Here is a 59,109-nt window from a genome sequence, read left to right as displayed (position 1 = left end):
ACAGCAAAATAAATAAGAACTCTGTTAACAATAAAAGGACGTTCTTTCGTCCTTCATGGACTTGCTCAACATGTGATGCTTCATATTTGCTTATTTTTGAGTTGTGCATGGACCTAAATTATGGTTTCGTTTAAACCTGTATTATTTATAGTATTATTATAAATAATAATATAGTATGAGTAGTAATACTATAATAATAATAATATAATAATAGTAATTTAGCAATTTATAGTAATACAGTAGCAAATGCATTTTTAAAAAGGCATTTAAGATATATACAGTTGAAGTCAGAATTATTAGCCCCCTTTGAATTTTTATTTTCTTTTTAAAATATTTCCCAAATGATGTTGAACGGATTCTGGAAATTTTCACAGTTTGTCTGATCATATTTTTTCTTCTGAAGAAAGTCTTATTTGTTTTATTTCGGCTAGAATAAAAGCAGATTTAAATTTTTTAAACACCATTTTAGGGACAAAATTATTAGCCCCTTTAAGCTATATATTTTCTTGATAGTCTACAGAACAAACCATTGTTATGCAATAACTTGCCTACTTACCCTAACCTGCCTAGTTAACCTAATTACCCTAGTGAAGCCTTTAAATGTCACTTTAAGCTGTATAGAAGTGTCTTGAAGAATATCTAGTCTAATATTATTTACGGTCATCATGACAAAGAGAAAATAAATCAGTTATTAGAGATGAGTTATTAACACTATTATGATTAGAAATGTGTTGAAGAAATCGGCTCTCTGTTAAACAGAAATTGGGGAAAAAATAAACAAGCGTTCTAATAGTTCAGGGGGGATAATAATTCTTTAAAAAAAAAAATGCATTTGCTAAAAAAAATAATAAGAAATGGCTCTTTGCTGAAAAAAGGTTCCCGACTCCTGGTATATACATTAGATTGGTCTGTACTGAAGATAAATATGAAGTTTATCTAACAAAATAACTTACAATAATGCTCCAAATACTAGTACAGCCAAATGTATATGCTATAGAAAAATACTAAACACAAATTTAAAGAGAGGAAAAATCAAGAGAAGCAAAAAAAAATAATAATTTATTGAAATTTTGTAGGTTGTAATGTTTTATTTTGCAATGTTCTGCTTGAATTTAATTGCATTATCTTTCAGTTTCTAAACATGTTTGGTCACTAAACTATTATTTTAATAAATATATCTGTTTAATAAATATAAATATAAAATAAATTGCCTATATTCATTGAGAAATGGAGAAACATTGATTTTCAAAATGGGGTGAGCTCAATCATGCTGAGCACTGTATAACACAAATAAAAAACGAGACTGCTCATCGTACTACAGGAATAAGAACAGCTGAAATTCATACAGGATTAACAGCACAATCTGTGCATTAGATTAATCCCTTTATTTGCTTTCCTTGGCGATAGCGTAAAGATGACGTATTTATTTTCAGCTGCGTAAGGCTTAAATAAAAATGATGTGTTCCAAGACAAGAAGACAAGAGTCTGATCAAAGCTTAATGAGAACTGAAAGACTGCAGTGCTTCCCGTTTTCTATCATGAATTTCTGACTAAAAACTGGACTCAAGGTGGACTGGATTACTGGTTTGATCGCACTGGATCAGTATGTGGTGTGGCGGAGAGGAGTGGTCGTCCACGCACTGCCCGTACTGTTACAAATATCACCACTGTTGAAGACATGCTACTGAGCCAAGAAGACACACCACACACCCATCACACTGTCCGGCAGATTCCACAGGAGGCTGGCAATTAATGACTCCGATATGTAAACATTAGGGATGCGCCGATCGATCGGTATCACTGATGATCTCATTTTAGGACTCTATCAGTACTCGCCAATCTGATGAACCGACCGCAGGTGTTTGTGTAGGAGTTTCCACGCAGAGGAACCAGACGTGCTAGTTGGAGAGGACTATATTGGAATGGTCTTGCATGTATTTAGACTCTTTTACATATATGAGGACTGAAAGTTCTGTGTTTTTGACAATTCATTATTTTCTGTAAAAACTCTATCGGTTAATCACCATGACAAGAAATCGGTACTCTTTATTGGCCAATACCAAGTACCGATTCTGATGCTTCAAGCTTCATAATGCATAAACCACATCTTCCCAAGTGGAGATCTCTCCTTAGGTAAGAGAATAAGGGTGTACTCAAACTATGTCCATTGAATTGAACCTGCCCAAAGTAGGCTTGTCTCCCCTCCCGTCTCCCCTGACGACCTGCACTCACATTACATTCGGGCCTGGGCGCGCTTCATCGATGATCTGCTGTTCAGTGAGAAGCGCTCTCGCTCAGCACAGTGGAGACTTCTCTAGTTATATTGTTTTAGTCGTTTGGGATGCGGTGACATGCAGTCAGATATTCTGCTGAACAGATCTGGCAATTTTGGCGCTCATAAACAATCATAAAGCCCTCGTGCTGCAGGAGTTAGGAGGTTGCTGAAGGTGCAGCTGTCATGCAGTGAGGGGTTTGCGTCTTTAATAAACTACGGCAGTTTGCGTTCATTCAACGGTAAGAATGATTAATAAATCCACATCAAACAGTCCCTTAAAAGTCACGTCTTGCTTTCTGTTTCGGGCTCAGGCGCGTTTTGCACTCACACACAAGCGTACCGCGCCAAAGCCTAAGTGAACCGCGCTTCCAACCTCTTCCAACCGGGCCAGGGCCGGCCAAGTGAACCATGCCTAAGCCTAATTCAGAGCACTCACAATTCTCAAACGATCCGGGAAACAGGTCTGGGCACAGTACGGATGGCATAGTGTGAGTAGGCTCTAAATGAAGGATGCTGCATATAATCCCTTAAACAGGTCTCTTATTACCATTTAGTGTGGATGTGTCATGGTCAGAAGCAGCTTTACAGAAAATAATAGATCACCATGACAAGGAATCAGTACTCGGTATTGGCTGCAAAAATCCTGATCATAGCATCCCTAGTAAACGTTGCTTTATTTCTGTGCATGCTAACTTAGTTTAGCAATTGAAGCGTTCTGTCAGTATCAGAGTAATCGTCATTGTTTAACAAGGTAATCCGGTCAGGTGAGGTGGAAAACGTATACAAACCTTGTATCTATTTGCCATCTAATTACAAAATATAATTAAAGTTAGAGGGTGGCACTGTGGTAACACAGCACAAAGTTGGTGTTTCTGTGTGGAGTTTGCATGTTCTCTCCGTGGGGGTGCTCCGGTTTCCCCCACAGTCCAAACACATGCGCTATAGGGGAACTGATGAACTAAACTAGCCGTAGTGTATGAGTGTGTGTGTGAGAATAAGTGTGTATGGGTGCTTCCCAGTACTAGGTTGCAGCTGGAAGGGTATCCGCTGTGTAAAATATATGCTGGAATAGTTGCCAGTTCATTCCACAGTGGTGACCCCTGATAAATAAAGCGACTAAGCAGAAGGAACATGAAGGAATGAATTAAAGTTGGAGGGGTTCTGACAGAATTCATTTGCTTGGATTTTTTGAGACACGGTGTATATACTGCATTTCTCTGCAAGCTTGCTTCTACAACACAGGTGTCAAACTCAGTACCAAAAGGGCCGCAGCTCTGCACAGTTTAGTTCCAACCCTAATTAAACACACCTGATCAAACTAATTAAGTCCTTCAGGCTTGTTTGAAACCTACAGGTAAGTGTGTTGGAGAGAGTTGGAACTAAACTGTGCAGGGCTTCGACCCTCCAGGAATTGAGTTTGACACCTGTTCTACAACATAGCTAAGTGAAACATGTAAATGCAACCATTTCTTAAATCTCACAAGTCTGCAACAATTGCAAGATTTAAGCGCAGAGTTGCACGAATAAAAACAAAAGTTAAAACTGTGTGATATTAACTCAGATTCCACAATAACTGAAAGAAATTATGGGGGAAATATATAATGAATAAATGCATTTGCTTATTGTATGATATTAACTTCCAGCCTCCAGCGTCTAGACTGCAGCTTTACACAGGAAGTTTGGCCAGAGGAGAAATGGTCATGCACAACTGAGCCTGGTTTCTATCCAGGTTTTATCCTTCACTTTCGTCAATCGGTGAAGTTTGGGTCTTGAGGAGCTGCGCATTGATAGATTTGCTCTTCAGTGTTTGGACTTTCAGCAGTGAATATTAAACCACACTGAACTGAACTCTGAAAACTGGACTGACACGCTTTCAGTTTAGTGGAACTTCTGCGTTCAGCTGCAGCGACACAATCTACATTGTAAAAGCGCTAGAGAAATAAAGATGAACTGAATCTGTGCACAATTATTGCTGAATTGCAGGTACAATGTTAATTGTATTATCCCGTGGCAGACAGAAACATCTATGCATTAATTTAAATGGTAACACTTTCATTTAATGTACAATTCAAACCACTTTTAGCTCAATGATCTACTAATCATCTGCTTATTAATAGTTAGTAAGGTAGTAGATGGGTTTAGGTATTGAGGACGTAGAATAATATAGTTAATAAGTGCTATCGAACAGTTCACATCTTAATAATAGGCAGGCAATGAGTCTGTGGTTAATAGTGTGAATTGTGACTCAAACTAAAGTGTTACCCTTTAAACTGAGGGCCAAAATTGGACATTTCAGTTATATAAAAATTCATTAATCAGCTATTTTACTCTTCTTCGAGTCATCTAAGATGTAGGTGACGTTTCTCTTCAGTTGAGCATTAGAGACGATTTTTAGCTGACTTTGTGGCGTTTGGTGATGCTTACAATGCAAGTCAATGGTCACCCGTTTTTAGATGAAATTAAACACATTATAACAAGGCCGCATCAATCCCGGAGGCTCCTGATCAAACTCTGAGCCCTTATTAAGAGAATTGATCAGCCTGTGCAAGAAAATCTACATCCATTACAATATTATAGAGATAATATGATGACAGATATACATGGATGGACAAACAGACACATACTTATACTAATGGATGGATGGATGGATGGATGGATGGATGGATGGATGGATGGATGGATAGGTAGGTGGATGGATGGATGGATGGGTGGGTAGGTAGATAGGTAGATGGATAGATGGATAGATGGATAGGTAGGTAGATAGGTAGATGGATGGATGGATGGATGGATGGATGGATAGATATGTAGGTAGATAGGTGGATGGATGGATGGATAGATGGATAGATAGATGGATAGATAGATAGATAGATAGATAGATAGATAGATAGATAGATAGATAGATAGATAGATAGATAGATAGATAGATAGATAGATAGATAGATAGATAGATAGATAGACAGACAGACAGACAAGATGCATATACAGAGGGATGGATATATGGACATACCGATGGAAGGCTACATGGATGGATGGACAGACGAATAGACATATGGAGGGATGGACATAAGATGGAACGCTAGACAGATAGATGGATGGACAAATAGAAATATAGATCGACGGACAGAGTGATAGATGAATATAATGGGATAGATGGATAGACAGATAGATGGATAGACAGACAGACGGACAGACGGACGGACGGACAGACAGACAGATAGACAGATAGACAGACAGATACAGATGGATGGACAGACAGACTGGTAGACAGATACATGTACGGATGAAAGGATAGATATATTCATGAATAGATGGATGGGCAGATGGAACTGTAGGTTGTAAATAATGTGATTTCTCTTCATAAGGGCTCCTCAGTGTTTGATCAGGAGGGATTGATGTTGAACTGTTATTATGCGTTTAATTTCATCTGGAAAACTGGTGACCATTGACTTACATTATAATAATCTCCATGGATCCCAAACTCAGCTAAAAATCTTCTTTAAAGTTCTGCTGAATTAAAAAGAGCATCAGCAATGACTTGAAGGCGAGTAAACGAACTGTAAATTTTCGTTTTTGCGTGAACTATCCCTTTAATTGTGAAGAAAACCCGAGCATTGCTGCATTTGTTTCCCTCTGGGTTGATTTAACGGTGAAATCTGCTCTGGATGTGAGTGTGAACAGTGATCTGAATGCGTCCGGTTTTTGGCTATACGACCGTCCCGCTGGGAGAGTTGGTCGGGTTCTGGGACGACAACAAACCCTGAACAGAAGAAGAAGATTATTAGCGTGTTGCTGATCTGAACACACCTCTGTTTACACGGGTAAATGACAGATTTACAGTGGATAGGCTAACATATAGAGGATGCATCAGGAGTGGTTCACATAGAATGCTTTTTTCCATTGCAATGCTCTACATTTCTATTGTTTTCCTGCAATATTTATTGTGATATAAACACAATTACAAGCATATATAAATACAACAGAGCAAATATAAAAGTGAAATAAACAGCGCTGTTTGGTATTCAGTCACAGAAATTAATCTATCACACAAACAATAACAATCATCATTGTACAAATATTTAAAGGGCCAGGAAACCCCATCGTTTCAGCAGGGTGTTTTCACACCTCTACTTTGGAAAAAGTCAGAAAAGTGGGCGTGTCCAGCTCTGTTTAGGGGGGAGTGTCGGAGGAAGAAAAGAGGCATGTTGTGGGAGTGTCTATTTGGGCACGCGCGAGTTTCAGAGTCAAAACACACAAACACACACACACAGGGGAGAAAGTGATTGTGTTTACATGGACATCTGTAGTTTAATTATTTGCCAAATTATTAAATGGTGGACTTTAACTGCAGTTTGGCTCTTTCATTCAGGGAATTCATTCATGTCCCTCACGACAAACGAGATATTTGATTCGAGGATCTGCTCTAAGCGTGTATTTTTCATGCAATGTTTGATACCGCACGGCGAATGAGAGAAAAAAAACTCCGCATTTCACGGAAACTTAGATGCACACGACAGGTAGCGTCAGAAAGCCGCGTGTGTTATTCCGGTCACAAAATGCGTGAAAATCCTACACGAGGTTAAAGTTTGGTTGTAGTGCTAACATGTTTACACTCGGTGCAATAGAACAAACTGAATAAACAAAGAGCACCGGCCGCTCACCAAATCTGTAGAGACAGGACAATCACCAGCAACTAGAGCCGCGTCTTTATTTAGAGGAGACTACAAGCGAATCCGGATCTCAGCGTTTGCAGATGAGAACAGCTCTCAGGTAAACAATAATCCTCCTTAGACACGTAAGTTATTGTTGTCGAGCGTCGCGTACACTGTTAATCCACACGTGACTCCAGCTGCGCTCTCACAGAGAGAAAATGAAAACAAAACTTCACTGCAGCAAACTATAAAAGCAACACTTCACGCTTGTTTTGCCAACACAACGTGGCGTCTCTGTCGTCTGAACACTGTGACAGTAATGAATATTAATGAAGCTGCACAATAGAGTGCGCTGATTGGTTTGAACCAAGCTTTACTCATGCATTAATGCATCACACTGTAAGACGTAATAAGACTCACTCTGGCACAGACGTCCAGTCTGCACGCTGGAATACACGCTATTATCTCATGACCGTGACGCAGCTACAAAAATTCGTTTCAAACCGGAAGTACGAATTTGCTTGAAAAACGCAAAAACAACCAATTTACACTTTTTAGTGAAATATAGGTGTCCTAATAGTGTTTTTAGCAGTGTGGGACACATATACCACTGTCAACAGCTCAACACATGTGTGTTTTGGTGTTTCGTGACCCTTTAAAGCAATTATATGTTCACCTTTTAATCTTAATAAATAATCTAATCCTGTGATGTGATAACTGTGGATGCACACACTGCGATATCCATGCTCAAACGAGAAATTGTTCAGCCCAGATGTAAATACATGACTGCTATGAACACCACATGATTTTTTTAATTAATTTATTTAATTATAATGTAACAATAACACATATCTATTTTTATATTACTGTTTATTTACTATGAGAATTACATAAAAAATACATTTATTTTAATTGCTGATAAATCAGCATTGTTAACTATTGTGAACGAGGCATGAGGTGCTCTTATTCACTTTTCGCCACAACAGTAATGACAGAATAAACTCACCAGTTTTCCAGGTCTCGCCCACGTGCAGACGAATCCCTCCTGACAGGCTGTGACCAGACAGTCCTCCAGGAAGATCAGCACTGTGAGCCGCTCATGAGAGATTTTCTTGCAGACCAGCGGCTCCAGCAGCGGGATCTCCTCCATGCGTGGACACTGCATGGTTCCCAGCGTCTTACACCCGTCCGATTTACCACCTCGTGAGCTGATGAGCTGATTTAGCTTGTCGCTGCTCTTGTTGCTAATGTAGCTTATGCTATGATTGCGCTTATGCTCCTTCTCCTTTCTCGCTTCATGCAGAGCTAGCGTTGCGAATTTACTCACCCCAGTCGCGATTAAAGCGCTATCTACAATACTCTGTGGCTTATGCGTGTTCGGACTGTTTCCAGATGACTGCGGTAAACTATTCGAGCGCGGTAATGGAGAATTTGCACTATTATTTCCATTAGCACCGAGCGTCGTCGTTTCCGCATTCGTGACGTTAGTTTGAGTTCTAGTTCTCGTTAGAGGAAACAGAATATCTTCCGTTAAATCCCACAAACACATTTGTGTGTCTTGACCAACCGAACCAAAACGATAAGTCACGCTCCGGCCATCTGTAGAGTTTCGTTTCGATATTCTAGACTGCGCGCTATTTGCGCGTTCACGATTTCCATTGAACTGCATCTGAAAATCTTCATCGCTTCCGCTGAACTCCGCATCGCAGTCCTGAACGCTAGTGATGCAGTGGTCAAACGCCACTACGCTAACCCACGATTTATGTCCACGTCCGCGAGCAATGACGCGAGAGTCCGAAAACGACCAAACTGTCACTAGATCGTCTTCGCCGCCGGTTACGATGTATCGCCCATCAGGGCTCCAGCACACACACAACAGCCCGCCGAAGTAGCTTTTCATTGTGCCATGAAGTTCGGCGGAATCAAAGCAGAAGACGCGAAGGAATCCATCCTGTCCAGCGCACGCTAGAAACTTTCCATCGGGTGAAAATGCGAATTCGTTGACCGCGCCCTCGCCGACCGTCCAGCGCAGCAGGGGATTGCGAGCGGATTTGCTCTTGCCGGTGTGGACGGTGTAGCTCTCGCCCTGCTTCAGGAGCTGGTAATGCGGTGAAGTGGTTCCACAGGTGTGCTCCACGTTGTACAGGTATAAACATCCACTGCTGTGCGACACCAGAAACAGATTCTCCGATCCCGGGATCCACTTCAGACACGTCACCGCAGACTTGTCTATAAGTCTCTGATTAAACACACACAAACAAACGAGAGTCACTAAACAAGCTTAATACACAAACGTTTAAATATTAAATCACTTTTTTTTAATTTAAAATTTAATGTAAAAAGTCTGAAACTGAATGCTTAATTTTTTATTTGTTGCACATTTTATTACAATGAAGTGGGAAAGTAAAAGGTGAAAAAGGAAATTAAAAATGAATGCTGGTTTATAAGAAAAATAACGAGATTATAAAATATGGAGTGTTTGTTACATTAAAATGAAAATTACAAAAGATGCGAAAAATTTTTTAATGGATGTTGTTTTACAACAAATAATAATAATATGTTTGAAAATATAGAACAATAAAGATTATAGCATGCTTAAAATAACCTTAAATCTAATTAATTTATCAATTAATTAAATTAATCATTTAATTTATTATTTATTACAAATGTTATTACATAAAACTTAGACAAAATGTCAAACTATAATTTCATAATAATTTTTATAAGATTTCTTTAATAACAGACAATATCATTTTATGCATTCAACACAAAATTTTAGCCCATTTATTTTCAGTTAAGTTAAGTTAAGTTAAAATAGTAATCAAATAGATTTAATTCTTATACTTTTCACAATTAATATATATTAAAAATGTATTTAAAAAGTTTTTTTTTTAAAATACAATACATTTTAGCAAGTTTAACATAAGACCCAAAATATTTTTTATCCTCTGGTTTGGTCACAGACTGCAAGACAAGGGTAAATACTGTTTTTTACATAATATCTATTTTCATTCAATTATTCATTTTCTTGTCGGCTTAGTCCCTTTAATAATCCGGGGTCGCCACAGCGGAATGAACCGCCAACTTATCCAGCACGTTTTTATGCAGCAGATGCCCTTCCAGCCGCAACTAATTTTTGGGAAACATCCACACACACACTCACTCATACACTACAGACAATTTAGCCTACCCAATTCACCTGTACCGCATGCCTTTGGACTGTGGGGGAAACCGGAGCACCCGGAGGAAAGCCACGCAAACGCAGGGAGAACATGCAAACTCCAGACAGAAATGCAGAGGCTTGAACCAGCGACCTTCTTGCTGTGAGGCGACAGCACTACCTACTGCGCCACTGCGTCGCATAATATCTTTATTATTAACATCAAATAGATTCACATTTCTTATTTAATGCATAATGTAATTAATGTACTTTAGGAAAATACTAAATTAAATTAAGCATCTTCACCAACACAAAAACAAAACAATCTTATTTGTTTTTCATGTCATTTCTTTAGTCAAATTCCCAAACATTACACCTACACTGCAAATGTAACACTGGCAGATTTTGTTTTAGAAACCATGACATCTAAAGTTATAAATAAAGACACATCTTACTAGTGATCATGTGCTGAATGTTAATCCACCATCTACACTTTTCCAAGAGTGGATAAAAGACTCCATTGGCTTCAAGTCCGCTATAAAAAGTCTGTGGGATGGAGTTTTCAGGTAACTGTTTGCCACATCTAGCACGAGAGCTTCTGTTTAATCCTTCATATAATCGCCAGATGCTGTCCGCCGTGCAAGGGGCAAAATTAACTTTAAAATTAAATTTAACACCACGTACACCACCGCAAACAGGCTTGCACTGAGTAAACTAACATCGCCACTCATAAAAAAACGGTATTGCTGTTAAAATGACGTATGCATATAATAATGGTACATTATGTGTCAAAAGCATCAGTGCAATATCAGACAGCACCCGTGAGAACGGCACAGTTATACCAGTAACAGATTCAGCAGTGCGTGCAGGGTCGGTGAGCGCTCAGTGTATGCTTTAGTCACTCAGTTATGTTATAAAAGTCTATTTTCTTGTGATAACGGTATTTCGTTGAAACATATTTTCCTCACGCTTGCATTTATATATTTATTATATTGTAGTAGTGGTGCTTATAATTGGTTACATTTTGGCTGATGAGCCTACATTTTTAAAGTTAGGAGCACCGGTGCTACCAAGCAAAAAGGTTCATTTCGAGCCCTGTAATGCAAATGCCTTTCTTACTTAGTTTTTGTCTTGTTTCTAGTCCAAATATCAAAAAACCTTTAAAATCAAGAAGCATTTTTAGACAAGGACAAATATAGTCTTGTTTTAAGAAATAATGAGTCAAAAAAAGTCAGTTTTACCTTAAAACAAGCAAACAATCTGAAAATGGAGTACGCAAAATAATCTTGTTTTTCATTCTGACATTATATTATTTCTCTTACTCCATTGGCAGATTATTTTGCTTGTTTAAAGGAAAACTCACTTCAGTTTGCATTACTACTTCTGAAAAAAAAAACACACTATTTTTTGCGTATCTAAGAAATGCTTTTTTATTTAAGAATGTTAAGATATTTGGACTAGAAACTAAGTAAGAAACGCTCTTGATGCAGTGTAGTCCAGATAGCTGATTTCTCAGCTGAATGAAATAATGCAGGTGCAATAATAAACACACGCAGCACTCACGTCTTCATTAAAGAGCTTGCTGGTCTCCTTCTTGATGGGGTCGATGAGCTGCACTTGTCCTGCAGAAAAGCCCACTAGCAGCGAGACGCTCTCCGCCGTGGCCGTCAGCGCATTGGAGTCGTGACATGTGGGAAGAGTTCCTTTATAAATACGCTTGTCTATGGGTTTGCTCAAGTCCGCCGCCTGAACAAAGGAAAAATAAATAATAATGCATCAATCCATTTAAAATCACCAGGCTGAGCAGTAAATGCACATACAGTTGAAGGCAGAATTATTAGCCACCCTGTACATTTATTCCCCCAATTCTGTTTAACAGAGAGCAGATTTCTTCAGCACATTTCTAATCATAATAGTGTTAATAACTCATCTCTAATAACTGATTTCTTTTCTCTTTGCCATGATAACAGTAAATAATATTAGACTAGATATTCTTCAAGACACTAGTGTTCAGCTTAAAGTGACATGTAAAGGCTTCACTAGGGTAATCAGGGTAAAGTTAGGGTAATTAGGCAAGTCATTGTATAACAGGGGTTTGTTCTGGAGACAATCCAACACTAATATTGCTGAAGGGGGCGAATAATATTGAGCTTAAAATGGCTTAAATTGAAAAACTGCTTTTATTCTAGCAAAAATAAAACAATTTTTTTCTCCAGAAGAACAAATATTAGAGGAAATACTGTGAGAAATTCCTGAATCTGTTCAACATCATTTGGGAAAATTTTGCAAAAGAAACAAAATTCACAGGAGGGCGAATAACTTTGACTTCAGCTGTATATAGTATGTATAAAAATGACTGATTCCAGAACTGTGTGTACATTTTTAGTGCACATTACATTAACATTCTTCGAACTACTGAAATGATAAACAAATGTAAATTTACAGTAAACTGAATCCACTATTAGTGTAAAATAAAGCTTAAATGTGACTACAAACGTTAAAAAAACAACTTTTCCTCAATTTAATACTTTACTCATAACCCTAATAACATCTGGACTCAAAAATGTAAACATAAAACGTCAACACAATGTACTTTATCATTAAATCAACAGAAATCTAAACCAAAACAACAACAACGGCAACACAAACCGTTCACACTGAATTACACAATAATGCACCAGGTCTCAAACCGCAGTCATACCTCAACATTACACTGTTTCACACTGAATTAATATGTAACCTAAGTATAAACAGCTCACATCAAAGCAAAATCAGAACACTGCAGAAAAAAAGTGTTTTATACAGTATTAAACTGAAGTAAAGCTAAAGTCAGACCCGCAGCAGCTGATTGAGGTAGAGTTGGTTTTATATTCACACGTTCAGACTTTCTCCTTAATAATATAACTTAAAGTATTATTTGCTAATTATAAATAGTGAAATCATATTAGCAGTTAATGGCTATCAAAGCACAACTTTGTTCACAGTGAATTAATTAGTGCTGATGTTGTTTTAAAGTCAAACTTACATGCGGTTTCAGACCCAATATTCAAAAAAGAGTGGTAGACAACATGGGGAGCATGTCACTGTTAAAAAATAGTGAATGTGTGAATAATATACAACCAACAAAAACGCAACAGGTCTCCAACCGCATTCATAACTCAACATTACAGCCTCACACTAAATCTACATGAAACTTAAGTGTAAACAGCTCACATCAAACCGAAGTCAGAATACAGCTCAAAAAAGGGATTTAATACAGAATTAAACTCAAGTAAAGCTAAAGTCAGAGCCACAACAGCTGATTGAGGTGTTACAGGGTTATTTTTAATATTCAGCATGAAATCAAAACTAAAACAACAAAAATGGCAATAACCCTTTCACATTGAACCACACAATAATCAGTGTGTCGTGATCCTTAAAAACTGTTTACACTGAATCACACAATAATGCAACAGGTGTCAAACCCCATTCATAACTCAACATTACACTGTTTCACACTTAAACCCCATGAAGCTTCAGCGCCTGACCAAAGTCAAAATACTGTTCAAAAAAGTGGTGTTATACAATATTAAATTGAAGTTAAGCTAAAGTCAGCGCCACAACGGCTGACAGAGGAAAAATTGGTTTTATATCCGCACATTCGTTGATTGGCAACTTGTGTCAAGCTCCAAATATTGCATTTACGGGGTTATTTTAATATTCAGTATGAGATCAAAGCTAAAACAACAAAAATGGCAACAACCCTTTCACACTGAACCACACAATAACACAACAGGTCTCAAACCGCATTCATAACTCAACATTTCACACTGAATTTACATGCAACTTAAGTGTAAACAGCTCACATCAAACCAAAAGTCAGAATACTGCGCAAAAAGTGTGTTATATACAGTATTAAACTCAAGTAAAGGTAAAGTCAGAGCCGCAGCAGCTATTTTACGCTAATTCTGATAACATTTGAACTCTGAATGTAAACATAAAGGTCAACATAATGTGCTTTATTATTAAAACAACAAAAATCTAAACCAAAACAACGACTGCAAACTGTTTCACTGAACCACACAATAACGCAACAAATCTCAAACTGCATTCATAACTCAAAAATACACTATTATATATATATATATATATATATATATATATATATATATATATATATATATATATATATATATATTAGGGATGTAACGGTATCAGAATTTCACGGTACGGTAATACCTCGGTATGAATGTCACGGTACGGTATTTATTGAATCATTTACAGGAAAAACAAAACTTATGAAAATACTCCAAAAAAGTGCCAAAAGTGTCAATGACATACAAATTAGCCATCTATCTGTTAGCTTTGAAACAGGAACTTCAATTTTAATAACAAAAAATTATTAAACCATGTAAAAAAATAAAGTTTCAATTTAGTATTGTTGAAAACTCATCACATTCAACATTTAATCACTCACTTAGATAGAGATGGGTTTAAAGGAAAATTATCATATAAATATAATCTGGTAAAAGCTGGTATCTCTGGGTATTTACAATGTCCCCTGCAACAGAAAAAAAACCCTCTCATTTGGGACTGAGGTTTCTGGGACAAGAGAGATATGACTTGGCCCATGTTGACAGCAGTGGGTGACGTTGTGCATTGTCTTTCCCCCACTTGAGAAGACAAACCATGAGTGAGATAGAGATCTCTTTGCGGTACAAGTCAATGTCTGCATCAATCTGAACAGTGTGCTGTGTTTCTGCAGTCCCCATGACTGTTATTAGTCGTATTCCCCAACTTGCAGGCACGTGCACACATAGGGCTCAACCTGTGCAGTGCACATGCCCTTTTTAGTCTTGGATAGAAAATGCCCTTCCAAAACGATCAAAAGTGCCCCCGCGACGCGACACAACCTCCGTCCAGTCCAGCCCTTCAGTAGGCGCACGACAACACCTCTACTGAGTATGCGCGCTCAACCCCCCCTCGGCGCTTTACAATACGCGCGCCACAACACAGCTGATCAGAACGCGCGCGACAGCACCGCTATTCAGCACGCGCGCGGCGACAACACCCGCTTTAGGTTCGATCATTTCCATCTTTTTTTCATCTCCGCTACTAGCAGCACACTCCATTTCCGCATTACTGGATCTGTAGCGACAACAGACCGCAAAGGATTATGGCCACGCCGGGGCTGATGGGAAATGAAGTTTCAGCTACCTCCCGTTCGCTTCATTCGCCTGAGCAAATTTTCTCAGAAGACCTATAGTTTTACCGAGTCATGCGACTTCGGTAATATCGAAAAAATTTAATATTGCGGTATGACGGTATTTACAATACCGTTACATCCCTAATATATATATATATATATATATATATGCTGTATTTACAGCATTATTTTTAATATTCGGTATGAAATCAAAACAACAAAAATGGCAACAAACTGTTTACACTGAACCACACAGTGACACAGCAGGGGCCTGTTTCAGTAAGGAGGTTCAAACAACTCGGAGTTTAAACTTGAACTTGAGTTGATTTACCGAGAGATTAAAAACTCTGAGTTTTCGGTTTCAGAATAGCTGATCTGAGTTGAGTCAATCAACTTTGAGTAGACCAACTCAGAGTTAAGCGCGCACACCGTGACTATAAAAAGGCATTATCAATGGAGCGCAGATATTACGAGGGACCATGGCAACATCTTAAAAAAAGAGATCAGCATTTCTTTCTCCGGCTGAATTTGATTTGCTAATGCAAAGTTATAGCAAATATGAGCGTATATATTTAAAAAGAAGCAGCCATCAGTGAAACAGAGACAGCGTGAGAAAACAGCTGCTCAAGTTAATGCATAATTTTTTATTTAAAGTATTTAAATATTTATATTTATAATAAAATAAGTAATATAATGTGTGACGTTTATAAAATGTTTCTAAACTTTTATACACGTTTATCAGTTTTAATAGATTTAACTGTGCACTTGTGTGTCTGCCTTTTTATTGATCAAGTGATAGAGGTTGATATAACATTTAGAAGGTAAGCAGTGCTAAAAATACTTTTTTAAAAATAAAAATCCCGTTAATCTAGTAACAGTACATGTCAAAGGTTAAGCTAATTATTTATGAAAAAAGGAAAAGCCATTCTCTTTCGCGACTTTGATCTTTGTGTGACAAAAATGTAGGCAATATCGGTTTCCATCAAAATATATTATATAGATTTGTGCAAAACTGGAATAATGCCTAGAAGATGTGAATAAAGCAGCGTTTTCATCCAACAAGTCAAAGAGAACAAAATCGTCACTTCCTGATTAACTTGCGCTAAATATCAACAGTAAAAACAAAATTTACTGTGGTAGAAAAAGCTGTGACAATTATTTTTTATTTAATAAATGTACTTGCGCCTCAGAAGACAATGCTGACACACAATGAACAGGTGGGGGAGTTTGAAGCCATTAGACGCGGTGATCTTGACACGCTCCAGACGCTCGGAGGTAATTACTAATATACACTAATACTGAAACAGTTAAGGCATTTTAGAATGACCAAAAAAACATTTAAGATGTCCTTTCCTCAGTCTGCTGGTTTGTCCATTCACACACATTTTCATCCTCATCTCTAACAAACCTTTTTTTAATGCACATACTGTAATTTGTTAAGTGTTTTCTTCATAGTTTATGCACATCTTTTCTTATCAAATAAAAGTTTAAAATACTCAGTTATGCACATGTTTTATTATACGTTTTTTTCAAAAGTTATGTGAATCACAACGTTTCCATCAATCGTTTTTATGCACATCTCCAAAATGAGCTCTAAAATAGGTGTGTGGAGACGTGAGGCTAAGGCGAGAAACACCGCTTCATCTTTAAAAAAGGGGAGGAGACCGACAGAAACTCAGAGTTTGGAGAATAAAACCTGCTCCTGACCAGGTTAGATTCACAGAGTAAGTTACCACGGTAACTGACTCTGAGTTAAAGTTACCTTTCTTTCAGAAACAGGCTTGACTTACCCTGCTTTGTCGAGTTTAACAAACCTGCCATTTTGAAACGGAAAACCCAGAGTTTCTCTCATTTCAGGGTTAAAATACTCTGAGTTTTCACTTGACCTCCTTTCTGAAACAGGCCCCAGGGGTCCGTTCTTCGTACCTTGCTTAAATGATCTAAGATGATTTGGCAGATCCTGGATCTTTTAATCTTGATATCTGATCTCTCGCTAATTTGGTTCTTCAAACAAGTTTGCGAATCAGATTAGAATGTCTGGATAAACTGATCTGAGATCGCTGCGTGTGTTGTGAAGGACAGATCTATCGATCCTCGAAATCATGATCAGCAATGCAACGATCGGCTGACGTCACAGCAGCGTAATGACATCATCTGATTAATATTCAATTATCCATGTGAGCAAAATTACATCAAATTAGCATTAAACGGCTTGTTAAATATGACACGCAATAACCTTCCACATTTGTTGTGCAGGCTTTACACTTTCATGTGTCAAGAGTATTCATCATGTATTTCAGTGCAAATCAGTGTATTTAGTACTACATTTAGAGAAGATTTTCTTTATCGTAGTAGCCGTTTTTTAATCGGTGTAAAGAATAACTGGTTGTTTACAAAAGCATTTTCATATTGGTAGGCGTCTGCAACTTTTATGAAGCATCAATCACTGACATATTAACTATCAAAACATGTTAATGATTGCATAAACGTATTATTGCTTTTAAAAAAAGTCACATATTGTGCATTTCTATTATACACAATTTGTACTAAAGCGATCTAAAAAGTTCATTTCAATAAGTTTTCTCTTTGCACCACCAGGTGACAGTCTTTGTACTTTCATTTCAAGGGTGCAGATTGCATACGCTTTATTAATATGTATAACTTTATTTATTTTATGACTATAATTTTATATATATATAGGTAAAAAATATGTACCATTTTCCCAAGTGTATATAACTTTTACTGTAAGAAAATATCAGAATTCGGAACATACTTTCTGTATTATCTTTGCTTGAACTAAGCCGATCTAATCCTGTTTATATGAATTGAACCTGCTCCCGATCAGGTTTGACCTAGCAGAACTGTTGCTATGACAACAACTCTCAGATCAGCTTTGAAGAACGAAACGATCCTGGATCATGTCAAATCGTCAACATCCAAATCCAGCTAATTGAGTAATCCTCATACGAAGAACGGACCCCTGGTCTCAGTGTAAACAGCTCACACCAAACCAAAGTCAGAATTCTGCTCAAAAAGTGTGTTTTATACAGTTTTAAACTCAAGTAAAGGTAAACTCAGAGCTGCAGTAGCTACTTTAAGCTAATTCTGATAACATCTGAACTCTAAACATAAAAGTCAACATAATGTATTTCATCAATAAAATAAATAAATAAATAAATCAAAACAACGACTGCAAACTGTTTACGCTGAATTATTCAATAATGCAACAAGTCTCAAACCACATTCATATCTTAACATTACACTGTTTTACGCTAAATTTACTTGAAACTTAAGTGTAAACAGCTCACATTAAACCAAAGCCTGAATACTGCTCAAACCCTGTGTTTTATACAGAATTAAACTCAAGCAAAGGTAAACTCAGAGCTGCAGCAGCTACTTTACACACCTAGACTCTAAATGTAAACATAAAGGTCAACACATTGTACTTTATCATTAAAACAACAATAAATCAAAACCAAAACAACAGCAATGTCAGCAAACTGTTCACACTGAACCACAAAATAACACAACAGGTCTCAAACCGCATTCATAACTCAACATTACACTGTTTCACACTGAATTTACATGTAACTTCAATATAAACAGCTCACATCAAACCAAAGTCAGAATACTGCTCAAAAAGTGTGTTTTATACAGTATTATACTAAAATAAAGCTAAAGTCAGAGCTGCAGTAGCTGTCATGTGTTTACCTTCTTGACGCCTTTATAAATGTAAAAGTAAAGCTCTCGGCCCACATTGAAACAGATTCTCTCGCCGTTCCCGGACTGGTCGTTTACGTTCACAAACGACACTTTAACCGGGTTTGAGCCCTGCGAGTTGAAAGGCACCCGGTTCGGACGGCTATATTCGGAGTTCGGCAGGAGTTTATAAACGCCCTCGCGGGTGCTGAATTGAGTTTTAATCTCGTTCGCCTCCTTCCCTCCTCCCTCCGCCGCCATCTTGGATATTAGTATTCATTCCGCTGCTGGGTGCACGAGCATGCGCGCGCGCCTCCTCCTCAGCGCGCGCTCACGCAGGTACGTCGAGAACACGTTATATTCTCATTTACACATTAGAAATATATGACGACATTTGAATACTTCACCCGCCACAAAATAATAATAATACCAATATTAACAACAACAATAATAAAATAAAGGTCATCGCGACTTTCTTTTATTTCCGATTTCTGGCTTTAAATCACACAATTGCGACTTTATTTCAAGATTTCTGGCTTTAAATCACACAATTGCGACTTTATTTCAAGATTTCTGGCTTTAAATCACACAATTGCGACTTTATTTCTCAGATTTCTGGCTTTAAATCACACAATTGCGACTTTATTTCAAGATTTCTGGCTTTAAATCACACAATTGCGACTTTATTTCAAGATTTCTGGCTTTAAATCACACAATTGCGACTTTACTTCAAGATTTCTGGCTTTAAATCACACAATTGCGACTTTATTTCTCAGATTTCTGGCTTTAAATCACACAATTGCGACTGTATTTCAAGATTTCTGGCTTTAAATCTCACAATTGCGACTTTATTTCTCAGATTTCTGGCTTTAAATCACACAATTGCGACTTTATTTCAAGATTTCTGGCTTTAAATCTCACAATTGCGACTTTATTTCAAGATTTCTGGCTTTAAATCACACAATTGCGACTTTATTTCAAGATTTCTGGCTTTAAATCTCACAATTGCGACTTTATTTCAAGATTTCTGGCTTTAAATCACACAATTGCGACTTTATTTCTCAGATTTTTGGCTTTAAATCACACAATTGCGACTTTATTTCTGATTTTTGGCTTTAAATCTCACAATTGCGACTTTATTTCAAGATTTCTGGCTTTAAATCACACAATTGCGACTTTATTTCTCAGATTTCTGGCTTTAAATCACACAATTGCGACTTTATTTCTCAGATTTTTGGCTTTATATCACACAATTGTGACTTTATTTCAAGACTTCTGGCTTTATATTAGAATTGCGACTCTTTATATAATTGTGATTTTGTTGTTAGTGCATGCTCTTCTCATAAACATCAGCGTGTTTATCTCTGTACAACATGAAGCAAATGTAGGAAAAATAAGGCCAGAAATACACGGGTCTCCATCTGTCCTCCCTTAGACATCTTGCATGTAACACATCATTTACTGCTCTTATCTATCATTGTGTAGTTCTGCATCACTTTATTACTAACTGACAAGTTAACTGGTTTCAGGATCCTGAACAACTGTTTAACACACGCATTTATTTTAATCTGGCTAGTTAACATGTTGGTATACTATAAAATGGAATTAACACACATTAACAGCAGTAACCATTTACTCCACTTTTATTGGTTTGATGTGAAAAACAGAGAGAAGACTCAGGTGAAGTTACAGTCACACTAACACGGTACACGCCGTTTAGCACACAGATAGCCCATTCGGGTCGAACAGCCCTGATTGTTCCAGCAACGGTCCGCTGTAGAGTAGAAGAAATCATGTTTAGATCAGTGGTGATCACGCTGTCATGTACACACTTATAAACACCAACTTTAATCCTTTGACAAAGAGGCGTTTAAATGTTCCTGTATGAGTTTCTGCCACCAAGAGGAGCACAAACCACTCACATGTCCAGTTGATCTCCAAGCAGTGTTCAGACCCGCTACTAGGCTCTCCTGAGCACCAGTTGGTGTAACCATACACAGATCCATCAGACCACAACCACTGTCCATCCTGAGTGGAGGAAATCAGATTAATGAGCAGACGGTTAACAGAACAGCATGTGAAGAGCATTAAATGGAGGATCTGGACATACAAACTAGTCTGAGACCTACTTGTTCACCATCATGGCCACCAATCCAGCAGCGTGTGGAGCCCGGCACCAGACTCAGCAGAAAGTCATTCTCCACTTGATCATGCACAGAAGCCAGATTCCCTCCAAGACTCTGACAGTTTCTCTGAAGGACACATTTTTATTGTAAATGCTCAATCCAGAGTTTAGACGTTTCACTCAGATCATAAGTCACTTACAACTGCAGAAACACATTACCTCTGCTGTGACCCAGTTCACAGACCTGGAGAAAAACCTGAAGCAGCGAGAGCCAGACCCGCTCCAGCCTCTTTCACAGCGAAGTCGCTCCTCTATACAGTACAGAAACACAAGATTACTCTGATATCCCCAGCACAGTTATTAACTTTACATGTTCAATAATATCTGTGTGTGATTATGGCTGATGAACACAATCTCTAAACACAAGAGAACAAGCTTTTAGAAGAGGAAAGAGGGCTGACTGGTTACCATCTGCACCCTCCATGGAGAACACGATAGAAAGCAGCAGAAGACTCCTCAGCAGGAACATCATGAACCTGAACATTAACAGAGGAGAGAAGATACTTAGGAAAATGCTCAGTATAAAGCTGCTCAGCAGCTCTTGGTGTGTAAAATCACCTTGGTCTGCAGATGATCACCTTCAGTGAAGCTTCAGATGAAGAGTGTGTGAAGATGCTGAATCAGCCCTGCTGTCAAATACACTCACTGATCAACTCATACAGGTGATACAGATTGAGCTGAAGATCAACACAGCTGAAGGAAATTACTGACAGCAACTGGAACACTGCACACGCTGCTGGATTGGTGGCCATGATGGTGAACAAGTAGACTAAGATCAATGCTGCGTCCCAGTCCACATATTATCCATCCCAGATAGTATTTGAAAATATGTCCCAAACCACAGTATGTTGAAAAGAGTATGCCAGAGGTTCCCGGATGGTTTGCTGTTTCTGGTGAAAAATGTAAGTGTAGAAGCGTCCATAATCTAACCGCTGATATTCACCACAATACATTGCGCATTGGACATGAATTCAATTGCAACTACAAATGCGTGTGAGAAGTGTAAATAAACTACAAACAAGATGAACGCGTGAGACCAACCGTCAAGTGGAGAGGCTTCGGTAAAGATGTTTGAATGATGGTTAGTCAATATCTAGCCCCCTGGAAAATACTAAGAAAATCAAATATTGATTCAATATATGATTAAAAAAACTCAACTATTTAGTCTCCACTACACTTCCTAATCTGGAATTGCCTCTCTGAATATCACACTAACTGTACAAAAAAAAAAAAATACTAATACTACTAATACTTCCCTTCTTAGACTTTACAGACCTGAAACTTGCTTATAGCACTTATTCATTGTTGCTCTTGGTTGTGTAAATTGCTTCCTTGTCCTCATTTGTAAGTCGCTTTGGATAAAAGCGTCTGCTAAATGACTAAATGTAAATGTAAATGTAAATATGTACATCAGGGGCCTGTTCTTCTTAGCTCGCTTAAATGATCTAAGATTATTTGGCAGATCCTGGATCTTTTAATCCTGATATCTGATTTCTCACTAATTTGGTTCTTCAAACAAGTTCGCGAATCAGATTAAAATGTCTGGATAAACTGATCTGAGATCATCGCTGCTTGTGTTGTGAAGGACAGATCTATTGATCCTCGAAATCATGATCAGCAATGCAGTGATTGGCTGACGGCACAGCAGCGTAATGACATCATCTGATTAATATTCAATTATCCATGTGAGCAAAATTACATCAAATTAGCAGTAAACAGTTTGTTAAATATGACACGCAATAACTTTACATCTTGTTGTGGTCTGGGGTCTGTTCTTCGTACGTGGATTACTCAGTTAGCTGGATTTGGATATTGACGATTTGACATGATCCAGGATCGTTTCGTTCTTCAAAGCTGATCCGAGAGTTGTTGTCATAGCAACAGTTCTGCTTGCTCAAACCTGATCAGGAGAGGGTTTAATTCATATAAACAGGATTAGATCGGCTCAGTTCAAGCAAAGAAAATAGATAAAGTATTAATCGAATTCTGATATTTTCTTACAGTAGTAGTTATATACACTTGGGAAAATAGTACATATTTTTAACTATATATATATATATATATATATATATATATATATATATATATATATATATATATATATATATATATATATATAAAAGTTATAGTTATTAATAAAATAAATAAAGTTATATAAATTTATAAAACGTATGCAATCTGCACCCTCGAAATGAAAGTACAAAGACTGCCACCTCGTGGTGCAAAGAGAAAACTTATTGATATGAACTTTTTAGATTGCTTTAGTACAATTTGTGTATGATAATAGAAATGCACAACATAAAAAAATAAATAATACATTAATGCAGTCGTAAACATGTTTTGACAGTTAATATGACGGTGATTTGATGCTTCACGAAAGTTGCAGACGCCTTTACCAATATCAAAATGCTTTTGTAAACATCCAGTTATTCTTTACACCGATTAAAAAACGGCTACTATAATAAAGAAAATCTTTTCTAAATGTGGAACTAAATACATTGATATGCACTGAAATACATGATGAATACTCTTGACAAATGAAAGTGTAAAGCCTGCACAACAAATGTGGAAAGTTATTGCATGTCATATTTATCAAACCATACTGCTAATTTGATGTAATTTTGCTCACATGGATAATTGAATATTAATCAGATGTCATTACGCTGCTGTGCCGTCAGCCAATCGTTGCATTGCTGATCATGATTTCGAGGATCGATAGATCTGTCCTTCACAACACACACAGCGATCTCAGTTCAGTTTATCCAGACATTCTAATCTGATTCACGAACTTGTTTGAAGAACCAAATTAGCGAGAGATCAGTTATCAAGATTAAAAGATCCAGGATCTGCCAAATAATCTTAGATCATTTAAGTGAGGTACGAAGAACGGACCCCTGCATGCTTGGCTCTTTCATGTGTCAAGAGCAATTTGTTTAGTTTTACAGTTGGAGCGGATTTTCCTTATTATAGTAGCCATAGTAGTATTATTGTAGCCATTTTTTCAATCGGTGTAAAGAATAACTGGATGTTTACAAAAGCATTTTGATATTGGTAAAGGCGTCTGCAACTTTTGTAAGGCATCAAATCACCGTCATATTAACTGTCAAAGCATGTTTATCACTGCATATATCTATTATTGCTTTTTAAAGTCACATATTCTGCATTTCTATTATACACAATTTGTACTAAAGCGATCTAAAAAGTTCATATCAATAAGTTTTCTCTTTGCACCACCAGGTGACAGTCTTTGTACTTTTATTTCGGGGGTGCAGATTGCATACATTTTATTAATTTATATATATATATATAAATATATATATATATATATATATATATATATATATATATATATATATAGTTAAAAAATATTTACTATTTTCCCGAGTGTATATAACTAATGTAAGAAAATATCAGCATTCGGTACATACTTTCAGTATTATCTTTGCCAGAACTGAGCCGATCTAATCCTGTTTATATGAATTGAGCCTGCTTCCGACCAGGTTTGAGTTACCAGAACTGTTGCTATGACAACAACTCTCGGATCAGCTTTGAAGAACGAAACAATCCTGGATCATGTCAAATCATCAATAACCAAATCCAGCTAACTGAGTAATCAACGCTCGAAGAACAGACCCCAGCTCTCAGAACTACACGGAGTAAACCAAAAGGCTGTGTATTTCTGCACCGGCTGCCTTTTGATGGTCATGAGATATAAGTGTGTGTTCCAGCGTGCAGACTGGACGCCTGTGCCAGAGTGAGTCTTATTACGTCTTACAGTGTGATGCATTAATGCATGAGTAAAGCTTGGTTCAAACCAATCAGCGCGCTCTATTGTGCACCTTCATTAATATTCATTACTGTCACAGTGTTTAGACGACAGAGACGCCACGTTGTGTTGGCAAAACAAGCGTGAAGTGTTGCTTTTATAGTTTGCTGCAGTGAAGTTTTGTTTTCATTTTCTCTCTGTGAGAGCGCAGCTGGAGTCATGTGTGGATTAACAGTGTACGCGACGCTCGACAACAATAACTTACGTGTCTAAGGAGGAACATTGTTTACCTGAGAGCTGGGGTCCGTTCTTCGTACCTCACTTAAATGATCTAAGATGATTTAGCAGATCCCGGATCTTTTAATCTTGATAACTGACCTCTCTCTAATTTGGTTCTTCAAACAAGTTTGCGAATCAGATTAAAATTTCTGGATGAACTGATCTGAGATCGCTGCGTGTGTTGTGAAGGACAGATCTATCGATCCTCGAAATCATGATCAGCAATGCAGCGATTGGCTGACGGCACAGCAGCGTAATGACATCATCTGATTAATATTCAATTATCCATGTGAGCAAAATTACATCAAACTAGCAGTAAACGGTTTGTTAAATATGACACGCAATTATATATTGTATTCATCATGTATTTCAATGCATATCAGTGTATTTAGTACTACATTTAGAAAAGATTTTCTTTGTTATAGTAGCCGTTGTTTAATCGGTGTAAAGAATAACTGGATGTTTACAAAAGCATTTTCATATTGGTAAAGGCTTCTGCAACTTTTGTAAAGCATCAAAACACTGGCATATTAATTATCAAAACATGTTTATGACTGCATAAATGAGTTATTGCTTTAAAAAAAAAGTCACATATTGTGCATTTCTATTATACACAATTTGTACTAAAGCGATCTAAAAAGTTTCTTTGTACTTTCATTTCGAGGGTGCAGATTGCATAAGTTTTATTAATATGTATAACTTTATTTATTTTATTAATGACTATAATTTTATATATATCGTTAAAAATATGTACTGTTTTCCCAAGTGTTATAACTACTACTGTAAGAAAAAATCAGAATTCGCTACATACTTTCTGTATTATCTTTGCTTGAACTGAGTCGATCCAATCCTGTTTATATGAATTGAACCTGCTCCCGACCAGGTTTGACCTAGCAGAACTGTTGCTATGACAACAACTCTCGGATCAGCTTTGAAGAACGAAACGATCCTGGGGTCCGTTCTTCGTACGTGGATTACTCAGTTAGCTGGATTTGGATATTGACGATTTGACACGATCCAGGATCGTTCCTGAATGAAAGAGCAAAACTGCAGTTAAAGTCCACCAATTAATAATTAAGCAAATAATTCGACTACAGATGTCCATGTAAACACAGTCACTTTCTCCCGTGTGTGTGATTTGACTCTGAAACTAGCGTGTGCCCAAATAGACATTCCCACAACAAGCCTCTTTTCTTCCTCCAACACTCCCCCTAAACAAAGCTGGACACGCCCACTTTTCTGACTTTTTCCAAAGTGGAGGTGTGAAAACACCCTGCTGAAACGAGGGGGTTTCATGGCCCTTCAAAATCCTTCAGTGACACACTTTTTCCAATATTACTGTAAAAATAAACTTTGCATTAGATTTCCTTTGTGCACTTACATTGATGCCTCTAAAGGGCATCACACACTGCATACATCGTAACATGGACCACACATGACAGTTTAATGTATCATCCCGTTGAAGCATCTGCTTTTTCCCTTTTTAAATAGCCGCATGATTCATGGCATTTATGATAGCTGTGCATCAGATTAGGACTGAACACATTCTAACATGTTATTCACAGTCAGAGATTAAGCCAGAATACAGGAGTTAAAGCTAGTTCAGTTAACTAATTAAAAAAAAAAAAAAAAAAAAAAAATTATATGCATGACAGGTCTCCATCATAATCCTTTAGCCCATGTTTATCCACAGCAACTTTTTCATAAGAAGTCAGATTTATCTGGAGGATTAATAATAGCTTAAGATGAACCCTTTTCTTCACTTCCATAGTCGATTTAATACAAAGTTTGATTGTATCAAAGTGTGTCACTGAGTGACAAATTAAAATCACAGGAGTATCAGAAAAGCTCAATCACAACCCTTCCAAATATGGTCAATAATGGACACTGATTTTAGGAATACAAGCTTAGATAAAGGGAACATGTAAACCAGTTTTGCAGTATTAAACAGATCCAAGTCACATACCTACTGTGTAGATAGAGAATAATTACATTGAGAATCTTTGCACTACAGGGCACCTTTAGTTTATTTTAAGATGTTTTTAAGTTCAGCAGCAAATCTTACCCAGAACACTTTTCACCCACAACCCATGAAATCTTAAAATAACAGACAGATTCACCACAGCAGTCACCATTTACTTCACTTTTATTGGTTTGATGTGAGAAACAGAGTGAAGACTCAGGTGAAGTTGCAGTCACACTAACACGGTACACGCCGTTTAGCACACAGATAGCCCATTCGGGTTGAACAGCGCTGATCATTCCAGCAACGGTCCGCTGCAGGTTAGAAGAAATCATGTTTAGATCAGTGGTGATCACGCTGTCATGTACACACACTTATAAACACCAACTTTGATCCTTTGACAAAGAGGCATTTAAATGTTCCTGTAGGAGTTTCTGCCACCAAGAGGAGCACAAACCACTCACATGTCCAGTTGATCTCCAAGCAGTGTTCAGACCCGCCACTAGGCTCTCCTGAGCACCAGTTGGTGTAACCATACACAGATCCATCAGACCACAACCACTGTCCATCCTGAGTGGAGGAAATCAGATTAATGAGCAGACGGTTAACAGAACAGCATGTGAAGAGCATTAAATGGAGGATCTGGACAGACAAACTAGTCTGAGACCTACTTGTTCACCATCATGGCCTCCAATCCAGCAGCGTGTGGAGCCCGGCACCAGAGTCAGCAGAAAGTCATTCTCCACTTGATCATGCACAGAAGCCAGATTCCCTCCAAGACTCTGACAGTTTCTCTGAAGGACACATTTTTATTGTAAATGCTCAATCCAGAGTTTAGACGTTTCACTCAGATCATAAGTCACTTACAACTGCAGAAACACATTACCTCTGCTGTGACCCAGTTCACAGACCTGGAGAAAAACCTGAAGCAGCGAGAGCCAGACCCGCTCCAGCCTCTTTCACAGCGAAGTCGCTCCTCTATACAGTACAGAAACACAAGATTACTCTGATATCCCCAGCACAGTTATTAACTTTACATGTTCAATAATATCTGTGTGATTATGGCTGATGAACACAATCTCTAAACACAAGAGAACAAGCTTTTAGAAGAGGAAAGAGGGCTGACTGGTTACCATCTGCACCCTCCATGGAGAACACGATAGAAAGCAGCAGAAGACTCCTCAGCAGGAACATCATGAACCTGAACATTAACAGAAGAGAGAAGATACTTAGGAAAATGCTCAGTATAAAGCTGCTCAGCAGCTCTTGGTGTGTAAAATCACCTTGGTCTGCAGATGATCACCTTCAGTGAAGCTTCAGATGAAGAGTGTGTGAAGATGCTGAATCAGCCCTGCTGTCAAATACACTCACTGATCAACTCATACAGGTGATACAGATTGAGCTGAAGATCAACACAGCTGAAGGAAATTACTGACAGCAACTGGAACACTGCACACGCTGCTGGATTGGTGGCCATGATGGTGAACAAGTAGACTAAGACCAATGCTGCGTCCCAGTCCACATACTATCCATCCCAAATAGTATTTAATAATATGTCCCAAACCACAGTATGTTGAAAAGAGTATGCCAGAGGTTCCCGGATGGTTTGCTGTTTCTGGTGAAAAATGTAGGTGTAGAAGCGTCCATACTCTAACCGCTGATATTCACCACAATGCATTGCGCATTGGACATGAATTCAATTGCAACTACAAATGCGTGTGAGAAGTGTAAATAAACTACAAACAAGATGAACGCGCGAGACCAACCGTCAAGTGGAGAGGCTTCGGTAAAGATGTTTGAATGATGGTTAGTCAATATCTAGCCCACTGGAAAATACTAATCAAATATGCACATCAGGGGCCTGTTTCAGTAAGGAGGTTCAACCAACTCGGAGTTTAAACTTTTTTTTTTTTTTTTAAGATTTATTTATGGCCTTTATTATTAAATAGGACAGTATTAAGCCAGGAAATGAAGTGGGAGAGAGGGGGTAGGGAAATGTCGTCGAGCCGGGATTTGAACTCGCGACGTCCTGACGTGCTATTGCACCATATGTCAGCTCGCTAACCACTAGGCTACTGCGCCATCTCGGTGATTAAAATTGGACTGTGAGTTGATTTACCGAGAGATTAAAAACGAGTTTTCAGTTTCAGAACAGCTGATCTGATTAGGGTCAATTAACTTTGAGTAGACCAACTCAAGAGTTAAGCGCGCACACAGTGACTATATACAGGCATTATCAATGGAGCGCAGACATTAAGAGTGACCATGGCAACATCTTAAAAAATAGATCAGCATTTCTTTCTCCAGCTGAATTTGATCTGCTCCTGCATAATTATAGCAAATATGACAATATATTTTGAAAAGCAACACCACTGCATCAGTGAAACAGAGACAGCATGGGAAAACAGCTGCTTAAGTTAATGCGTGACTTTACATTTATAGTATTTAGATATTCAAGTATAATAAAATAAGTAATGTAATGTGACATTTATAAAATCTTTACACATGTTGCCATTTTTATACACGCAGGTTTTAATAGATTTAAAAGTGCACAGCGTCTGCCTTTTTATTGATCAAGTGATAGGAGGTTGATATAATATTTAAAACGCAAGCAGAACTAAATAGTTTTTAGAAAGAAAAAGGATTAATTAATTTAGGTTCCCTGTTGAAGGTCAGTAAATTTAAGATTTATAAAAAAAAAAAAAAAAAAGCCATTCTTGAACATGACTGTGTTCTTTGTGTGATTAAAATGTAGGCAATAGCCGTGTTTCCATCCAGATATATTAATTAAATTTGTACAAAACTGGATTAAAATCGCATAAACGAGGTGAATAAAGCAACGTTTCCATCCAATGAGTCAAAGGCAACAAAATCAATTCCTGATTAAACAGGCACCACATAAACAGTAAACAGAATTTACTGTGGTAAAATAAGCCAAGTCAATCTTTTCTTAATTTAATAAAATATACTTGCGCCTCAGAAGACAATGCTGACACACAATGAACACGTGGGGGCATAATAGGTTAAATAAATGAAGTTTGATTATATCAGAGTGGGTCACTGAGTGAGAAATGAGTCACTGGAGTATCAGAAAAGCTCAATCACAATCCTTCCAAATATGGTCAATAATGGACACTGATTTTAGGAATATAAGCTTAGATAAAGGGAACATGTAAACCAGTTTTGGATAATTAAACTTGTCTAAGTCACATACCGACTGTGTAGATAGAGAACAATTTAATTGAGAATCTTTTCACTACAGGGCACCTTTAGTTTAAAGATGTTTTTGTTAAGTGAGGCAGCAAAGCTTACCCCGAACACTTTTCACCCACAACCCCTCAAATCTTTATAAAAAAAAAAAAACTGACAGATTCACCACAGCAGTCACCATTTACTTCACTTTTATTGGTTTGATGTGAGAAACAGAGTGAAGACTCGGGTGAAGTTACAGTCACACTAACACGGTACACGCCGTTTAGCACACAGATAGCCCATTCGGGTTGAACAGCGCTGATCATTCCAGCAACGGTTCGCTGTAGAGTAGAAGAAATCATGTTTAGATCAGTGGTGATCACGCTGTCATGTACACACACTTATAAACAGCAACTTTAATCCTTTGACAAAGAGGCATTTAAATGTTCCTGTAGGAGTTTCTGCCACCAAGAGGAGCACAAACCACTCACATGTCCAGTTGATCTCCAAGCAGTGTTCAGACCCACCACTAGGCTCTCCTGAGCACCAGTTGGTGTAACCATAAACAGATCCATCAGACCACAACCACTGTCCATCCTGAGTGGAGGAAATCAGATTAATGAGCAGACGGTTAACAGAACAGCATGTGAAGAGCATTAAATGGAGGATCTGGACAGACAAACTAGTCTGAGACCTACTTGTTCACCATCATGGCCTCCAATCCAGCAGCGTGTGGAGCCCGGCACCAGACTCAGCAGAAAGTCATTCTCCACTTGATCATGCACAGAAGCCAGATTCCCTCCAAGACTCTGACAGTTTCTCTGAAGGACACATTTTTATTGTAAATGCTCAATCCAGAGTTTAGACGTTTCACTCAGATCATAAGTCACTTACAACTGCAGAAACACATTACCTCTGCTGTGACCCAGTTCACAGACCTGGAGAAAAACCTGAAGCAGCGAGAGCCAGACCCGCTCCAGCCTCTTTCACAGCGAAGTCGCTCCTCTATACAGTACAGAAACACAAGATTACTCTGATATCCCCAGCACAGTTATTAACTTTACATGTTCAATAATATCTGTGTGATTATGGCTGATGAACACAATCTCTAAACACAAGAGAACAAGCTTTTAGAAGAGGAAAGAGGGCTGACTGGTTACCATCTGCACCCTCCATGGAGAACACGATAGAAAGCAGCAGAAGACTCCTCAGCAGGAACATCATGAACCTGAACATTAACAGAGGAGAGAAGATACTTAGGAAAATGCTCAGTATAAAGCTGCTCAGCAGCTCTTGGTGTGTAAAATCACCTTGGTCTGCAGATGATCACCTTCAGTGAAGCTTCAGATGAAGAGTGTGTGAAATGGCTGAATCAGCCCTGCTGTCAAATACACTCACTGATCAACTCATACAGGTGATACAGATTGAGCTGAAGATCAACACAGCTGAAGGAAATTACTGACAGCAACTGGAACACTGCACACGCTGCTGGATTGGTGGCCATGATGGTGAACAAGTAGACTAAGATCAATGCTGCGTCCCAGTCCACATACTATCCATCCCAAATAGTATTTAATAATATGTCCCAAACCACAGTATGTTGAAAAGAGTATGCCAGAGGTTCCCGGATGGTTTGCTGTTTCTGGTGAAAAATGTAGGTGTAGAAGCGTCCATACTCTAACCGCTGATATTCACCACAATGCATTGCGCATTGGACACGAATTCAATTGGAACTACAAATGCGTGTGAGAAGTGTAAATAAACTACAAACAAGATGAACACTCAAGACCAACCGTCAAGTGGAGAGGCTTCGGTAAAGATGTTTGAATGATGGTTAGTCAATATCTAACCCACTGGAAAATACTAAGAAAATCAAATATTGATTCAATATATGATTCAAAAAACTCAACTATTTAGTCTCCACTACACTTCCTAATCTGGAATTGCCTCTCTGAATATCACACTAACTGTACAAAAAAAAAAAAAAAATACTAATATTACTAATACTTCCCTTCTTAGACTTTACAGACCTGAAACTTGCTTATAGCACTTATTCATTGTTGCTCTTGGTTGTGTAAATTGCTTCCTTGTCCTCATTTGTAAGTCGCTTTGGATAAAAGCGTCTGCTAAATGACTAAATGTAAATGTAAATATGTACATCAGGGGCCTGTTCTTCTTAGCTCGCTTAAATGATCTAAGATTATTTGGCAGATCCTGGATCTTTTAATCCTGATATCTGATCTCTCACTAATTTGGTTCTTCAAACAAGTTCGCGAATCAGATTAAAATGTCTGGATAAACTGATCTGAGATCATCGCTGCTTGTGTTGTGAAGGACAGATCTATTGATCCTCGAAATCATGATCAGCAATGCAGTGATTGGCTGACGGCACAGCAGCGTAATGACATCATCTGATTAATATTCAATTATCCATGTGAGCAAAATTACATCAAATTAGCAGTAAACCGTTTGTTAAATATGATACGCAATAACTTTACATCTTGTTGTGGTCTGCATGCTTGGCTCTTTCATATGTCAAGAGCAATTTGTTTAGTTTTACAGTTGGAGCGGATTTTCCTTATTATAGTAGTATTATAGTAGCCATTTTTTCAATCGGTGTAAAGAATAACTGGATGTTTACAAAAGCATTTTTAAATTGGTAAAGGCGTCTGCAACTTTAGTGAAGCATCAAATCACCGTCATATTAACTGTCAAAGCATGTTTATTACTGCATATATCTATTATTGCTTTTTAAAGTCACATATTCTGCATTTCTATTATACACAATTTGTACTAAAGCGATCTAAAAAGTTCATATCAATAAGTTTTCTCTTTGCACCACCAGGTGACAGTCTTTGTACTTTTATTTCGGGGGTGCAGATTGCATACATTTTATTAATTTATATATATATATATATAGTTTAAAAATATTTACTATTTTCCCGAGTGTATATAACTAATGTAAGAAAATATCAGCATTCGGTACATACTTTCAGTATTATCTTTGCCAGAACTGACCCGATCTAATCCTGTTTATATGAATTGAGCCTGCTTCCGACCAGGTTTGAGCTACCAGAACTGTTGCTATGACAACAACTCTCGGATCAGCTTTGAAGAACGAAACAATCCTGGATCATGTCAAATCATCAATAACCAAATCCAGCTAACTGAGTAATCAACGCTCGAAGAACAGACCCCAGCTCTCAGAACTACACGGAGTAAACCAAAAGGCTGTGTATTTCTGCACCGGCTGCCTTTTGATGGTCATGAGATATAAGTGTGTGTTCCAGCGTGCAGACTGGACGCCTGTGCCAGAGTGAGTCTTATTACGTCTTACAGTGTGATGCATTAATGCATGAGTAAAGCTTGGTTCAAACCAATCAGCGCGCTCTATTGTGCACCTTCATTAATATTCATTACTGTCACAGTGTTTAGACGACAGAGACGCCACGTTGTGTTGGCAAAACAAGCGTGAAGTGTTGCTTTTATAGTTTGCTGCAGTGAAGTTTTGTTTTCATTTTCTCTCTGTGAGAGCGCAGCTGGAGTCACGTGTGGATTAACAGTGTACGCGACGCTCGACAACAATAACTTACGTGTCTAAGGAGGAACATTGTTTACCTGAGAGCTGGGGTCCGTTCTTCGTACCTCACTTAAATGATCTAAGATGATTTAGCAGATCCTGGATCTTTTAATCCTGATATCTGATCTCTCTCTAATTTGGTTCTTCAAACAAGTTTGCGAATCAGATTAAAATGTCTGGATGAACTGATCTGAGATCGCTGCTTGTGTTGTGAAGGACAGATCTATCGATCCTCGAAATCATGATCAGCAATGCAGCGATTGGCTGACGGCACAGCAGCGTAATGACATCATCTGATTAATATTCAATTATCCATGTGAGCAAAATTACATCAAATTAGCAGTAAACCGTTTGTTAAATATGACACGCAATTATATATTGTATTCATCATGTATTTCAATGCATATCAGTGTATTTAGTTCCACATTTAGAAAAGATTTTCTTTATAATAGTAGCCATTTTTTAATCGGTGTAAAGAATAACTGGATGTTTACAAAAGCATTTTCATATTGGTAAAGGCTTCTGCATCTTTTGTAAAGCATCAAAACACTGGCATATTAACTATCAAAACATGTTTATGACTGCATAAATGTATTATTGCTTTAAAAAAAGTCACATATTGTGCATTTCTATTATACACAATTTGTACTAAAATGATCTAAAGAGTTCATATCAATAAGTTTTCTCTTTGCACCACCAGGTGGCAGTCTTTGTACTTTCATTTCGAGGGTGCAGATTGCATAAGTTTTATTAATATGTATAACTTTATTTTATTAATGACTATAACTTTATATATATGGTAAAAAAATATGTACTATTTTCCCAAGTGTATATAACTACTACTGTAAGAAAAAATCAGAATTCAGAACATACTTTCTGTATTATCTTTGCTTGAACTGAGTCGATCTAATCCTGTTTATATGAATTGAACCTGCTCCCGATCAGGTTTGACCTAGCAGAACTGTTGCTATGACAACAACTCTCGGATCAGCTTTGAAGAACGAAACGATCCTGGGGTCCGTTCTTCGTACGTGGATTACTCAGTTAGCTGGATTTGGATATTGACGATTTGACACGATCCAGGGGTCCGTTCTTCGTACCTTGCTTAAATGATCTAAGATTATTTGGCAGATCCCGGATCTTTTAATCTTGATAACTGATCTCTCGCTAATTTGGTTCTTCAAACGAGTTCGCGGATCAGATTAGAATGTCTGGATAAACTGATCTGAGATCGCTGCGTGTGTTGTAAAGGACAGATGTATCGATCCTCGAAATCATGATCAGCAATGCAACGATTGGATGACGGCACAGCAGCGTAATGACATCATCTGATTAATATTCAATTATCCATGTGAGCAAAATTACGTCAAATTAGCAGTAAACGGCTTGTTTAATATGACACGCAATAACCTTCCACATTTGTTGTGAGCTGCAGGCTTTACACTTTCATGTGTCAAGTGTATTATTCATGTATTTCGAAGCAAATCAGTGTATTTAGTTCCACATTTAGAAAAGATTTTCTTTATTATAGTAGCCATTTTGTAATCGGTGTAAAGAATAACTGGTTGTTTACAAAAGTGTTTTCATATTGGTAAAGGCGTCTGCAACTTTTGTGAAGCATCAAATCACCGGCATATTAACTATCAAAACATGTTTATGACTGCTGAAATGTATTATTGCTTTAAAAAAAGTCACATATTGTGCATTTCTATTATACACAATTTGTACTAAAGCGATCTAAAAAGTTCATATCAATAAGCTTTCTCTTTGCACCACCAGGTGGCAATCTTTGTAGCCTACTTTTATTTCGAGGGTGCAGATTGCATACGTTTTATTAAAATGTATAACTTAATTTATTTTATTAATGACTATAACTTTATATATATAGTTAAAAAATATGTACCATTTCCCTAACTTTATATAACTACTACTGTAAGAAAATATCAGAATTCGGTACATACTTTCTGTATTATCTTTGCTTGAACTAAGCCAATCTAATCCTGTTTATATGATTTGAACCTGCTCCCGATCAGGTTTGACCTAGCAGAACTGTTGCTATGACAACAACTCTCGGATCAGCTTTGAAGAACGAAACGATCCTGGATCATGTCAAATCGTCAATATCCAAATCCAGCTAACTGAGTAATCCATGTACGAAGAACGGACCCCTGGATCGTTCCTGAATGAAAGAGCCAAACTGCAGTTAAAGTCCACCAATTAATAATTAAGCAAATAATTCGACTACAGATGTCCATGTAAACATAGTCACTTTCTCCCATGTGTGCATTTTGACTCTGAAACTAGCGTGTGCCCAAATAGACACTCCCACAACAAGCCTCTTTTCTTCCTCCGACACTCCCCCTAAACAAAGCTGGACACGCCCACTTTTCTGACTTTTTCTAAAGTAAAAGCCGCTGAAACGAGGGGGTTTCATGGCCCTTCAAAATCCTTCAGTGACACACTTTTTCCAATATTACTGTAAAAATAAACTTTGCATTAGATTTCCTTTGTGCACTTACATTGATGCTTCTAAAGGGCATCACACACTGGATACATCGTGACACGGACCACACATGACAGTTTAATGTATCATCCCGTTGAAGCATCTGCTTTTTTCCTTTTTAAATAGCCGCATGATTCATGGCATTTATGATAGCTGTGCATCAGATTAGGACTGAACACATTCTAACATGTTATTCACAGTCAGAGATTAAGTCAGAATACAGGAGTTAAAGCTAGTTCAGTGAACTAATTTAAAAAAAAAAAAAAAAAAAAAAAAAAAAAAAAAAAAAAAAAACAATTATATACACATGACAGGTCTCCATCATAATCCTTTAGCCCATGTCCACAGCCACTTTTTCATAAGAAAAACAGATTTATCTGGAGGATTAATAATAGCTTAAGATGAACCCTTTTCTTCACTTCCATAGTAGATTTAATACAAAGTTTGACTGTATCAAAGTGTGTCACTGAGTGACAAATTAAAATCTCAGGAGTATCAGAAAAGCTCAATCACAACCCTTCCAAATATGGTCAATAATGGACACTGATTTTAGGAATATAAGCTTAGATAAAGGGAACATGTAAACCAGTTTTGGAGAATTAAACAGATCCAAGTCACATACCGACTGGGTAGATAGAGAATAATTACATTTAGAATCTTTGCACTACAGGGCACGTTTAGTTTATTTTAAGATGTTTTTGTTAAGTTCAACAGAACACTTCTCACTAGCCACAACCTCTCAAATAACAGAAATTCACCACAGCAGTCACCATTTACTTCTTTTATTGGTTTGATGTGAGAAACAGAGTGAAGACTCAGGTGAAGTTACAGTCACACTAACACGGTACACGCCGTTTAGCACACAGATAGCCCATTCGGGTCGAACAGCCCTGATTGTTCCAGCAATGGTTCGCTGTAGAGTAGAAGAAATCATGTTTAGATCAGTGGTGATCACGCTGTCATGTACACACACTTATAAACACAAACTTTAATCCTTTGACAAAGAGGCGTTTAAATGTTCCTGTAGGAGTTTCTGCCACCAAGAGGAGCTCAAACCACTCACATGTCCAGTTGATCTCCAAGCAGTGTTCAGACCCACTACTAGGCTCTCCTGAGCACCAGTTGGTGTAACCATACACAGATCCATCAGACCACAACCACTGTCCATCCTGAGTGGAGGAAATCAGATTAATGAGCAGACGGTTAACAGAACAGCATGTGAAGAGCATTAAATGGAGGATCTGGACAGACAAACTAGTCTGAGACCTACTTGTTCACCATCATGACCACCAATCCAGCAGCGTGTGGAGCCCGGCACCAGACTCAGCAGAAAGTCATTCTCCACTTGATCATGCACAGAAGCCAGATTCCCTCCAAGACTCTGACAGTTTCTCTGAAGGACACATTTTTATTGTAAATGCTCAATCCAGAGTTTAGACGTTTCACTCAGATCATAAGTCACTTACAACTGCAGAAACACATTACCTCTGCTGTGACCCAGTTCACAGACCTGGAGAAAAACCTGAAGCAGCGAGAGCCAGACCTGCTCCAGCCTCTTTCACAGCTAAGTCGCTCCTCTATACAGTACAGAAACACAAGATTACTCTGATATCCCCAGCACAGTTATTAACTTTACATGTTCAATAATATCTGTGTGATTATGGCTGATGAACACAATCTCTAAACACAAGAGAACAAGCTTTTAGAAGAGGAAAGAGGGCTGACTGGTTACCATCTGCACCCTCCATGGAGAACACGATAGAAAGCAGCAGAAGACTCCTCAGCAGGAACATCATGAACCTGAACATTAACAGAAGAGAGAAGATACTTAGGAAAATGCTCAGTATAAAGCTGCTCAGCAGCTCTTGGTGTGTAAAATCACCTTGGTCTGCAGATGATCACCTTCAGTGAAGCTTCAGATGAAGAGTGTGTGAAGATGCTGAAACAGCCCTGCTGTCAAATACACTCACTGATCAACTCATACAGGTGATACAGATTGAGCTGAAGATCAACACAGCTGAAGGAAATTACTGACAGCAACTGGAACAAACACAAACTGGGCCGAAAGATCAGAGAACACTGAAACAAGTCAAAGAGACAAGTTGGCAAAACAAGCAACTATGATAGACATGGACATCAAATACAGCAAGTCAGAAATCAAAAGTGTTTTTAAGTCTAAAGTAGGCCCTACTGGGAAAATGGCAACATATATGGAATAATGGGAGTACAGGTCGTCAATATTACACCATACAGAACAAAGTCGTAAGAGGTAGAGAAACAAGGAAAAGCAAACAGAAAGAAGACGTGTATGTCATGTGTGTTTTAGAAATGTTTATAACTTTTTGAAAGACACAGGGTTGAGTAATAGGGTATTGGAAAGGCTATTGACTAAGGGTAATCAATAGAATTTTTTTTTGTTTGTTTTATATTCTTTGTGGGGCTTTGTTTCACTATTAGAAATACATGGGCTGCGTCCGAAACCGCCTAATACTCAGTAGTTACTGCATTTGAATTTAAACGTACTACTCGGCCGTTAGTAAAGTGCGTTCTACACAGTATGAATGTGAAAAGTATGAATGGAATTCGGACGTACTACATCCGCCATTTTCTTAGGGTCACGTGACCTACCTGCATCAGTTGCGTCGCCTCACTTCCATTCATGAATTCTCTCACGGGGCATCATGGGATAGCGCAGAGTGCATGGCATGCGCATTTCAGACTTGCCGGAAGTAGTAAGTCATCCGGGTACTTCTCGCGTACTGATTTTCGAATTCTATGAATTCGGACATACTACTCAGCTCGCATACTGATTTTAGCGTACTATACAGTATGGAAGTATGCGGTTTCGGAAGCAGCAATGGGTTAGTTAACTCCTGATTCACACTCCAATCCAGATGGTGGCAGTATTGCTCCAAAAAGCTTGTTGCCAACCGCCAAAAACAAGAAGAAGAAACAAGTCAAAGCTGTGGCGTCTGCCTGTTCAAATCTGAAATGGTTGTATATGAATATATTTAAAGTGATTGCTGATACAAATAAACATACATTGTTGGAAAATAAATGTAAATGGATTATGGAATGACTATAAAATATATTAATTTCAAGCATTGATGATGAAACTAACATCTAAATCACTAGGATTTAATCTTAGCCAGGTTGTTAGCTTGTACTGGATCAGGCTAGCTGCAAAGGATAATGCAGTGGTCACACTAGAGTTTGTGTGGGTGAAATTCTGTCGCAAGGCTCTGCGAAAAGGGGCGGGAGTAAACAAGATGATTAGACATTAAAAAAGCGAGCGATTGCTCCATATTTTACATTTCTGTCCAGAGATGTCATGTTTTGATCCTCGATTGGTCTCACGCAGTCAAGTGATGCGATTTCGCAGGTCAGAGTTCACCAAGCTTAAACTTTGCACCGCCGCAACCTGCGAAACTTAACGCATGACCCTGCGTTTCCGGTCTGACACATCCGCGTGCGTACGAATGGAAGTCTATGGGAGGAAAGTCCAGAGTGACCGCAGCTTAAATCTCTACATAATTTAGTTAATCTTAATTTAGTCTGCTTTCATGCAACTGAGTCCAGGGCCCGGTTTTTCAAAAGATTTAATCCAGATAAAATTGATGCAGATTTAGAAATCCTTTTTCTGCGATCCGTAATCACGTAATCCAACTTTCTTTTTGAGCCAGTTTTTCAAAGCAACATTGGATTGGATCAAACTGATCCGGATAGGAACTTTTCAGGATCACTAAATCTGGATAACCACAGCCCGGTTTTTCAAAAATAATCCACTGGGATTTTGGATGAGGGATTGGATAAAATCTTGAAAATGGGTTTTTCAAAAGAAAAAACGAATTACATAATCGGATTAGATCATGTAATCCAATCTTGGTTTTGATCTGGATCAAATCTTTAGTTAAGACCTTTTTTGTAGGATCTGGATCACTTTGATCCAAAAAAACCTGGATTGAACCGATCCCATCAGAAGGGTGGATTTAGCGTGGATTTCATGCCCAAAATGTGGTGAATTTAGTGATCCTGAATCACTTTGATCCAATCCGATGTTGCTTTGAAAAACTGGCTCAGAAAGTAAGCTGGATTACGTGATCACGGATCGCAAAAACAGGATTACTTAATCCGGATCAATTTTATCCGGATTAAACCTTTTGAAAAAACGGGCCCTGAGCTCAAACAGGAGAGGAAATCACAATGTAGAACCCTAGATATGTAAAGAGCAACAAGTAGAATAGCCAGTGTGGGGTCAGTATAACTTTATTTTTATTTGAAATGAAAACACACACATTTAATAAAAACTAAAAACAAGAAAAACCCCAGCCCATCCTCTTCAGCAGCCCGCTCATCTGAGAATACAACACAAACACTGTACAGTGAGGACATTTATAACAAGTTTCACATGTAGAATATATATATAAAAACAGACATGTCAAAACCTCCACAATAGTTCCAGACTTCCTCATCTGATGTGGAGAGAGCAGCTTGTCTGAGCGTGGCCTTTAGGAGGCAGATCTCAAGTCTGGTCTTGGTTTGCTGCAGTTTGGTCAGAGTCAGTTGTTCCTCTGCCAGATGAAGCTGTGCTTCTGCCCTTTCAGTCTCTTTTTGTAATTGCTGAAAGTTATTTAAAAAATCAGTGATTGCCATTCTTTGCATTTTTTTAAATTCTGTAATGATTGCATGCATCACTAATAAATATTCTAAAAAGAAAAATATTTTCCATTGTGATGAATATATATTTTATTTAGTGACAGAATAACATGTATTCTTTTTGGTCAATTTTGACAGCTGTTTGGGGGATTACTTTATGAGGCCAAACTACTACTACTTTCTACTTTGCTGCAGGCCTATACTGAAAGGCTGAATACATTAAAGCCTATAATCACTGTAGCCTGACGGATGAACAAATACAATTAAAACCTTGTGAATAAATAGGATATCTTGTTAAATTCTGTATGATCCAAATATATTATTATTTGATACATTTTGTAAGTTTTCATTACTTTTGGGCATGAAATCCACGCTGAATCCACCCTTCTGATGGGATCAGTTTAATCCAGATTTTTTGGATCAAAGTGATCCAGATCCTACAAAAAAGGTCTGAAAAACCCAAAGTAAAACTTTGATCTGGATCAAAACCAAGATTGGATTACGTGATCTAATCCGATAATGTAATCCGTTTTTTCTTTTGAAAAACCCATTTTTAAGATTTGATCCAATCCCTTATCCAAAATCCCAGTGGATTACTTTTGAAAAACTGAGCCCAGGCTAAATTCAGCCTTAAAGCTGCGATCACACTAGAGTTTGTGAATGCAAACTGCGAACCAGTGAAACTTGACACATGACCCTATGTTTCCAGTCTGATGCATTCACGTGCGGATAAATGGATGTCTATGAGAGGAAAAGCCCAGTGTGACCGCAGCTTAATCGCTTATTTTTCTTTGTGCGATATTCCCCAGTTTGTGTTTGTTCCAGTTGTTGTCAGTAATTTCCTTCAGCTGTGTTGATCTTCAGCTCAATCTGTATCACCTGTATGAGTTGATCAGTGAGTGTATTTGACAGCAGGGCTGATTCAGCATCTTCACACACTCTTCATCTGAAGCTTCACTGAAGGTGATCATCTGCAGACCAAGGTGATTTTACACACCAAGAGCTGCTGAGCAGCTTTATACTGAGCATTTTCCTAAGTATCTTCTCTCTTCTGTTAATGTTCAGGTTCATGATGTTCCTGCTGAGGAGTCTTCTGCTGCTTTCTATTGTGTTCTCCATGGAGGGTGCCGATGGTAAACAATCAACCCACAGTTAAAAGTGTATGTTTAGAGAGATTGTGTGTGCGTTTATCAGCCATAATCACACAGATCTCTTTAAACATGTCAAACTAATAACTAACTTTTCTGGCAATAAAAGCATAAGCATGTGTTTCTGTACTGTATATTAGAGAGCGTTCAATGCCCCAGAGGCTGGAGCGGGTCTGGCTCTCGCTGCTTCAGGTTTTTCTCCAGGTCTGTGAACTGGGTCACAGCAGAGGTAATGTGTTTCTGCAGTTGTAAGTGACTTATGATCTGAGTGAAACGTCTAAACTCTGGATTGAGCATTTACAATAGAAATGTGTCCTTCAGAGAAACTGTCAGAGTCTTGGAGGGAATCTGGCTTCTGTGCATGATGAAGACGAGAATGATTTTCTGCTGGGTCTGGTGCCGGTCTCCACACGCTGCTGGATTGGAGGCCATGATGGTGAACAAGTAGGTCTCAGACTAGTTTGTCTGTCCAGATCCTCCATTTAATGCTCTTTACATGCTGTTCTGTTAACCGTCTGCTCATTAATCTGATTTCCTCCACTCAGGATGGACAGTGGTTGTGGTCTGATGGATCTGTGTATAGTTACACCAACTGGTGCTCAGGAGAGCCTAGTAGCGGGTCTGAACACTGCTTGGAGATCAACTGGACATGTGAGTGGTTTGTGCTCCTCTTGGTGGCAGAAACTCATACGTGCGTGTAACATGATTTCTTCTACTCTACAGCGGATCATTGCTGGAACAATCAGGGCTGTTCAACCCGAATGGGCTATCTGTGTGCTAAACGGCGTGTACTGTGTTAGTGTGACTGTAACTTCACCCAAGTCTTCACTCTCGGTTTCTCATCAAACCAATAAAAGTGAAGTAAATGGTGTACGCTGTGAATCAGTTTTTATATCTGCCCCTTTACAATGTAGTTTGTCAAAGCAGCTAAATGTAGAAGGATGCAAATTAAGACTACAAATTTAAAATGACCATACAGCAAAAAAAAAATCATGAAAAAAAAACGTACAGCCAAGAGTGCATCATGATCTGTTGTCATGGCTTTGCAATCAATTTTATATTTAATTATGGAACTCAATGGGGCAAAACAGCATCAACATAACCAAAGGGCAGTAAAACTGTCCAGAGTCTGAGTTTCAGAAAAATTAAGCATTTTTCCCCAAAATGTGTCAAAAGATTTGAAACCCAAAAGGGTTGAGGCCAAATTAAGACAAAAATCAGCCCAGAGCTGGTGAAAACCACCCAACAGTGTGCACACAAGGGTTAAAAATGAATGTGGGCCAACTCTATTAATCACACAAATAATCAACAATACATAATTCCATAAAATAATTAAACATAATTAATAATACAAAAAGAAAAACTAAATATTGCAGTTTGTAAAACACAAAAACATTTGACAATTGTAGTGGGTGGCTGTTTTTCTTCAACGGGCCAAATCAGATCTAATAAAGCAGATCTGTTCATGATAAAAATGGCCAAGCACAGCTCCAGAGGTGATTAAAGATCTCCTGTAATGCACCTGTGGTTTTATTTTATTATTTTTTTTTAAAAGAGAAATATTCATATTTACAGCTTTTTTTTATGTAATTTTCATTAATGCAGCTTTGAATGGACCAATATGGCAGATGGGATGCCACTGATGATACAAGGCATAATCCTTCATAGATTGGATTTCGTTGTTTTTAATGATTTTTGTATGTTATGAAATGCTGTACTCTATAAGTAATGTGATTTTACATTAGTTAACCATAAGGCAAAGGGTGCTAACTTGGACTTAATGTAGGCTAATGCTTTTATTAAAAAAAAATCATCGAAAACGTAATGAAATAGGATAGCAAAATGCTGGTGCCAGAAGCTTTATGTATAATGTAGACATTATGTATAACAGTGATTCAGAATGCTTACCTGAAGTCGTCGCGAGAGATACGGAGAAAATTTAAGCATTTAATGCTGAGGTAAAATCATAAGCAAGGTTTGATTTGTAAATCTATAATTTCATAAATGGATAATTTATTATAAACAATGACAATTCTGTTAAGATTTCATGGGTAATACGCCACTGCGCCTTTTAATTTGGTTAATTTAATAAATAAAGTAAATAATATCGTTAACTTCCGGCTGTAGCTGAAGCGCTACCCTGTACCAAGATGGCGGATTAATTGACGCATTCATTCCAAACCGCGACTGAAACAACGTGTTTACGTCAGACTGTTGCTACTTGTTTTCAAACGAGGATGGATTCGAGGTCAGTAAGTGAATAAGCATATTTATGTTGTCTTTAAAATGGTGTCAGCTTGTGTGTTTACAGTAGGCTAAAGTGAAGGCAAATTGTTTTTGTACGTGAGTAAAATGTAACTTACTTCACGTGTTTGGGATGATGCTAGTTCTAATGGTCAACTCTCAGAAATGAAGAAATAAAGGTATGCGAGCTGTCACTGAGGTGGTACCTGTTCAAAAGGTACACATTTGTACTTGAATGGTACCTCAAAAGTATAAAGTAGTTCCTAAAAAAATTAAGAGGAACACTTTTGTACTTTTTAGGACGATACTAATATGTATATACATACAAACATAGACCAATTAGCACTTTTATTTCTGAGATAGGTAAACCACATATCCCTGTTTTTGCTTATTTTGGTTTCCTTTTTTTAGATAATGGTTTTATTCATAATTATTCAGTATTTGTGTGTGAAATTTAATATTCATATGTATGTATATGGTTAAGTTTTATGGCTGCAGGGGTCTTTTTTGCTGCACAGGTATATCTCTGACAGTATTTGGACTTATTTTCTGTTTTTTTTTTTTGTAAGATTAGTTCCAGTTAGTTCTAATGTCCAAATATATTGCTGTAAAGTATCCTGTAGAAAATATTAATGTAAAAGAGAGATCTGTGAGGAGTCAACACATATATAATGAGCACTATTATATACATTTATAAACACATATGCTCACCGGCCACTTTATTAGGTACACATTACTAGTACCGGGTTGGACCCCTTTTGCCTTCAGATCTGCCTTACTCCTTCATGGCAGAGATTTAACAAGCTGCTGGAAATATTCCTCAGAGATTTTGCTCCATATTGTCATGATAGCATCACACAGTTGCTGCAGATTTGTCGGCTGCACATCCATGATGCCAATCTCCCGTTCCACCACATCCCAAAGCTGCTCTATTGGATTGAGCTCTGGTGACTTTGGAGGCCATTTGAGTACAGTGAACTCATCGTCATGTTCAAGAAACCAGTCTGAGATGATTGAGCTTTATGACATGCTGCGTTATCCTGCTGGAAGTAGCCATCAGAAGATGGAGACACTGTGCTCATAAAGGGATGGACATGGTCAGCAGCAATACTCAGGTAGGCTGTGGCGTTGATGCTCAATTGGTACTAATGGACCCAAAGAAAATCTCCCCCACACCATTACACCACCACCACCAGCCTGAACCGCTGATACAAGGCAGGATGATCCATGCTTTCATGTTGTTGAGGCCAAATTGTGAGCCGAGCATCCGAATGTGTGAGCAGAAATGGAGACTCATCAGAGCAGCAACGTTTCTCCAATCTTCTATTGTCCAGTTTTGGTGAGTCTGTGTGAATTGTAGCCTCAGTTTCCTGTTCTTAGCTGACAGGAGCGGCACCCGGTGTGCTCTTCTGCTGCTGTAGCCCATCCGCCTCAAGGTTGGACGTGTTGTGTGTTCAGAGATGCTCTTCTGCAGAGCTCGGTTGTAACGAGTGCTTATTTGAGTTACTGTTGCCTTTCTATCAGCTGGAACCAGTCTGGCCATTCTCCTCTGACCTCTGGCCTTATCAGCAAGGCATTTGCGCCCACAGAACTGCCGCTCACTGGATATTTCCTCTTTGTCGGAGCATTCTCTGTAAACCCTAGAGATGGTTGTGCATGAAAATCCCAGTAGATCAGCAGTTTCTGAAATACTCAGAGCAGCCCGTCTAGCAGCAACAAACATTGTACGTTCAAAGTCTCTTAAATCCCCTTTCTTCCCCATTTTGATGCTCGCTTTGAGCTGCAGCAGATCCTCTTGACCATGTCTACATGCCTAAATGCAGCGAGCTGCTGCCATGTGATTGGCTGTATAGAAATGACATGCAGTTGGACAGGTGTACCTAATAAAGTGGCTGTTAAGTGTACATGTGTTTGTAAATATAAGACTGTCAAGATGTCTGTTGTTTGTTGTAGTATATATTGCACCAAAATATATTGCGATAAACTATAATAATGTTAAGAGCATTTTATGCCACTCATCATTATATAATGCCTGAATGACAATGAAATATTATGATAATGCAAGTGCACTCTTACAAAGAACACATCATATTTCATTCTGAGGAATATTTCATTTAATTATAATCATTTTAACAATTTAATAATCAGGCATTGGAGTCAGAAAGTGAAAACGCATATCATAAGTAAATAATAATAATAAATGTTAATGAAAAAGTGCAAGGTCAAGAACAGAGTCTCTGAGATATGCCAGCAGATCTATTTTCAGATCTATTTTTTATACCCAGATGAAAATACACTGTAGTAATTTATAGTAAATACTACAGTCTTTTTAACCATACTGACACCTTCAATAAAGATGTTGCATCTGTTAAAATGTTGCTGGAATGGTTTGTATGTGTGGGCCAGGATTTTAATTAGTGCAAACAATATGATAAATTATCGTCAATCTTTGATTACTCGCACACTTGACATTTAAAACACGCATTATCGATTTTATTTGCTGTAGCTGTGTTGGTTACACCATAAAATATAGGTTTTAAGACCTTTAAATTATTCTGCAGACACTTTTTTAAAACTTATTTAAAACTTTTTAAAAATATATTTTCAAATTCAAATATATAAAAAAATATTAAAATTAAGAAGCATTTTCTATATATTCACATTTAAATATCTAGAAAAAATTCAGTTTTCAGTAATAATCTTTTGAAGATGCATTGTTATGTCCGTATTACTGTGAAAATCCAATTGTTGCATGGCCATTTATTTATTTATTTATTTATGCTATTTTGTCGCCCTCTAGTGTTTTGTTCCTGTCTTTTGTTTTTGATTGAGTAGACTCCTTCGCACCTGTGGATCATTGCAATAGTATCTGGATGCAGCCTTTATGATGCAAACTGAGATTGCATCACTCAGCGATGCAATTTCAGACACAATGCACTCAATAGAGTGAGTGACGTCACTGTGACGGATGGGGCTAGCTGAGCGCATTAACCCCTTCAGACCCTGCGTCCATCACAATGGACATCACATGACATCCCATTTTTCTGAAATTTGGAACATAATTAAGGTCTGAAGGGGTTGAAAGGCAGCTCAGATTGGAGTGCACCAGGTCTGCATCCAGACCCCCCTCGATCATTGATTACTAGTGTTTTAAGAGCTCACGATGCAGCACTCAGTGTTGCAAACTTAACAATTTTGTTGCTTGATTTAGCAACTTTTCATACCACCCTAGCAACCTTTTTTTTCAAAAATCACCTAGCAACAAATATAGCAATTTCTAACGTTCATTTGGCTACAATTAGCAATTTTTAAACAGTGACTCCAACTAGAGAGAGCAGTGTCTGCAGGCTTCACTCAGTAGAGTAAATCGCTTGCTCAGATTGGCTTTCATAACTGTTAATTTACTGTTGTTTGTTAACATGTATAATTGTTGGTAATTTAGGTAGCAATTAATTCCAATAGTGCTATAATTGTTGTCACTTTCACAAATGTGTTCATTTCACAAGTTGAAAAGATTAAGTACACAAGCTGTGACTGTTCATTATCAGTGTTATATTTAAAATAAACAATGCTTATCTAAAAGTCTATTACTTTTACAAATAGTATACAATAGTCACAACTCTATTTTTCATACAAGTCCAAATGGGCATATTTCAAATGATGTTTCAGCTGAGATGGCCAGTTAGTTTGGGAAAACATGAATTATTTTGTATACTACATGAAGATGGAGTTTTGAGTTGCGATTACGCAATGACGTCATCACGCAAAGTGATATGTTAATAGGAACCTGTTTATTGTGCATCTGGATGCTATGTTTTAATGTAATATAATACACGGCGCCTCAGAATAGAGACATGACAGGCTTTTTTATTATTATTATTTGATTTAAATTAAATTATAACAGCATAATGAAACATTATAAACTTTAGGAACATAGAGGATGCCAGGGGGATAAAACAGCGAAGAAAAAAAACATTAAGTTAAACAAGAAATACATATAAAGTAAAGCTTAAAATAAAAAGAGACATGATGGGTGGGGTTAGGCGATGTCGACCAATTTGGCATTGTGAAATGTCTTATGTGAAACATCGTAATTGACGATGGCATCGTAGTCATAGGCGAACTAATTATTTATAAATAATAATTTAATTAATGATGAATTAATTATTTGTAATCTACTGTTTCAACTACCTGACCCGCATGCTCTTTGTTTTACCTATAAACAAATCGTAAATAAAGTTGCACACAAAATACCACCTGTCAATCTCTTTTTCCGTGGGACTGTGTCGTTATAATAGCGTCCACAAACTTGGTCGGTAAAAAAGGTGCCCAACCAACAGTATCTGAAGTTTTCACTAAAATTACTAAGTACTGAAAGCGAAAGATTGAAGCAGTGTACTGACTAGGAATGCAACTATACAGTTAGCCCGCGGTTCAATACATACCTCGGTTTTTTAACACGGTTTTCGGTTTGGTTCTCATGGCTTGACACATGTGTTTTTTATTTTTATTAGACAGTAGGAACAGTAAGAGGTTAAGGAGAAAAACATAAAAATGATTTATTGCAATACTCATTTTGTTTTACTTAAAAGCCAAGAAAGGTACAGTAGTGCCTAGTGTATTGTATAAAAAACATTAACACTGAACTCTGACAGCTGCTGGTAGCCCATTTACAAACTGGGGAACACATGAAATCCTGCACTTTGTAAATAAACACACATGTGAAGTTAATAAAGATCAATTGGCCATTTCAAATAAACATATTTGTACTTCAGTAAACATAAATAAACCCTCTTCATTATCTCGGTGCTGGAAAAATGCCAGACTGTAGTCTGTAACGCGGATCGAGTGCTTTTATAAGATGACAGAAGCCCACATCTCCAATCAGCGAAAACAGCTGCAAATCTTCAGCAGTAATCACCCGCACTGCCTTTGTTATTTAATGTGTCTCTCGGAGCCAGTTGGGTTTGTTTGCTGGAAGGTTCAGTGAGGGATTGTTGCTGTTTGGAGGACTGTATTAGCTTCTCTGCTGTCCTGCTTCAGACAGTGATGTTGCTGGGTGATGCGCTGCAGATGTGCAGTCATGGTTCTACGTGTAAATCAATGCTGCACACAGTTTTTGTTCACTGTTTTTTCTTTTATTGGCATTATACTCACCGGCAAAACCCAAATGTCCTCACACCGCAGATTTGAAGACGCTGACGCTTTCTCGTACTGTTGCCTCACTTCACCGCCGCTCGCCATGTTAAAGTGTGGAGTGATGGTCAAGCGCCCCCTAACTTTAGAGCACAGTGATTGGATATTTACTCACGGGGAGGAGTTTCCTCATCTCAGCTCATGGATTTACAGGCTCACACAGTCAATTCGGGGAGATATGAAACGCACATAAATTATTTAAACGCAAAACTGAGAAAACCGAAATTCACAAGCGCGTACTGAACTGTGGAGGTCATAACGAACGGTTCAATATTATATTGAGAACCGTGGCATCCCTAGTACTGACGCTGTGACACGTTGCCTGATAGATACAAAAGACAAAAGAGTTGTTAGAGACGAGATGAATTAAATATCACATTTAACAAGTGAGACACGATCCAGCGGTACATCATTGATCAACTGTCCGGCGTGCACTGCTCTCTGGAGCTCAGATGAGCACATGACAGTGTGTGTGTGTGGTCACGTGATGTGCGATTTCAGCGGACGAAGCGCTGTTCAGAAACGCTAGGTAAAACACGATATAGATGTGGATCATTTTCGTTCTAAAATGCTATTTTAAAATTAAGTCGTATTAGTGTAAACGGGGCCTGAGTGTGTGTTTTTCGTGAGCAGGTTTGCGACATTGGCGGGGTGGAGGATCGGCGATGCCGGCTCAGCATCGTGTTGTCTACTCATCGGCGATGGACGATGGCATCGTCTATCGACCCAGCCCTAATGACAGTCTGAAGCTTGTCAGATACTACGTGATGATGTCACTGATATGCAAATTAGTGCGCTACATAATCTGCCAACATTTAGCTTCTTTTCGGACAGACTTTAACTACTTTTCAATGAAAATAGTCGGCAACACTCCAGTGACGGGGATTTGAGCGGCCGTCTAGACATGGAGTTGTGCTCCATTTTGTGTTCAGCCTTAGTTAATTGCGTTTTCTCCCCACACTTTGTTTACTTTTGGGTGATCTGTTAATAAAACCCCGAGACCGATCTGTTTTTGTTATCCCTCATTTGATGTTGCGACCGTGATCGTAACATTAATTGGGGGCTCGTCCGCAACATTCATTCATTCATTTTCTTTTTTGGCTTAGTTCCTTTATTAATAAGTGGTTGCCACAGTGCAATGAACCACCAACTTATCCAGCACATGGTTTAAGCAGCGGATGCCCTTTCAGCTGCAACCCATCACTGGGGAACACTCATACACTCTCATACACACTCATACACTATGTGAAGTTTATGTATAAACAAATTTCGAGAGGATCACGTGCTTATGATTGCTAGCAGCTGACCCGCATTATCCAATTCACTATTATCCAATCAGATGACTCCTAAACTACTATAAATACCCTGGGGTTTATTCCATTGCTATCTTCGTTTTGAAGAGGCAGCTTCACCGTAGCTAGCTCCGTTGAAGAACCTACTCTAAACCAGCATGGACAACCAAAGCATCTACAAGCTATCACCTACCAGCTATCACCTACCAGCTACAATCTACCAGCTACCATCTACAAATTACCAGCTATAATCTACAAGCTACAAGCTATAATTTACAAGCTACAATCTACAGCAGCAACAACAACTGCAGCAACAACAACTGCAGCAACAACAACTGCAGCATCAACAACTGCAGCAACAACAACTGCAGCAACAACAACTACTACTTCAAAACAACTCCAACAATCGCATCAACGACTTCAACAAACATCAAACCTTCCACTTCAACGCATCTGCTGTGTCTTCAACCCTATTCTCCAGCAAATGACAGCCAAAAACTCCAAAGCCATTGCAATGAAACTGAACCATTACCTTTTTCCTAGCGGTGCACATGCTATGCACATGAGGGGAAGCTTTGCAAAATAACTTTACCAAACATTTAGACTAAAACATTTATAAATCTTTTGAATAACAAGACTAGTGTAAACAATGATTTAACCAAAGATACTTGCCTCTTGCCCGTCCACTGATCCATAACATTTAACAGCTTGTTTGCTGGAATGTTCAGCAAGCAACAGCTCAAGTCATAAACAATGGTGAACTTGATCAACAAAATGGCCGCCGGGCTTTTTCACCTTTGGCACGCTTGACTGGCTCTCCTTTAAGCCAATAGCTGTAAGGAGAAGCGTCACCACCCAATAAGCTCTCTGGAGAAGGTCCTGCCCTCTCTCTTGACTCTGTTGCAAGTCTTATGAATGAATTTGGACCAGACAAGCTTGTGAATGAAGTTAAGATATCAACAAATGTTATTCATGGATTAAAGTAAAGCCAATTACTAACATTCTATTCACAGTTTTACTAAGTGGTGACATCGCCCTCGAAGTCTTATAGAGTTCAGAGTTTGATGTTTGATGAAGAAATTAAAAAAAAATAAATAAATAAATTAAAAAAAAAAAAAAAAAAAAAAAAAAAAAAAAAAAAATTATTATACACAGAGCACTGGGGTCCAATTACACTAGACCAGTGACTCATTTATTCATACACTAGTGTCTTATGTAAGCTTATAATGGCAAGTCAGTTGGATGTGAAACAGCAACAAACAACTTCCTGATTGGCTGCTATGAATAGGAGGACATTTCTGACAACGGATCTTCAATAAACACTTCCAGGACCACCAGACAAACCATACCCCTTATCCTCAGCTCTCCTTCCAGTTGCCATTCTGTGGGGGGATGAATGCTCACCTCTACCATCCTTGCACGTAGCGACATCAAGCTATCAGACCATGCATTAATAAAAAGACCATGACATTTGGCTGCAGAACCTGACCCTCATCCAACCCATTACATTTTATATGCTCTTCAAATACAATTACACTCTACATAAAGGATGCATTTCCACTCACATAGCTCACATCCACGATGCCATATTTCTCAAATTGCTTGAATTGCATCGTCACCCTGATACTAACTTCTGATTTCTGATTTCAGATCTAACCCAAGGATCTAACCCGGGCGTTTCAGCTCTCCCTTCCTTAACCTTATTCTGCTCCAATCTACAATCTGCGACTACCGAACCTGCAACAGTGAATTCGTTAATCAAAAAGAATCGATAATAAACTCATGATAGTACTATTCTTGCCCCACTGTTCAGCGTTCTTGTATTAGTCCTATTGACATTGCGACTTGAGAATTTTCTAGCAAAATCCCTTGATTATTGGTCTCCGCTCCTCACAATTCTATATTCCTAGCATTAACAGCACCATTCCATCAGACGAATACTCGCTGAATTATCATGATATAGACCAAGCAATTTCGCTCATCAGTTTAGCCGGCCGCAATGCTTGGCTTGCAAAAATCGACATTTCATCCGCCTTTAAAATCATGCCAATTCACCCAGACTTCTGGCACCTTTTTGGCATTCATTGGCGCTCACAATTTACTTTGCAGTCCGATAAACTTTCGGCTGCAAAAGTAGTCCTAAAATTTTCGATATGCTTAAGAAGCATTATGCTGGATTTTATCTAATAACTACGAAATCCCGCATATCATCCATCTCCTCAATGATTTTCTCCTTATTTCCCTACCTTCTTCACCCCCAGCTAAACACCTATCCATCACCCAAAAGGTTTTCGAAAATCTAGGCATCCCCCTCGCAGAGGAGAAACAGCCGGTCCCAGCACTTCCATAGAATTTCTGGGCATCAACTTAGATTCGAATAAATTTCAAGCATCCCTTCCCAAAGAAAAGATTGACCGTATAATCTCTTTATCTCAAATTTTCCTCGAGAAACCATCATGCACCAAACGCGAACTGCTATCTATTCTCGCGCATTTCAATTTCGCGATGCGCATAATTCCCCAAGGCCGCCCGCTTATTACTCACCTCCTTCAGCTCTCCTCCTCGGTCCCCGGTTTAGAAGATACCATATATCTTTCTAAACCCAGTCGCAATGAACTGAGCTTATGGATCTCTTTCCTTAAGCAATGGAACGGCTGTTCCTTTTTCTATAGCGACCTAATTTCTTCCCCGGTGGATATTAATTTATTCACTGACCCTGCCCCCTCAGTCGGGTTCAGCGGCTTTTACCAAGGTCACTGGTTTACTTCAACGTGGCCCCCGCAGATGCTCAGTCTACCCAGAAATCAGCAATCATCTGCGCTTTCGAACTCTACCCCATAGTCGCAGCAGCACTTTTATGGGTAGATGAATGGTCCGCCTCTAGCATTCTCGTTCATTGCGACAACGAAGCCACCGTTTATTGCATTAATAAAGGACGCTCGCACGCACTTCCAATTATGCCCTTATTAAGACGCCTCGTTTAGACGGCAGCCAAAAAGCAATTCATTATGACTGCTAGACATGTTCCAGTTTGCAAAAATCAAATTGCTGATTCTCTCTCTCACTTTCTTTTCCAGAAATTTCGGCTCTTGGTACCGGAAGCAGACCAGCATCCAACACCTGTTCCACTCATATCTCTGATCCTTTACGCTGTCGCACCAAGGACCCTTGAGTCATATTCAGAAATGGCTATCACATCCAATTTCAATCCCGCAATACACCCCACTATATCTGATCTAACACTGCTGAATGCTGAAACACTCGCCTTTTTCATTAAGCAAAGCAAAACAGATCAGACAAGCAAAGGGCATTTTATTTACATATTTAACTTTTTTCCCCACACAGCCATTCCAAACTCTCCTAGCCTTTCTCCATTCAAGGAGAGCAAAGGAGTCAGACCCACATGCCCCACTTTTTACTGATGACGCTAACCGTCCAGTAACCCGTTTTTGGTTTCAAAAACATCTGAAAGAAGTCCTTCGCCTTTCGGGCGTTCCCCCGAATTGTATTCCAGCATTCATTTAGAATTGGCGCAGCCACCACAGCAGCTCACAAAGGTCTATCCTCGCATCAAATCCAGACCCTAGGCCGCTGGTCCTCCGATGCCTTCAAGGCTTACATTCGCCTCAGCCGATCCCACCTCAAGACAGCCCAGCTAGCCCTAATCAGCTAAATTCCAAACTCCAACTAGGGGTACGAGCTCGACCCTAAGTAGGCTGGAGTACGTGTGTGTGCTTGTGTATGGGTGCGCATGGGAATGTGTGAGGTTGCTCGCGCAGATACAGCGTGCGTTTGCACACGTATACATGCTTATTTGCACGTGGATATGTATATGGGTGTGGGCGTACGTCTAGGTATGCATATGCACGTGCAAGCAAATGAGTATGTGAGCCTATGGGCATTACATGTTGTGCAGCTTGCATGTATGCTATTAACTTTCCTTTCAATCTGCTATGCTCCTTCCCTCACCATGCTCTGACCCCCGCAGGGGTCCAATCTGAGCTTCGACTCTCGCGAGTCACCCCTAGCCCATCCCCGGCCACCCCTTCACTACCACCTCCAGTAAGAGCCTGCACTGCCCCCTCCCTCTTCCTGACTCTTACTGCCCCCCCCCCCCCCCCCCATAGCTCTGACCCCCGCAGGGGTCGCGCTGAGCTTCGACTCTCGCAAGAGTCACCATTTGCGCCGCCCCACCCAGGCCATTAGAAATGGTATGTATGCGCATGTTATACGCATACATCCGATGTATACCTGTTCCGATGCGTGTGCATGCACATGCCGAAACAGGAATAAACGCACGTGCATGCTCACGCACGCAGGTTATCCCCTCTCTCCTTTTCTTCCTTTGGCGTCGAGTTCCTCCGCCCTCTCTTTTCTTCCTTTCTCATAGGCCATCAATCCTCAGCTCTAACTCCCGCAGGAGTGACTAAAACGAGCTTCGACTCTCGCAAGAGTCCCGCCCCGGCCACCCCCTGCTGCAGTCTCCACCGCCCCCTCCCTTTCCCAGACTTCAGCAGGGGAAATGCCCACAGCAGCTCTGACCCCCGCAGGGGTCGCTCCGAGCTTCGACTCTCGCAAGAGTCAATCACCGCCCACGCCCGGCCCTTACCATGTAATAACCATATATATTCATATATATTTATATATGCATATATAATTCTATATTGTCCTTTTCTTCTTTCTGGCGTTGAGATTCTCCGCCTGGCAATCATTTGCCCCTTCTTTCTTCCTTACAGCGTGAGTGCTTCCGCTACTTTTACCCTTCTCTGATCTTCCCCCTTATCTCCTTACCCTCCTATTTCCTCAATTCTTTTCCAGCGTTGAGTCCTCCGCTAACTGTCTCTCTTTCAGCGTCACTCTTTCGCTATGTTCTTCCTTACGCATAGGCCCTCAATCCTCAGCTCTAGCCCCCGCAGGGGCGACTAAAACGAGCTTCAACTCCCGCAGGAGTTCAGGCCCTGGCCACCTTTCACCCTCTCATGCAAGAGTCTCCACCGCCCAAATCTTCCCGACTCTTGCTTGAGCAAACTAACCCCAGCTCCCACCCCCGCAGGGGTGTATATATTTGAGCCTTGACTCCCGCGGAGTCTATCCAGCCCTGCCCCCACCCCGCCTAAGCTCTAGCAGCCTACTTGCTCTGCTCCCTTAGAAGCTTCTCTTCCTAAGCTATCAACGCTATATCCAGCAGCCGGATATGGCTTGTTACACCTGCTTTTTGGGGGGCTCTTCAATACGCGGCTGCTGTCCCGAGCTATTCAAAGGCATTTTGGGGAGTTCCCGAGATCTACCTGAGCTCAAACTCCCCTCCCGCTTTGCAACGGGAGGGAGTCCTGGGCTCGAGGATCTCATGAGCTCAGGGCTCTCTCCCGGGACAGCATGCCAAACAAGCTTATAATTAATCATCAGCTAAGTGTGAACTCTTGAAGTGAAGTTTATGTATAAACAAATTTCGAGAGGATCACGTGCTTATGATTGCTAGCAGCTGACCCGCATTATCCAATTCACTATTATCCAATCAGATGACTCCTAAACTACTATAAATACCCTGGGGTTTATTCCATTGCTATCTTCGTTTTGAAGAGTCCCCCCTTCCTCCCCTACGCCTCCTTCTTAGACGGGTGACACGGTGGCCCAGTGCCTAGCACTGTCGCCTCACAGCAAGAATGTCTCTGGTTCCTGGCTCTACCAAAACCAGCAGACATTTCTGTGCGGAGTTTTGCACTTCTCCCCGTGCTCACGTGGGTTTCCCCCGGGTTCCCCGGTTTCCTCCCACCACCCAAAAACATGCAATTAAGCCAATTGAACAAGCCAAATTGTCAACATAGACACGCTCCTAGTTAGTAATTAGTTTCAAGAGCATTCACTTGCTACAGCAGGGGAGTTCCCGAGATCTACCTGAGCTCAAACTCCCCTCCCGCTTTGCAACGGGAGGGAGTCCTGGGCTCGAGGATCTCATGAGCTCAGGGCTCTCTCCCGGGACAGCATGCCAAACAAGCTTATAATTAATCATCAGCTAAGTGTGAACTCTTGAAGGCCAATTTAGCCTACCCATTTCCCCTATAGTGCATGTGTTTGGACTGTGGTGGAAACCAGAGCACCCTGAGGAAATCCACGCCAACACAGGGAGAACATGCAAACTCCACGCCAACTAGCTCAAACCAGTGACCTTCTTGCTGTGACCTTACAATGGACCTTTAAACAAATAAAAAAACTGCTTTTATTCTAGCCGAAATAAAACAAAGACTTTTTCCAGAAGAAAAAATATTCGAGAAATACTATAAAAAATTCCTGAATCTGTTCAACATCATTTTAAACAACAAATATTTGAGGTGGGCGAATAATCTCAGCTTCAACTGTATATAATATTTGACTAATTATCTTCCATCTTAATACAGCCGGAGGGCTTTGTGGGATCATCATCGTTTCACTGTATATCCTGACTTTATCTCACAGCTGGTTCCACGTCTTTATTGTGAACAAGCCGACAAAGCCGCTAAAACAGCCCTTACAGGAAAGATAAAGGAGTGCAAAATCCCACCTTCAGATCTAAAGCCACTAATAAAAGGCCATGTTCTAAACAAATGGCAAACAGAACGGGATCAGTGCTCGCAATAGAAAATTCAGCCAGAAATAGGAAGAAAATCTCATTTATTTTTTTAACTCAAGACACGATGAGATAAAAGACGCCACACATGACTCGCACATGAGCATTTATTTATGAGATTCGACATATATGAAATCCTATATACATATATTTAAATATAAGATTTAACACGCAAGACTCACACATGAACATGTACTTAAAGGAGAAGAACCAACAAAAAGCCAATATTGCAGCTGAAACCAAACTGATGTTCTTGTGGGATGCCCTATTTTTAATGTTATCAGACAACAATTTTTAACTGGCCAGACTTCAAATAAATTATTTTTAAATGTGAATCCTTTTAAAATTGTGCAATCTTTATTAAATGTAAACCTTAAACAACTGTTTTAGATTTTTATTTTATATATTATTAATATTGTTTATGTATTTTACCTTGTGTATTATGTATTTATTTAATTGTTAGAATATTTTTATAACTATAGAAAAGAGGTATTTATAAAATGTGTTAAACTTGATCCATGCCATGACTAGGGATGCAACGATTAACCGATTTCACTATTAACCATGCTTTAATTCAACACGGTTAATTAATTGTGACGGCTTCTCAACACCGTGTTTCTGCATGGAACAAAACTGCTGCATCTTTACAAAGTAATGCCAACTGAGTGCTAGTTTGAAGTCTTGAGCTTGTACATCTTGCACACTGGATTAACTATGGCTGAAGCTAGTGACTAAAGCTGAAGCTATTTTGCATGTGCAAGTTTGTTGCTTCCAATGGAGGCGCATGGCTTGCATATATGGAGCGACAGACTAGGGCTTTCTAGACGCACATACTAGTTGAAAGAATGCCGCGAGCGCCCTACACTGAGAAAAAAACAAAACAAAATAAAAATTACCAAACAGTTTTGTTATATAGTTGATTAAAAGGTTCAGCAGCCTTTGAATACATTTCTTCACTGTAAAAGGGAAATACTTAGCTATTATGTAATTTGGATTTACATTACACAAATAATATTTATATATTCATTTATTTATTGATTTTTAATTTTATTTATTTTGATTTTATTTATTTATTTATTTATTTATTTTTTATCATTTTAAATTAATTTATTAATTTATTTTAAATTCATTTGTTTTATTTTATTAATTCATTTTTAAAATATTTATTTAAATTTTATTAATTTATTTTCATATATTTTTTATTTATTTACATATAATTAATTAATTAAGTTTATTTATTAAAATTTATTTTATTTATTATACTTTTATTATTATTCATTGTAATTTATTTTATTTATTTAAAATTAATTAATTAATTCATTAAAATTAAAAATTAAATTAAAATGAATTTGTATTTATTATAAAAGTATTTATTTAAGTTTTATTTATTTATTTTTAATTTTTATTTATTTACTGACATTTAGATTTACATCAAACAAATACTATTTATTTATTTATTGATTCATTGATTGATTTTTATTTTCTTTATTTTAGTTTAATTTATTTATTATTTTAATTTATTTAAAAAATAAC

The 59,109-nt window shown here is 38.5% G+C and overlaps 6 protein-coding genes across 12 annotated transcripts; 1 reads left to right on the top strand and 5 right to left on the bottom strand.

Moving 5' to 3' along the window:
• Positions 1 to 4,201: 4,201 nt before the first annotated feature.
• wdr20b (WD repeat domain 20b) lies at positions 4,202 to 19,242 on the bottom strand. Its single transcript, XM_003200785.7, has 4 exons — positions 18,981 to 19,242; positions 11,648 to 11,830; positions 7,931 to 9,163; positions 4,202 to 6,032 (listed from the first exon to the last, which is right to left on the bottom strand). Exons 1-4 carry the CDS (start codon positions 19,227 to 19,229, stop codon positions 5,979 to 5,981), a joined length of 1,719 nt encoding a protein of 572 aa, XP_003200833.1. The 5' UTR covers positions 19,230 to 19,242; the 3' UTR covers positions 4,202 to 5,978.
• A 1,349-nt stretch (positions 19,243 to 20,591) lies between these two features.
• si:dkey-241l7.2 lies at positions 20,592 to 21,926 on the bottom strand. The gene is made up of 6 exons (NM_001245035.1): positions 21,712 to 21,926; positions 21,562 to 21,629; positions 21,313 to 21,404; positions 21,098 to 21,220; positions 20,891 to 20,996; positions 20,592 to 20,742 (listed from the first exon to the last, which is right to left on the bottom strand). The coding sequence occupies exons 2-6, from the start codon at positions 21,623 to 21,625 to the stop codon at positions 20,666 to 20,668; spliced, it is 462 nt and encodes a 153-aa protein (NP_001231964.1). The 5' UTR covers positions 21,626 to 21,629; positions 21,712 to 21,926; the 3' UTR covers positions 20,592 to 20,665.
• A 5,400-nt stretch (positions 21,927 to 27,326) lies between these two features.
• On the bottom strand, positions 27,327 to 28,494 carry si:dkey-241l7.3. Of its 3 annotated transcripts, none has more exons than XM_005160907.4 (6): positions 28,445 to 28,494; positions 28,295 to 28,362; positions 28,048 to 28,139; positions 27,833 to 27,955; positions 27,626 to 27,731; positions 27,327 to 27,475 (listed from the first exon to the last, which is right to left on the bottom strand). In XM_005160907.4, exons 2-6 carry the CDS (start codon positions 28,356 to 28,358, stop codon positions 27,399 to 27,401), a joined length of 462 nt encoding a protein of 153 aa, XP_005160964.1. In that variant the 5' UTR covers positions 28,359 to 28,362; positions 28,445 to 28,494; the 3' UTR covers positions 27,327 to 27,398. The 3 variants fall into 3 exon arrangements, with proteins under 3 accessions (XP_005160964.1, XP_073789942.1, XP_068071822.1); XM_073933841.1 differs by having other exon boundaries at positions 28,465 to 28,494; XM_068215721.1 differs by having other exon boundaries at positions 28,295 to 28,494.
• Positions 28,495 to 30,544: 2,050 nt separating this feature from the next.
• On the bottom strand, positions 30,545 to 31,713 carry si:dkey-241l7.4. 2 transcript variants are annotated; one of them, NM_001365085.1, is made up of 6 exons: positions 31,664 to 31,713; positions 31,514 to 31,581; positions 31,267 to 31,358; positions 31,052 to 31,174; positions 30,845 to 30,950; positions 30,545 to 30,694 (listed from the first exon to the last, which is right to left on the bottom strand). In NM_001365085.1, the coding sequence occupies exons 2-6, from the start codon at positions 31,575 to 31,577 to the stop codon at positions 30,618 to 30,620; spliced, it is 462 nt and encodes a 153-aa protein (NP_001352014.1). In that variant the 5' UTR covers positions 31,578 to 31,581; positions 31,664 to 31,713; the 3' UTR covers positions 30,545 to 30,617. The 2 variants fall into 2 exon arrangements, with proteins under 2 accessions (NP_001352014.1, NP_001096098.2); NM_001102628.2 differs by having other exon boundaries at positions 31,684 to 31,713.
• A 5,489-nt stretch (positions 31,714 to 37,202) lies between these two features.
• On the bottom strand, positions 37,203 to 38,368 carry si:dkey-241l7.5. Of its 3 annotated transcripts, none has more exons than NM_001245031.2 (6): positions 38,319 to 38,368; positions 38,169 to 38,236; positions 37,922 to 38,013; positions 37,707 to 37,829; positions 37,500 to 37,605; positions 37,203 to 37,349 (listed from the first exon to the last, which is right to left on the bottom strand). In NM_001245031.2, exons 2-6 carry the CDS (start codon positions 38,230 to 38,232, stop codon positions 37,273 to 37,275), a joined length of 462 nt encoding a protein of 153 aa, NP_001231960.1. In that variant the 5' UTR covers positions 38,233 to 38,236; positions 38,319 to 38,368; the 3' UTR covers positions 37,203 to 37,272. The 3 variants fall into 3 exon arrangements, with proteins under 3 accessions (NP_001231960.1, XP_068071616.1, XP_068071615.1); XM_068215515.1 differs by having other exon boundaries at positions 38,339 to 38,368; XM_068215514.2 differs by lacking the exon at positions 38,319 to 38,368 and having other exon boundaries at positions 38,169 to 38,283.
• Positions 38,369 to 42,025: 3,657 nt separating this feature from the next.
• si:dkey-241l7.6 lies at positions 42,026 to 43,226 on the top strand. 2 transcript variants are annotated; one of them, NM_001045141.3, is made up of 6 exons: positions 42,026 to 42,075; positions 42,158 to 42,225; positions 42,381 to 42,469; positions 42,562 to 42,684; positions 42,786 to 42,891; positions 42,964 to 43,226. In NM_001045141.3, exons 2-6 carry the CDS (start codon positions 42,162 to 42,164, stop codon positions 43,038 to 43,040), a joined length of 459 nt encoding a protein of 152 aa, NP_001038606.3. In that variant the 5' UTR covers positions 42,026 to 42,075; positions 42,158 to 42,161; the 3' UTR covers positions 43,041 to 43,226. The 2 variants fall into 2 exon arrangements, with proteins under 2 accessions (NP_001038606.3, XP_068071635.1); XM_068215534.1 differs by having other exon boundaries at positions 42,026 to 42,055; positions 42,964 to 43,111.
• The last annotated feature ends 15,883 nt before the right edge of the window (positions 43,227 to 59,109 follow it).

The sequence above is a fragment of the Danio rerio genome, chromosome 20, assembly GCF_049306965.1.
Source record: "Danio rerio strain Tuebingen ecotype United States chromosome 20, GRCz12tu, whole genome shotgun sequence".
In the NCBI taxonomy this organism is placed as follows: domain Eukaryota; kingdom Metazoa; phylum Chordata; class Actinopteri; order Cypriniformes; family Danionidae; genus Danio; species Danio rerio.
This window is presented reverse-complemented; position numbering and strand designations above follow the sequence as displayed.

What these genes read in the sequence shown, in the direction of transcription:
- wdr20b (XM_003200785.7), bottom strand. Translation starts at nt 19,229, where the DNA reads ATGGCGGCGGAGGGAGGAGGGAAGGAGGCGAACGAGATTAAAACTCAA. An exon ending in GCAAGCTCTTTAATGAAGAC is followed by an intron (nt 9,164 to 11,647) that starts GTGAGTGCTGCG and finishes GTGTTTAATCAG; the next exon opens with AGACTTATAGACAAGTCTGC. An exon ending in GGGCGAGACCTGGAAAACTG is followed by an intron (nt 6,033 to 7,930) that starts GTGAGTTTATTC and finishes TCTTCTGTTCAG; the next exon opens with GGTTTGTTGTCGTCCCAGAA.
- si:dkey-241l7.2 (NM_001245035.1), bottom strand. Translation starts at nt 21,625, where the DNA reads ATGATGTTCCTGCTGAGGAGTCTTCTGCTGCTTTCTATCGTGTTCTCC. An exon ending in TGAACTGGGTCACAGCAGAG is followed by an intron (nt 21,221 to 21,312) that starts GTAATGTGTTTC and finishes TGTGTCCTTCAG; the next exon opens with AGAAACTGTCAGAGTCTTGG. An exon ending in CTTGGAGATCAACTGGACAT is followed by an intron (nt 20,743 to 20,890) that starts GTGAGTGGTTTG and finishes TCTACTCTACAG; the next exon opens with CGGACCGTTGCTGGAACAAT.
- si:dkey-241l7.3 (XM_068215721.1), bottom strand. Translation starts at nt 28,370, where the DNA reads ATGTTCAGGTTCATGATGTTCCTGCTGAGGAGTCTTCTGCTGCTTTCT. An exon ending in CTCCATGGAGGGTGCAGATG is followed by an intron (nt 28,140 to 28,294) that starts GTAACCAGTCAG and finishes TGTACTGTATAG; the next exon opens with AGGAGCGACTTCGCTGTGAA. An exon ending in CTTGGAGATCAACTGGACAT is followed by an intron (nt 27,476 to 27,625) that starts GTGAGTGGTTTG and finishes TCTAACCTGCAG; the next exon opens with CGGACCGTTGCTGGAATGAT.
- si:dkey-241l7.4 (NM_001365085.1), bottom strand. Translation starts at nt 31,577, where the DNA reads ATGATGTTCCTGCTGAGGAGTCTTCTGCTGCTTTCTATCGTGTTCTCC. An exon ending in TGAACTGGGTCACAGCAGAG is followed by an intron (nt 31,175 to 31,266) that starts GTAATGTGTTTC and finishes TGTGTCCTTCAG; the next exon opens with AGAAACTGTCAGAGTCTTGG. An exon ending in GAGGCCATGATGGTGAACAA is followed by an intron (nt 30,951 to 31,051) that starts GTAGGTCTCAGA and finishes TCCTCCACTCAG; the next exon opens with GATGGACAGTGGTTGTGGTC.
- si:dkey-241l7.5 (XM_068215514.2), bottom strand. Translation starts at nt 38,244, where the DNA reads ATGTTCAGGTTCATGATGTTCCTGCTGAGGAGTCTTCTGCTGCTTTCT. An exon ending in GTGGTCATGATGGTGAACAA is followed by an intron (nt 37,606 to 37,706) that starts GTAGGTCTCAGA and finishes TCCTCCACTCAG; the next exon opens with GATGGACAGTGGTTGTGGTC. An exon ending in CTTGGAGATCAACTGGACAT is followed by an intron (nt 37,350 to 37,499) that starts GTGAGTGGTTTG and finishes TCTACTCTACAG; the next exon opens with CGAACCATTGCTGGAACAAT.
- si:dkey-241l7.6 (NM_001045141.3), top strand. Translation starts at nt 42,162, where the DNA reads ATGATGTTCCTGCTGAGGAGTCTTCTGCTGCTTTCTATTGTGTTCTCC. An exon ending in TGAACTGGGTCACAGCAGAG is followed by an intron (nt 42,470 to 42,561) that starts GTAATGTGTTTC and finishes TGTGTCCTTCAG; the next exon opens with AGAAACTGTCAGAGTCTTGG. An exon ending in CTTGGAGATCAACTGGACAT is followed by an intron (nt 42,892 to 42,963) that starts GTGAGTGGTTTG and finishes TCTACTCTACAG; the next exon opens with CGGATCATTGCTGGAACAAT.